The sequence below is a fragment of the Mustela erminea genome, chromosome 4 (assembly GCF_009829155.1).
Source record: "Mustela erminea isolate mMusErm1 chromosome 4, mMusErm1.Pri, whole genome shotgun sequence".
Classification (NCBI taxonomy): domain Eukaryota; kingdom Metazoa; phylum Chordata; class Mammalia; order Carnivora; family Mustelidae; genus Mustela; species Mustela erminea.
The window spans coordinates 66,810,891-66,882,979 of NC_045617.1; the positions used below are offsets into that span (position 1 = coordinate 66,810,891).

The window sequence follows — 72,089 nt, forward strand, 5'->3', positions numbered from 1 at the left end:
GTATTGAAGGTGTATTTATATAAAAGTAGGAATGCGTTGTTGACCTACAAAGAAATAGTGTATATAGCAGGCATTGTTTTAACTTACAAAGTTGAGATAGTATGTATCCCTTAACTTCAAAAACAACTATTAAAGTGAAGAATCCTCTAAATATCATGACTTATATGTGCCACAGTTTCTCTTTGCAGAATCTGTCAATATTTAACAGGTTATATCAGGTTTGTGAAATCCTTGATTTAAGTCAAGGGATCTCAGGATAAAATGTCTTAGTATGGTACCAAAGAGTGCTGATGTGTGGACATTTCACAAAAACAAAGCGTGGTGGTACAAAAAAAGGAAGAACTAGCATTAAGCTACCATGAGTTTCATTGTCATAAGGATATGAACTCTGTGGTGGTGGGGGACCAGCATGCGAATGTAGCCACCAAAAAGGTTAATATGATTTTAAACTGTAAATAGAAACATTGCTCTGGGCAGCAAAATCTAAGTTTGATATTTAAGACAGAGTGCTTGAGTTGTAATCTGGCTCAGACAGCTAGGCTATCTCAAAGTGTTGTGCATTCTGTGTGAACAGAATGGAAACTCCATCATTCAAGGAACAAAGAAAAGTGGGTATAACTGAACTGGAGAAGAGAAGACTCCTGAGGAATTTGATGGTCATTTCCAGGATCTGGAAGGCTGTTTTAGAGATAGCAGAGACGTAGACTTACCTCTACACACAGAAATGTTCAGAAATAAAATAGACTTTAACAGAAGAATTCAGACACCAGTCATAGGGGTCATAAAAAAAAAAAGCCAGGGGCCTTTTGCTGGAGATGTTTAAGTAAATGTTTTTCAAATATGGTTCCAGACCTATGTGAAAGTCATAAAATGAAACAAACTTAGTGGATTATTACAGTTTTTTGTCCCTTAAAGAGAATAAAATAGGAAATATTCATATTCTGGGCCTGCGGAAAACGTGTATAAAGGCATATATTATTTTGCTATTATTTCATGAAACTTCTGTTATACACACATGAGTTGTGTTCAAGGTCTCAGTATGAAATAAGTCCCTTCTTTCAAGGAAGCTCTATGACCTATGTGGGGCTTGAATTCTTAACTATGAGATCAAGAGTGGCATGCTCCATGGACAAAGTCAGTTAGGCGTCCCCTAAAATGCCTATCTTCTTGTGAACTGCAGTCAAGAAAAGTATAAAATTCACTGTTTCAGTTATCATCTTACTTCCCGGGAGACAATCAGGAGCCAGACACATCTGGGCTAGCATCTCAGCTAGAAAACTTTTATTTAACCTGTGGTTAACTTCCCCATTTAAAAATGGAGGAAACAATCACAGTTACCTCTGAAATTTACATACATATATATTACATGTTAAAAAGAGATACATAAATGCTTTTTATAGGTTATGTAAATCATCATTTCTGCCTTTAACTTCTTTAGAATTACTTTACAGAAAGTAAGAGGGTTTTTTGTTTTCTTCATGCGCTGGCCACAACATACACCAATACAGGTAGCCTTGAGAAGAGAAATCAATAGGCCAACGTTCTTGGGAGAAGGTTGTGGTGGCAGGGAAGGGTAGCAGAGTATGTGCCCAACTCCTTAATACAATAACGCGATTCATTCCCAGACACCCAGATGTAGCTCTTTTGCATTCCGCCATGGCTTTGGAGGGAAAGGAAGCCTTTCCATTTTTCTTCAATGGCTCTTTTGCAACTGTTAACTTTGGCTGTTGGTGTCTCCCCAGCTGGGACTGAACATTCATGTTATCAGAGAACTGAACATCTTGGCCCCTCGTGTGTGAGCCCCATTGTCTGACAAGGGCTGTGGTACAGGGTGCTGTACCAATGGTGTTTATTGCTGTTTGGGTAACAGGAAGAAACCTGGTACTTTTGTACTGTTCAAACACTCATCCTATTCATGGCCACTGTTTATGCCAGAGGAAAATGTTCTCACAGAGAGACCAATAATTTAGTAAATATTTGAGCGGGAGGTTGAATAGTTTCTATTGGTGTCTTTATTAATGATCTCTATTTCTGAATACAATGCAACTCTGTTGTAAAAGTGTTCTCTACTATGGATTTGGTTTATTGCAAGCCAACTCTTGTTCCCCATGTACAGAGTAAAATCTTCATCACCACAAGACAAAAAGCCTGTAATATGTGTGGAATTCTTGCTCCTGACTTCTGGGATGATAGGATGAACTGCAATTATATCTATATGTCTGCATCTATATTTATATGTGCATGTAAACATACAGTGCTCTTTTCAGAAGAGAACAAACTAAATAGAATAAAAATGAGATGTCATTGTAGGTATTTTCGAAAGTGTATAAGGGCTACCATTCATTACATTAAACATACAAAGTTTTCCAAATTGGAGCAGTGAATTGGGTAGATGGGAGGGATTTCTAGACTTGGAGAAATATCTGGAGGTTTACGAGCTACTGACACATCTTTCCAACTTTTGATTAGAATAAACCAGCACAACTGAAAAAACTCAATTTTCTGAAATGTTACTTGAGCACATAGTGGGTTAAAAGTCTTCAAAGGCAGGTTTGTAGAAATAAATTTATTTGTCTGTAAATTGACTTAAGGTTTATTTCTAACCTGCATTCTTCTTGGTTGTGCATATCTGGAAGGGCAGAGCCCTGGCCAACGCTTCAAGAGCACAGTGGCATCTGGTCCTCAGATCATCTTGTCACGCAGGTATCCCCTGAAATATCCTTGGTCCTGCTAATCTTTCATCCTTGTTCCATGCAGATCCATGCTTGGTTGTCCTGTGTCCCCAAATGCAAAGCCACGGGGCAGTAGGTAATCACTTGGATCCTACCAAATCCCTCTAGGGGGCACAGGAGTCATTCGACTGCTGCTGGATCATGTTGAGCAATGGAGAGCCCCCTAAACCTGGCCAAGTTCAGCCCACCTCAATGCCCACCTTCATATGCAGAGGAGACCTTTTCAGTCACAGACTACTTGGGGATATTAAAGGACTATGAGTCTCCCTAAGGCCTGAACTCTTCTTAGTTTCTGTTGCTCCACCCACACTAGACCCAGGATGCCTGGAGATCTATGGCCTTCTCTTCCTACGCACACCACACCCGTGGATCTGTATCTGTATCTTCTCTGTTTTTGCTCCTGCCCTGAGGGTAGGCCAAAGAAGAAAGCACAGGTCCCTCTAATCTCAGAAAACACATCTTGGGCCTTGCTTTCATTCTTCCCAAAGTTTGACCTTTGGTAGGAGACAAGACATAGAATTCATCTTTCTCAGGAATGTATCTTCAGGGTCCTCCTCTTCTCCTAGTCAGAGTTCTTGTCCAGAGCCCTAAGAATTGGGAAAACTTTGTTCTTATGCACTAAATATTCAAAAAATTAGACATTTTTGAAACCTCAAAGCCAAGAACTGACTCATTTGCTCTCTGCTTTCTGTTGTGTTATCAATAGAGAAGGTCTAACTGACTAAAAGGGAAAAGGTCAGGGGTTACAGGAAATAGGGTGAAAAAACCCCCAAAACTTTCTCTTTTAAACAATTTCTTTTCACAGTAGTAACTGTCTTCATTGGTTTTGTTGGCTTAGCTGTCATTGTTTGAGGAACTGAAGGGCACTCAGAACTATGAGAATGATGTATGGATTTCAGTAGCCTTGTTTTTTTCTTCCATTGAAGAATATTTGGGCAAAGCATAGTGAAAAACTTGGATCATTAGACCAGACAGAGGTATTTTAAAAATATTGTCTTGGGCGAACAACCTATTTACCTTAGTAGTCACTTTTAACAGGGGTACCCAGGATCCTATTATAAATACAGTTTCTTTCCACAACCTCAAAAAATAAAATGAGAGGGTTTTTTCATCTCTAACATCCTTCATAATTTATCATTAAACTCATTCATGAATTTATTGTTTTCTTTTGAAACTAATTTTTATGTCTTATTTATCTATTATTCTATGCTAACATATTCCAAATTCTTATTGTAATACAAAGTTGAATTTTATTTCCATTTTTACAAGCTTCAAGAGTTACCTTTAGTATGAATGAATTAGGGAAATAATCCTCTCATTTCATATCTGTAGGAACTGATCATCTCCTTGTCTATTTTTGTGGTTTGGATCTTATAATGTTTTGTTAGGTTTTTCTTGAAGCATGGGGAGAAGAATTTTACATAGTAAAATTCTAGATGTGGATGAAATATGATTTCATAATGAGTAGACTTTTCAGTACCCTTTCAAATAAAGCCAAAGCCAAAATGGATAGACCATTTTGTTTCTAGGAGGATAAAGGACTACATACACACACACATGGGTTGTGTTGATTCTAAAATACCTTCCTAGACATGGCCTGAATCTATGTGTCATGAGAGCCACTTGGGCAATTTTTGTGACAATCTTGAGTTGGGAGTTTAAAGAACATCTGTGGCTTTTCTATTCATTCCCACAACTCTGAGATAAGGCAGGGCATTGTAGAAAGATGGTGGGATTTGGAGCCAGGGGCATGAGTTCTAATAAGCTCTCCATCCTCACTATCTGTGTAATCTGGGAAAGTATTTCACTTCTGTGAGTCCTAATTTCTGAGGTATAAAAAAACAATAATACTTAGCTCTCAGGTTTGGTGGTAAAGAATTCTGTGCTGAGTAAAATGTAAACATTAATTGGTGGTGTTATCTATATTAGATTCACATTTTGCAGTAGCCATGGAAAACCAATCCCTTCATCCCTGTTCTAAACAAAGAGTTTCTTTCCACCTAGGTAATATCAGATTGGGTTGGGTATAATGACATATGTTAGTGACACAGAACAGGATCCTCAATTGCAGAGATCAGGCCGCATAGTTGGAAGATTTTCAAAAGAACCCCTGTATGGCTACTGGACTCAACAGGAGTTGCACTAATTCATCCACTCACTTATGCGTTTATTGAGAACCAACTATGTATCAAGCATTGCACTAAGCACTGAGGAATAAATCTGAATAAGGTATGATCCTTGCCTTCATGGTCTAGTTGGAAGTAAAGGTGAAAGAAATATAAATAGATAATTATAATATAAAAATATAAGTTCCTCATTAGATGTATGTCTGAAGAACAAAGCATAGAGAAAGGAACTACGAATTCTGCCTGGGGCAGTGAGGGCAAGTTTCATAGTCATCGCTGCTCTTTCGATCAAAGAAGATTAAAAAATGGCATGGGTATGGGTGTATGTATGTGTATGTGACAAGGTTTCAATGTATACTAATTTGTAAAAATAAAACTGACCACGTATGATCCCATTTCTATAAAATACAATGAGTGCCTCTGACCTCCTAAATCCTTTAGACCTTCCCTTTTCCAGAAGATGTGTTTGTTTTTTTTTTTTTTTAAATGGGTTGTATACTCTTTGAAGGGATTCATCAAGTGTAATGGAAATATTATGGAAAGGCTATTTAATACATTCAGAGGAATAATATGTCAGCAACTTCAATTCTGTTTTTGACATGAATTAACCATTTTCTCCCTTGGGGTCTTCTCCGACATAGTTCAGTTCTCTCTGCTCATTTTGGTAAAGGTTTTACACCAGTGGTTATCTGAGACTAGGGCAGATTATCTCTGAGGTAGTTTGTCTCTTCAAAATGTCAAAAGGGAACTCAAAAGTTCAGGAAGCAAGAAGCACATATTCTCATGTGAAAGATGTGAGAAGAAGAACAAACTGGGATGAGCTGATAACTTAAACGTCTCCTTGCTGAGCTGAACAATTAGTGGTTACCCAATGGCTTCTGGACCGGTCTTGAATTGGTTTCCCATCTCAATTTCCCAACATTCTCTGTAACAAAAACTACCAAAGCAGATTTCTTAGCAGTTAACTCTTTCGGGAATCTATATGAAACACCAAAAGATGGGTTCTAAGAAGTGTATCAGGAATCAAATAAAGACATCTAAATCCACAAATATATTTTTATAAGAATTTTAATTTAATACTCATCTTTCAAAACTGCAGGAGGATGTAGTAAGCTAAGAATTGCATCCATCCTGTATGTCACAGGCAAGTTTATTTTTTAAGAGTATAAAAAAAGAAGATACAGATATTCAGAAACAGATGAACAAAAAAAAAGCCTAATGACTCAACATTAACTTAACAGTGGGTTGACTTGGTTTTAGTTCCAGGCACGGGCAAAGGTTCAAGTTGGATCTCGTTTTATTCAAACTGGTTTTCCCACCAACTTTAGTTACATCGTGACAGAACTCCCACTACTATGCCTCAAATACCAAACACTTTGCCAATACTTTTATTGGATTAAAGAAAAGAGATCTCAAGTAAACATGTTTTGATACCCCCAAAGAGCATGAATCTCTATTTTGCTAGTGCCCCTTGTTTCTTATTTTTTTTTCTAGATTCTTTCACCACACCTCTTTGCTGCCAGCTATTTTTGTAGAGAAGGAATCTGTAATGGAGAAATGTACTTTTTTCATTGCCCAGTCAACCTCCAGTGAGACCTAAACCTGTTTAGCTGCAAATACAGTATCATTATTTTGCACAAAACTTCACGCCACTGTCATTTAAAGTGGATTGCAGTTCTTGAAATTTGCATAACCCAAGGAATGCCTCAATGTATTTGTCATAAAAAGAAAGAAAAATGGCTTCATCTCATCTAAGAGCCCAAAGATATTTTATAAAGACTACTGGATTGAGCAGGCAGTATTGCTGATATATTAAAGCCATGAACTGTTCTCATCCCCACAGTAATGCTATGTATGACATCCCACAAGGTTTAGCAAACTGCATAAATCAAACTGCATTTGTTCCCATATTCTTAGGCCTATGGGCTCAGTTTCTGATTAGCAAAAGTCCACTTTGGGAGGAAAATGCAAAATGTGCCTATTACCAAAATACTTCAAAAATATTAATTTTTGCCTCAAGAGTGCCTCAAAGCCACCTCCATTCCCACCTCTGTCAACTACTTCAGTGCTCAGTATGAACCATTTCTTTAAAATGGAAGGACTTAGATTCTCTTTTCCATTCCATAACATCAATTGACCTGAACAAATCGTGTTTTTTTCCTCTCTCAAAGGTAGTTTACCTCCCCCAGAATGCCTTTAAACAGTTACTTAAAAGATTTTCATGGTCGGATTGGTCTCAGGCTAGAATAACTTAAGAGTCAATGGTAAAGGGCACAGAAATAAAGAGAACCCTGGGCAGCTGGTACACTTAATTGAAAAGGAGTCCTACTTTGGGCCAGAAATTACTGTTTATGCTTGGGATACAATAGGCACTACAGTAAGTTATTAGAAATGTGGCTTATTTAAGACCAAAGACCAGATCATAATCACAAAAACATGCAGAGATTTTTAAAAAGAACATGGAATACCTTAGATTTTTCTGATGGTTGATCACCAAGTACTATACTGAATAAAGTGAATCCAGTAAAGAAAACATGAGACATCAGATTCAATCAATGGTTGGTTATAATTATGTTCTGTGTGTGGCCTTGGAAGGCAAAGAATAAGATTTTGCCAGTAGCATGTCATTTCCTGCCCATTTATGCCCAGAAGCCCAAATGGGTTTGTATGTTGGTGGAAGAATACAAAAGTTTAATCTAATAATAAGCTTTAGTTTAAGAATGGGGACCAATTACATAAAGCAGTTTCCTTCTAAATAAGCATTCTGAAGATAATGACATTACTTAAAAGTGAAGTACTGCAATGTGTTAGTTTCACATTGATGGATTCTGCCCGAAGCTGGAAGGTTGCACAGTGCTCCTTCAGGGCTGTCTATGACCTCTAGCTGGTCAATTTCAGTTCTTAGCTGTATCACAGCCACAATGACACATGGATATTAGTTGTCTCCATATCCAATATATAGGGTTATACCTTTGTTAAGTTAAAAAACCAGAAAGATATCATGGAAAGGTTATATGGTGGGTATGGGTAGGAGGCAGAGAGGTGGAAAGTAGGCAGTGTTCCCTAGTAAAGCCAATTTACACCTTAAGTACATAAGAAAACCATCTAAAAAATATTCTGACCATTGCTTTAACTAGTTGATTCAAGAGTTTTTGTCTTTAAGAAATGTGGATGTGCGTACATGACAATCAGAATGACAGAAACATCATTACGTCTACCAATCACATTACCTTACAATATGACCTTTGTTAATCAAATTGTTAAAAGTAGCATTCAGAGAGGTGATTCAGAAATTGTTCTTATCTATCTCATAAAGGCAACTATAACCAAAATGCTACAATGCCAGTGAATCTTCAAGGAAATATTGGAGCCTGTTCTATTGATGTTTTCATTAAGGAAACAAAAGCAGACTATATTGTAGTTGAATAGAAGAAAGGTATTCTAATAGGAATGCCAATGAATATAAAGAAATGACATTTCTAGTAAGAAATTAGAAAAGACATTTTTAATAAGAAATAAAATCAAGGAATACAATAAACAAAGAAGCAGTGTAATTTTTAAATGAGATAAATTCATAAAGTAATACAGAAAGCAATTATTTAAATAATTTAATAAATAAAATCTATTTGAAAGATTTGAAATTAATTTTATCATAGCACATAAGAATGTTGGAAAGGAAGGCGCCTGGGTGGCTCCGTGGGTTAAAGCCTTTGCCTTCAGCTCAGGTCATGATCCCAGGGTCCTTGGTTCGAGCCCCAATCAGGCTGTCTGCTCAGCAGGGAGCCTGCTTCCACCTCTTTCTCTCTTTGCCTACCTCTCTGCCTACTTGTGATCTCTGTCTGTCAGATAAATAGATAAGATCTTTTTTTTTTTAAAAAAAGAAGGAATGTTGGAAAGGGAAGGAGTAAATATCAGTAGTCACGAAGAATATGTGAAGAGGTTAACATAGGCATATTGCATTTTCTTTCCCAGCATGAAAGAATCAAAATAAATGTAATTATTTACTGACAATACAGAGCTTTGAAATTCAAGTTGGTAACAGATCCAGAGAAATTCTTCTATGTTATCTATATTATGAAAGGTTGAAAACTGAGTTGGTCATTTGAAATGACTTAGATATTTAACACCAAATATCTAGCACTGAATGGTTACATAGAAAAGAACTACAGTTCTGCCATTGCTGTCATAGGAAAGGTGATTCTGAGTCTCCTTCACTTATTAACATGTATATTCAGGTTTTCTTATTTCTAGATAAGTTAATGTAAAAAGAGGATTCTACTTCATATTTTTCACATAGAATTAAAAAGGAACATAGAAGTATGGACGAATAATTAGTTTTATCCTTGCCAGTTATTACCTTTCTTTTCACTCAGCCAAGCAATTTTAAATTATATGGAAATTATTCAACTAACATGATCTGAAATAAAAACACCACCACACACATGGCTAGAAACTAAAGGCACAGGTGAAAAATGTATCTGTCAAAAAAACATTTCAATAAAATCAAGGGCAAAGGTTAAAATGGCTAAAGGTCAAACTAACCCTCTGGAAACATGGAGACTGCTTAACTGATTTGGGAGACTATAATTGTATTTACTTGTCTTTTGTTGGAACCATTCCAACAAATTCCAAGCCATTCTAGAAGGGTAAATTTAGCATGGTTAAGGGAAGAAACCTCAGGACTTTTTTTAGGGACCTGCTCAGATATTACTTCCTATTCTCTATAGTGGCCTATTAGAGATATTGAGCCTTCTTTATCCCAAGAGCCGTAGTGATGGTTATTGCTTCTAAGGTACTGATCGTGATCCTAGAAATGTCAGAAAAAATACCCAAAACCTCTCACCTGCCACCAAAACCTCTCTACCTGCTTTCTGGGCATAATATCTTAGCTACTGTACAGTGGGGGTAATCTGGGGTAATCTTTCTAGATGGACTCTTTTTTTTTTTAAATTTATTTATTGGGGTACCTGGGTGGCTCAGTCAGTTAGGCATCTGTCTTAAGCTCAGGTCATGATCCCAGAGTCCTGGGATCGAGTCCCACACTGGGCTCCTGGCTCAGTGGAGAGTCTACTTCTCTCTCTGCCTCTGCCCCTCCCCCCTATTTATGCTCTCTCTGTCTCTCTCTCAAATATATAAAATCTTTTATTTAAGATTTTATTTATTTGAGAGAGAAAGAGAATGTGCATGAGTGGGGGAGTGGCAGAGGGAGAGAGAGAATCTCAAGCAGACTCCCTGCTGAGAGCAGAGCCCAATATAGGGCCCCATCTCACGACCCCAAGATCACTTGACTTGAGCTGAAATCAAGAGTCAAAGGCATAACTGACTGAACCACTCAGGTGCCCTGAGAGGGACTCTTTAATGCCATATTCCAGAGCATGAAGTCAGGAAGTTAAAAGCCAGGTATTTTTGTTCCTTCATGAAATGGAAGGGAACATAAGCTGCGGTTGATAGATTTTCTGATGTTCCCTGTTGCTTGTGAGACAGGACCACCAAAAATGAATTGGACATTTTTTCTTTAGCTCTGTGCCTGTGGTGTCCAATATGGTAAGCACTAGCCACACGTGGCTATTTAAATCTAAGTTACTTAAACTTGTAAAATTAAAAATTCAGTTCCTCAGTTGTATCAGCCATATTTTAAACATGCTCACTAGTCACATGTGGTAGTGCCCATCATATTGAATAACAAAGCTATATAATATATTTATCTACATAAATGTTCTACTGGACAGTGTTGCTTTACAGTATAAATGATGATTTTTAACATCTTACATCTTACATCTGTATTGAGCAATCTCATCACCATTTGTACTTTATAGGCAAAAAAAGTTGTGATTCCAAGAGGTTAAATGACTTGTCAGGGTGACACAGTGAGTGGTGATTTGCAAAAATCTGAGACTCACCTAATTTTAAGCAAGGTCAACTGACGTCTATCAAATGTACTTTCACAGAAACTTCACACTCAAAACAGATGAGTTCCCCAATAATGAAAATTCCCTACTTAAGATTTTTTTTTTTTTTTTTAGATTTTGTTTATTTGACAGAAAGAAAAAGAGAGAGAGAGACAAGCAGGGAGAGCAGTATGCAGAGGGAGATGGAGAAGCAGGCTCCCTGCTGAGCAAGGAGTCCAATGCAAGACTCCATCCCAGGACCCTGAGATCATGACTTGAGCCAAAGGCCAGATGCTTAACCAACTAAGTCACCCAGGAACCCCCCACCTGCCTTAAGATTTCTTACACAAGATTGTCAAAGGTGAAGGGAGACTATCATGTGGTTATAGAAATCCATCACTTTTTCCTTTTCCTTGCTTCTAAATTACATTGAACTTTACACCTGTGTCTTATTTCATATTTTGGATCTTTCTGATTCATGGCCACCAATCCCTAATTTTTCACTTTAATTTATCTCATTGAATATTTTACCCTGATGTTCTAGTCACTTCTCTGGATCTAATTCATATGGAAAAACTTTGAGCCACAGATCTAGCAGATTTCTCTCACTCACAGACTCTAAAGGCGGACTATGACTGTGGCTAGGGAAAACAGATGCTAAAGTCCAGGAGCACCTGGCTCAGATTCTGATCTTGCAAGTACTATAGGCAATGAGCAAACCGTAAAGTTGTAAACATAGACTATGTGATAGACCACTGTGGGCACATTTGCAGTTTTGGATTTTTGACGACCAATATGGTCACAAAAATCAACAGTGTTTAAAAAAATGGGCAACAACAAATAGTATAAATGATTTGAATATATTATCTCTCATTTGCTAACTTTTCCATGGTCACAGTTAACACATGTATATTTAATAAGGATATTACTCACCCTAAAAATGTACAATTTTAGATATATTTCCTCAATGACCCAAACTTCTTTATGCTTCCTGATTTTCTATCTGTTTTATCAATTATTGAGACATTGATGTCTAAATCTCTGGCTATACCGTAGATTTGTCTATTTCCTTTTATAGTTTTATTGGTTTTGCTTTATGTATTTTGAAGTTCTGTTATTAGTTGCATAAATGTTTGCAACTCAGTTATCAGGTATGTCCTGATTAATTGAAACCTTGATCATAATAAAATGAACTTAATTATTCCAGGTAATATTATTTGTTCTCAATATACTTTTTTGGTATTAATATAGTCACTCAAGCTTTTTTTTGGACTAGTTTAGCAGGGCATATCTCTTTCTATCCTTCAAATTTTGACATATTTGTTTCTTTATATTAAACCAATTACTTATAGGTAGCTCGGGTCTTGCTTTTTATCCAGTATGACACTCCCTGACTTCTGGCTGATGTGTTTAGATTGTTTAGACTCAATGCTATTATTGATATAGTAGAATTTAAATATACTATTTTGTTCTTATGTTATTATCTAAACTTTTTGTTATTTCTTGCATATACTTCTCTCCATGTATTTTTTTTTCATCCAAAGTAACTGCTATTAAAACTCCCCTGGAACATTTGTGTGTGTGTATTTTATTCTGTGCCACATTATTACATGTGTAGATTTGTGTAACCACCACTGCAATGAAGATAAGAGTTTTATCCCAAGGATGCCTCATGCTACTCTCCTATAGCTCCGGCCACCTCTCTAAACTCTGACAAGTATTAATCTCTTCTCCATCTTCATAGTTTTGTCACTTCAAGAAAGTCACTCTACATGAAATAATACAGTATGTAACCTTTTGAGATTGTTGTTTTCACTCAGCATAATTATCTTGAGATTATTTTATTTTTTTTACATATCAGTAGTTCATTCCTTTGAACACTGACTAGGACTTATGGCATATATGTATCACAGTTTGTTTATCTGTTCTCCCATTGAAGGATTATTTGGGTTGTGTCCAGAAGAACAAAATCAACAACAGATTTATCTCTGTTAAAGATGCTGCGAAGGGAATGAAAAGACAAGCTACAGACTCAGAAAATGTTTGCAAACCACTTATCCAACAAAGGACTTGCATCTAAAATATATAAAGAACTCTCGTAAGCCAACTGTAAGAAACAAACAACTAGAAAATGGGCCAAAGACATGAAGAGACATTTCACTGAAGAAGTATTCATGTGACAAATGAATATATGAAAATATATTCAGTATCACTAGTCATTAGAGAAATACAAATTAAAACCATGGTGAAATATCACTACATGCCTATCCAAATGGCTAAAATTTAAAAATGGCAATAATACTAAATGCTGGTGAGGTTGTGGAGAAACTGGACCACTCATTCATCACTGGTGGGATTTCTAAATGGTACAGCTAGTCTGGAAAATGTTATGCCAGTTATTTACAAAGAAAGACATGTGCTTACCATATGACCTAGTAATAAAAGCTTGGGCTTTTATTCTGGGGAAATAAAATTTTAAGTTCACACAAAAACCTATATGTGAATATTTATAGCTGCTTTATTCATGATAGAGAAAAATAAAAGAATTTTTTAACAGTATAAATTCAAAGGATAAAAAGCACTGGGGGTACTGTGAAACTTTAGGGTTACTTAAGGACCTACTCTTTGCTTGCATGGTGCCTTCCAAGGCTCTAGGAGAAACTCTAACAACGTGTTCAAGTGGTCATTTATTTTTGTATGATTTGTAAAGGTAAGTATTTTTTACTGTAATTAGTTAAGATTGATGTGTATTTCTACTCTTCTCCTTTATCACAATGTGTCTTGCATTGGATGGTGGCTATGGTCACTTTTGGGATCTAAGTAAGGAAGTTTATTTGGGTGTACATTGAGTTTTGGTTTAAAAGAATATATTTATGTTGCAAGCAATCATTTCTGTGAATAGGTGGTTGTTATCACAAGCCATCCTAGATTCTAGGAATATTTTTGCTATTCACTTTACCAACACTCTAGACATCACAATGCAAATATTTAAGGTCAGAGATAGTTTTGTAGTATTATTGTTCCTATGATACTAATATATCCAAGTAGTGCTAAAGTAATAATTAAAATATACAAAGCCAGAAACTAATGTCTTAAAAATTGTTCCAAATATCAGATATATAAAATTTGGTGAATAATTTGGTGTCCTTTAGACCATATTTTTTTCTGTTTTGATGAGAATTTTATAAACTGTGATTTATAAGATTTTTTGTGTTTATAGAATATAGAACAATATTGTCATATACCAACTCTATGTGTAAAGTAACATGTTTTGTGTATCTCAGCTCTCAAAGAAAAAGAAAAAAAAGTTTAACCATGTTAGAGAAAAGGTCAAAATATTGTTCTATTTTCTCTAAAGAAAGTGTTGTTACAAAATTGTTTCCATGTAAAGAGACAATCAAAGTGTATGTCATCAGAAAAATTATGGGCGAAAAATATTATAGAATTGCATCAAGCTACTAATCAATAAAAATATACTATCTTTTAAAATTTTGTGATATCTATAGTATTTTTAAAAATTTTTCACTTTTAGGTCTTATTTTCTGATTCAAAACAAATATTCACTTTCAAATCAAATTTTGTATTCATAATTTTATCCTCATTTTCTTAAAAAGTATATTCAAAACTATACAAACATTTCTGGTAAAAATTTTTTGTACAAACTTTTTTTGGTACAATTTTATCTATTAGATCTTTCTGAAGAGAAAAGAGGAGAGAAGAAGAGGGGAGAAGAGGAGAGAAGATGTTAGAAGAGAAGACAGTAGAATCAGGAATGAAAGTTGGAAGCTAGAAAGCAGATGGGTGAGTAAGTAGTTGCTAACTTAGCCAACCAGAAAGTGCCTATGCAAACCATAAAGGTTCCTTAAGCTTAAGCTAAATCCTAAACTGGTGATAGTAGAAGCATAGAAGCATATAGAACCCCAGAAAGGCTCGGATAACCCAAACACAGAGGAGCATATCAAGCTGAAACCAGGAAGACCAAGTAAAATCTGCTTAAGAACCAAGTGTTCGTAACATTATATAACAATTGAATATTAATTTTATGAGCAATTGTTGCATCCCCTCAATTCATTGAGAGAAAGAGGAAATTATGTATGAGGAGTGAGATAGGGGTGTAAGCAAGTTAAGTTTTCATAATCCATAGTATGCACTTAATGAAGCTATCTAAATTGGGAAAATCAAGAAAGAAAAGCATAAACATGTTATTTAAAAATATGGAGGGAAATATCAAAAAACTTATTGAAAAGGGTTTTGTCTCAGGAACAGAGTAAGAGAGAAAGAGGGAAAGACACAGAGGTAGTATTTTTTTTTTATAAGCCATGTCCAAACATTTAAAATTTGTGAATGCACTCAGATGGGATCTTACAAAGCCCTTTGTTCTCCAGCTTGCCTTTGTATTTCATTTGTTGTGCCTTGGAGTTCTGCCTATAGCAGTACATACAGGTCTATTTTTTTCTTAAAGACCAGAGAATCATCTATTTTATTGCTATAATGTAGTTTACCTAACCAAGATTATATTGATGGACACTTAATTTGGAGTCAGATTTTTTAAATTACAAAGCCTTAGGGGCAAATCTCTCATGGCATATTTTTGTTTATATACATATAGGATAGATTCCTAGCAATGTATTTTTTAAAACTATTTCAAAGAGGGTTTTATCTTTCTTTTTTACAAAGAAAACCTTTGTAAACAAAGGTTTACAAAGTAACCTTTTTGACTAGTTTTTTTTTAAAAATGTGGATATAGTACGGAGAGTTTTCATATACTTGTTATTAATATCTTACATTAGTATGGCACATTTTACATTAGTGAACCAATATTGGTACATTTTTATTAACTAAACTGCATGCTTTATTCAGATTTTTTCAGTTTTTAACTCATTTCCTTTTCCTAGTCCAGGATCCCACCCAGGATACTACAATAAATTTAGTCCTCATGTCTTCTTAGGCTTCTCTTGTCTGCAATAGTGTTCCAGACTTTCCTTGTTTTTGGTAACAACCGCAATCTTGAGAAATAGTGGCTAGGTATTTTGTAAAATGGCCCTCAAATGGGATATTTCTCTTGGTTAGGATGGAGTCATGTCTTTTTCGAAGGAAGACCACAAAGGGAAAGTGTCATTTTCACCACCTCATAACCACGGTGCATACAATCAACATGACTTCTCACTGTTGATACTAACCTTGAGGCTCTATTTGTCATATTACTTCATTGTAAATTTATACTTATTTTTCCACCCCTTTTCTACCCTTTTAACATTTCTTGCAAGGCAGATCTGCTATCAATGAATCCTCCCAGTTTTCGCTTGTAAAAAATATTTTATTTCTTCTTGACTTTTGAAAGGTAATTTCATTGGATATAGAATTCTAAGCAGGTTTTTTGTTGTTGTCATTGTTCAACATTTTAAATATTTCAGTCTATATTTCAATATATCTCTTGTAGTTTGTATTGGTTCTGAGGAGAAGTCCACTGTAATACTTCTTGTTCCTCTGTAGATAAGGTGATTCTTTTTTTGCTCTGACTTTTCTCAAGAATTTCTCTTTGTTTTTTATTTTTCTGCAGTTTGAATATGATATTCCCAAGTGTGTGGTTTTGGTATTTGTACTTCTTGGTGTTTTTTGAGCTTCCTAGATCTGTGACTTAGTGCTGATTATTAATTTTGGAAAATTCTTGGCCATTATTACTTCAAATCTTTCTTCTGATCCATTCTTTCTTTCCCTTTTTAGTATTCTAATTACATGTATGTTATACTTTCTGAAATTATCCTACAGTTCTTGGATGTTATGTTTTGTTTTCTTCTTTTGTTTGATTTTTTTTTTTTTTTTTTTTTTTTTTTTTTGCATTTCAGTTTGGGATATTGTCTTAATGTTAATCTCATTGGTTCTTCTCTCAGACATTTTCAGTCTACTGATAAGTCTCTCAAAGACAATCTTCATTTCTACTACCATGTTTTTTTGTTTTGTTTTGTTTTTTGGAGATTTTGTTTTTAGCACCTAATATTTATTTTTTCTTAGACTTTACAATTCTCCACTTAACTACCCATCTCCTCTTACATATTTTCCCATATTCCTTCAAATATTAATCAGAGTTATTTTGAATTCCCTGTCAGGTCATTCCAACATCTATGTTGCATTCGAGTCTGTTTGCCTTGTCTTTCCAGAATGTGTTTTTCTTACATTTGGCTTGTCCCATAATTTTTTGTTGGAAGTTATACATGTTATATTGGATAATAGGAACTGAGGTAAATGGGCCTCTAGAGTGAGGTTTATGTTAATTTCTGCAGGGAGTTGATCTCTGTTTAATGTTTGAAGTAGCAAGAGGAGCCAGTGGCCTTGAATTCCTTAAGTTTCTTTGCTTTTGACTCCCCTCTTGTGTTTTGTCACCCTTAACTATTCCCCTTGGAGAGAATTTACATCTTTCATCTCTAAGTCTGCAACTCCAAGGAGTATCTCTTTCTCACACTAGACCATACTCAACCTCTGGCAATTTGTCAAAGTTGCCATCCAAGTGTTCCAACTAGTTTGGCTCCATGGGCATCGCTTCTGGTAAGCAGATCTCAGCTTCTGACTCTCTGGATCCCAGATTTGGGGGTGCCAATTTGTCCTGTGACTTTAATTCTCTGATGAGTCCAAGAAAAGTTATTGATTATTAGTTTATTTGACTTTATGTTGTTGTAAGAATAGGAGTGACCCAGAACTGAAACTGGAAGTGTTGTAGCAGAGGAGATATTTTGATAGATATTGGCAAGTTGCCCTCCAAAAATTTTTGACCAACTCACGTTCCCATCATAATATGAGCAATGATTTCAATATACACTTATTTTTAAATATCTTGACATCCACACTTGCTAATATTTGACCTTGAGACTAAGATAAACTAAAAAGAGAATAGATATTGAAGAAAGTCTTGAAGATAACTTATTTTCAAAATGCATATGCATTTTTGTTATGTATTCACATGTGATTACATTCTATTATAATGGTGGTAGCTGTCTATTTTGATTTCCAAAGGGACTTATTAGCTTGACCTAAATAAAGAAAGAGGAAGTGGGGTTGAGGTAGATTGGGTTCTAATAAGAATTCCTCCAGTTCTGTTCATTTTTTTTAAAGACTTTATTTATTTATTTGACAGACAGAGATCACAAGTAGGCAGAGAGGCAGAGAGAGAGAGAGGAAGCAGGCTCTCTGCTGAGCAGAGAGCCAGATGTGGGGCTCGATTCCATGACCCTGGGATCACGACCTGAGCCGAAGGCAGAGGCTTAATCCACTGAGCCACGCAGGCGCCCCAGTTATGTTCATTTTTAATTAAAAGAAATTAATGGGTGCCTGGGTGGCTCAGTGGGTTGAGCGACTGCCGTCAGCTCAGGTCATGATCCCAGAGTCCTGGGATGGAGTCCTGCACTGGTCTCCCTGCTCAGCAGGAGGTCTGCTTCTCCTTCTGACCTTCCCCCTCCCATGTTTGCTTGCTCTCATTCTCTCTCTCTCTCTCTCTCTCAAATAAATAAATAAAATATTTAAAAAAAAGAAATTAATAGGCAGGAATACTGATTTTGCTGAGAAATTGATGGATTTGCATGCATTTGGATTTACACATACAAAATGTGTCAGAATTTTTTGTAAGTTAGCAATCAAAATTGAAATTTATGACCTTGTTCTGGCTTCAGGAGGGAGTAAAGCTCAGCTATTATGTGCATGAACTGACTTCTACACTAGTCCTAGATAGTTTCAAGCTCTGCCTCTTCTTTCTTTTTTAAAACAAAAATATTCTGCTAGAATTTCTCTTAATTTCCTTGATTATTGCCAGGAATGTAATGAGTGCTTTCCTCCCTATCTCTCCTTCCATGTAGAGATGATGAGGCAGAATGAGTAGATTTTTTTTCTTTTTTCCATATGAATGTTATTTTTCATAAATGTTTTTTCTGTAACTGAAAATACACTTCAAAATCCAGTAAATGCTTTTTTAGTCAGCAAATAGTAGAATTTTAGCAAGCCAATGATCTTTCTGTTGGACTTAAATTTTCAAGCATTATTTGATCTCACTGAAAATTTTATCCTGAAAATAATTAATTGTTGGTGTTAAGTAGAATAGATGAAAAGAAAGGTCTGATATATCAGGGCCAAAATGCAGAAAAAGGAAAAAAGAGTCAAAGAATTTTGAATGCTCAAGCCATTTTAACTCAAGTTTATTCTACTCTCAAAGTAAAAGAAGTGGAGACTATTTTAAATGAGCTATTTAATTATTGTGAAGAATCACAGTGTCGTTTGTTCATTCACTGATACAAATGTCTACTCATAGTAAATAAATTCTATATTCTAAGGAATGCTAAAATGCTCTCCATTCCTGTAAACAATACGTTATGTAAAGGAAATGAAATATGAAACGAAGCCAAAACTCTTACTGCAGCTTTGTTTTGTTAAGTTCTGTGTTCGTAAGATACTGTCAGCCGTGATGAAATGTAGGACTTTATTAAATGTTATCATTTAATGACATGGAGTATGAAAAAATAAAAAAAGTCACACTTGATGTTGTGGTTGGGACAAACTGAAGAAGTTATCTTCACATTTATATGACAATATTGCTATAAGCTGTGTTGAAAACTGGCAAATATTCAAGTTTTTAAAAAAATAATTCAGGTTCTACCCCTTCTGACCATAGAAGTATATGTATCTTGTAGGAAATCATCACAAAACAAAAGTTAAAGATTTCATCTGCATCCTGATGTCATTTTTTTAGACACTATATTTTACTAAAAACAGCTTTTGGACCTAAGGAATTGAAGTAAATATGATTTTTTTTAAGAGATTATGCAGCCAATAAAAGTAAATTTAATTACCAAATGAAAACTTACTATATGAACATAAGGTCTTTCACTCCCAAATCCCTCTGCTTCTGTTTTAACAGAGTTGCTGAGTGGGAGAATGTTCTGAAATCGCCCACTTTACAGCTCACTTTCTAAACCAGAAGCCTAGGATTAGAGAGGTTTTATCCATGTACAGATAAGTAACAGTAGTTAAAATATCTTCTACATTCAGGCATCAGGAATCACCTTTGTTCTCTTGTCTTTCCTTAAGTCAGAAAGAAGTTTCTCAAATATTCTCATGTTACTAAATGTTATACTTAAATATTTGTTTATCCCATTAAAACTGGCACTTAGAATGTATGTGTCTTCTCTTTTTCTTGACTTGAATAGAAAATCATTCCAGAGAAAGCTCTCAATCCTAAAAACTTAAACAATTTTTTGTATCATGAGAAAAACAATGCTTGGAATAATAGTGCCATTTGCAGGTACAGTCCTACCAAATGAACTCTAACCCTAAGCTTATTAAGAGGCATATTAATGAGAATCTAGTCAATTTCATGATGATTTGGGGGCTGATATTTAGTTGGTCAATTTATTTACTAAAGATTAACTACTTTCAATAAGTGATATATCAACTCTTTATTTGTGGGCTAATTATTTTTATTGAGAGCAGACTAGGAACAGGAACAAGCGTATGGAATAAGAAGGAACAGGGAAAGAAAAGTGAGAAATAGAGTTGATTTTTTTACTGTTGGGAAGATAGGCAATTTATATTGGCAATCCTTTCTCAGATGCAGTAGTGAGAAGGTATTTAAGTATCAACCAACCATATAGCAGAAAAGTTCTGCTGCCTTCTCAAGCGTATGTGTAGTAATTACCAACTCTTTCTGGAGACCCATTGCTGTCCCTCTTTTTTCTTGGTCAGTCTGACTGCATTTTAGCTCATCCAAGGATGGGTCATTGTTCAAAACCAGTTGTTTCTTTTGCACTCTTTTTACTGATTTTAGCTTTTTGAGCTCCTATAGTGGTATACTGCAAGTCTGAATCTAGAGAAGCCTATGCAGTTCAGCAATCTCTGCGTTGAAAATGTATTATTCCTAGCCCGTTTGTTGGTATCAAATATAACATTTTCCTGTGTAATGAAATAGGGTTCAATGTAGAATAATGAGCTCCAAAGTAAGAAAGCATGGGGTTATGTCCCATCTCTACCACTGTATAGGTGAATGCCCTTAGCAAAGTACATTTATTCTCTGAGTCCATATTTTCTCATTGGCAAGTGAATGTAATAATAGCACTTGCTTCATGGATTTTAAGTTATTATTACATGAGCTTCTGCCTGAGCAGTGCTTAGCATAGAGCATGGGGTATAATAGACACTCAGTGAATGTTACCATAGAAAAGAGGTTGAATAAATAGCATGGCAAATCTACTCTAACTAGAAGGAAATTGAGTACAGTACTCATGCCTTGTTTAAAGCCATTCCTTGGGAATGTGGTGAAGTATTTAAAATTAGTTGCCATGAATCTCAGAACTCAGATGTCAAGTGTGTAGCTTTCTGGATTCAAGCCACAAACTGGAGGGCACAGAATAGTGGCAGACTCTGATTCTCATCGCTGATAGAGCCTAACCATAATCCATCAGGCCTAAGGCATCAGATAAACTTGTGATCTTCTTAACATCAGTCATTATTAATTAATTTAATTATTAAAGCAGGGTGTATCTCAGGGCGAATTCCTGCCATCAAAGACAAGTCTTTTGGCTCTTATCAAACAAGGTCCCAAAACAGATGATCTATTTTGTGAAGCTGTTCCTTACAAGCTGACTTAATGAAACAGAAATTTAAGAAACTTCCCTTCTAGAATTATTGAGATTTGGCTTTTTAACTATACATTATGACTCAGAAAAAGAAAGAAAGGGGAAAAAAAAAGTTAAAGAATCAATAACTATTTTCTAGCCAATTACTCCTTGCTAATTTCTAGTGGACTTGTGTTTCTATGATAAAGTATGACTTGGAATTTAAAAGATGTGTGTTAAGTAATATAAATATTGCTCTAGTTATTAGGCTCAGTGTTCCAGTTTTGGTCTTTGTGATGTCCTCTAGTTGTTTGATGTAGTCGTGGAGGGTTCAAAGTAGGTTAGTCATTTTTCATTGCAATAGTTCATGCATTTTTTTTTATTTGCTTATGGCTACTCAACAATGCTCTTTCCCAGTGTTTGACATTTATTCCAGCAGGTCAGCAGATGACATAAAAAGAAATTAAATACTAAGTTGTAAATTGACTCTTTGTTAAGTAGTAGGGTGGAAATTTTGATAGAAAAGCTATCAACTGTTTAAACAACTGTTTAAAATAAAGTTTGTGAATGATGCATGGTTTCCAATAATCTATTCTTTCCTTTTTCTCCTGTACCACTGATTATCAAGATTCCAATAACTATAAATAAACTCTCCAGATGCAGAGGCTGAAACTGCCAATCAACATTCTCTGCAGTCTTCTATGAGTTCCTGGATGTGTGCCTTCCTTTTTTTTCCTGGTAAGGAAATGTGTCCAGCATGCCTTATGCTGGATACTTCAATATTAACTCTTTCCTGAGGACTTTCTACTTTAACATCTACAAAGTCATAAATGCAAGCTGACATATACAAAAACGCTATATTGATACTATTGCCAAGAAATTTCTTTAAAGCCAGTCACATTCCAAGGCAGTGTTTCTCAAATTGGTCCCATTGAAATTCAAAGGAAGCAAAAGAAGCACTCTTTAAATATCTCTGTAATTCCCTCGAAAAGCCCTCCAGTGTCCTAGTGTCCTTTTGTTTGTTTGTTTTTAAGTAAGCTCCAAGCTCCGGGCTTGAATTCAAGATCCTGAGATCAAGACCCAAGATGAGATCAAGAGTCAGATGCTTAACTAACTGAACCACCCAAGTGCCCCCAACAGCTGAGTGTCTTTTACCCCACATTGAAGAATCCAAGGGTAACCTTTAACCTCTTCCTTCTTGCACTGTCCTTTCTGTCTTGCTCCCTGTTGGCCAGGGAGCCCTTTGAGCTTGAACTTCCCTTACCCAAAATGCAAAGTAGACAATGGACTAGCTACATGGATCATCATTACCGGATCTTTAGTGAGTGAGGTTAAAATTCGTAATAGTCATTAGGATGTTAGCTCAAATCATTTCCATCTTCATTTTTAATATAATAAAAAGTCTTTGACTCAGGCAACTAAATGATTTCTACAGTTGTGGTTCCCTGCCATTGGTTACTCTTATTGCCTTCGTTTCTATGAGGTTGAGTTATAAATTGCACTGTTATTAGTCTTATTGCCTTGTTTCTATGAGGCTGAGTTATAAACTCGAGAAAGCTTTACTAATCCCAGAAGGCTTTCTGAAATAGTTTTGTAGTTAAAATAAGAAATAATTATTGGGAAGACGCATTTGCTTTAGACAATAGTTAGGAATATTAGTCCATTGCTGCGGGGGTGCTGGCTTCATGAGCAGGCAAGTCTATAGGGGCTCACAGGAGTGATGAGGGAGCACGGGGCTGGCTGAAGACAAAGCAAAAGCTGGCGCCTTGCACCCCCCTCTCCAAACCTCCCTTCCCCTCACCTTCCCCCAACCGCAGGGTACATAACCTGTCATCCCCCATCCCTCACAACCCGGGGTGGCAGCTCTTCCTGCCCACGGGTCCTGTCCCTGTGCTTTAATAAACCATCATTTTGCACCAAAGATGTCTCAAGAATTCTTTCTTGGTCATCGGCTCCGGACCTCAGCCCACCGAACCTCACCGAGGTTCTAGAACTTCATCAGGAGGACCTCAGGCTTGGTTTAGACACCGCTACTGTTGATGAGGGGGAGCAGAAGGCTAGCTGAGGATAAAGCACAAGCTGACATCCTGCAACCTCTCCACCCACCTCCCCCCCTCCCAGATGGGACATGTGTGACATTCTTCCTGGAAGCATCCGATGATCTTTATGTTAATGTCTTGCTAGAGGGAAAAACAACCTTAACTTGACAATGGCAAGGGCTTCAATATCCTGGGAGTCCTCTTTAACATATGAAAATCCTTTTAAAACCTCCCTTTTCCTTACCTCCCCAAACTCCTGAGGATATCAGTCATTCCTCACAACCCCAGGGTAACCTCTTTCTGTCCAGGGGTCCTGTTCCCATGCTTTAATAAAACCACCATTCTGCACTAAAGACGTCTCAAGAATTCCTTCTTGGTCATCGGCTCTGGATCTCACTTCATCAAACCTCACCTATATTCCAAAACCACATTACTGCCATCTTAAAAGTCTTAATAATTTTATCCTTGAACTCGGGCTTTTAAGTGACATTAAATAGGGCAATGAAACATGCGTTTGAACAGATAAGATACATATCTTATTATGGCTGTGATTCCTTGTTGCCCCATTCTCATAAAATGGTCACAGTGGCCCCTGAGCACAGGACTCAGGTGGACCCATGAGGCACAGGAGTTCACTGTAAGGTGGGGCAGATCAAAGCAATATATTAGGTTTATGACTGAGTGGGGGAAGGGCAGTCTGACAACCCTGAGAGGTCCCTTTCTCTTTTTGAAAGGGAATTTGCTCCATATGCGATAGCAGATAAAGGAGTTCTAAGAAACACAAATAACTAAGGAAGTCTAGCCTATCTTTCCTTACTCCTGTTACTTCCCTGTATTAGCCAATCACATATGCTAGAAATCGTGATCCAAAGGAAAGAGAGTGATCATGGTTACCTTTCCTGTTAGTCCTTCTTTACCCATTGAAGGTAGTGTAAGAATGTGCTTGCACTGAAGGTTGAAGTAAAAACAGCTGAGTTAGTATTCTGCAGCATTTTTGCCTTTCTGGGGTAAGAATAAAATACATAGGCAATGTATGAGCTATAAAGTGTAATGTATGAGCTGTAAAGTGTAAATTGTATGATTTTGATGATTCTACATGCAAGTTAAAGGCTTTTATATTTGTATTTAAGACTAGCTTTACAATATAAAAATGAATGGTAAAATTCATGTTAATAATTAAAATTTTTACTTTTTCTTTATTTATAATGATTTAAGTAAAAATTAAAAAGACACCATGACAAGTCAAGAGAAAAGACTGGAAGAAAGGGATAAGTGTCACATTTTAATACTTCTAGGAGCATGTTATTTTCTGCTTTTTGAAAAAGAGTTCTACATTTTCATTTTCTTCTGGCCCCTGCCAATGATATAGCTGGCCCTCATTGCTCCAGAGTTGTCTGGGTTTTGCCCTATCATTAAGGGATGGAGTTTGGGACAAAGGGAAGGGGAGGTGAGATGCTAAAGGAACAACTCAAACCCCTTCACTTCCGAGGCCGTGAGGACTTTTCTCTTTATTGTTTTAATGGAAGTCTTTCTTGTCTTTTCTGAAATTATCTTGGTAATAGCAGCTTCCAACCAAAGAATGGTCCCAAAATTCCTCCTTGTTTCGGATTTTCTAAATACACAGAAGCTTAAGTGCAGTTTGCTATTATTACTTCCTAGAGAGCAAGTTCAAATGCTTGTGTTCGATCACTTACTTTCAAAACATTTCCTTTTCATTCCATTTTTAATCCCATAATTTGAGGTCACTAAAAGCATTTTACACATATCCTGCAGTTTGATTCTCTCCCTTGCCCTTTATTCTTCCACTTTGACTTCATTTTCATTTATTCTTAGGTGCATGGCATGACAAGTCAGGACACAGGCCTTTGTAGATATCCTGCAGGTTGCTGCTAAGGGAAAAAAAAAAGAGAGAGAGAGAGAGAGAGAGAGAGAGAGAGAAAGTAGCAATGCTAATGCTCTTTGAAATTCTGCTAGGCAGGGTGCCTAGGTGGCTCAGTCAGTTGACTTGATTTCAGCTCAGGTTGTGATCTTAGGGTTGTGACATCCAGCCCAGTGTTGGGCTCCGCATTTAGCAGGGAGTCTTTGGGATTCTTTCTCTCTCTAAAATAAAAAGAATGAATGAATGAATGAATGAGCGAATGAATGAATAAATGAATGAATAACTCCGAAACGGCCAGAACCAACTGACCCAAATGTCAATCATGTTTTATCCCCGCTTTCAACTCTAGTGGCCTTTTCTGACCTTAAAGTAAATCTTTTGATGTCACCATAACCTCTGTTTTGCCTTTTCAGTTTCTCTGATATCCAACCTCACGATAATTCCTTGAGTCTTAGTATCAGAAAGTGCTAAGGTGTAAATTCTGTTCTGGTTTCTTTCATCTGTGTCCTAACAGAAGGTTTAAAGTTTCTGGACAGATGAACTTCATGCCTGGCCCCCACCAACATGCCCTGCCCTTACCTGCCTTACTCTGAACAGTTCAGAAATAAAAGCTACTTGTAGTTCTTCGAAGGTGCCCTATGTCTCAGGCCCCTTTACTTGCTTCATGTGAATCTTCCTGTCTAGAATCTTCTTCCCTATCTTCTTCACCTAGATAATTACTCTTCAAGCTCTAAGTATCATCTTTGGCACTACCCCATCTAGAAGCCCTTCCTGTTCCTTCACAAGGTGAATTAAGAGGGCACCTGGGTGGCTCAGTGGGTTAAGCCGCTGCCTTCGGCTCAGGTCATGATCTCAGGGTCCTGGGATCGAGTCCCGCATCGAGCACTCTGCTCAGCAGGGAGCCTGATTCCTCCTCTCTCTCTCTCTCTGCCTGCCTCTATGCCTACTTGTGATCTCTCTCTGTCAAATAAAAAAATAAAATCTTTAAAAAAAAAAAAAAAAAGCCACAGGGTCTCTTGGCTGTCACTCTACTCCGTAAATACTATATTACAGTGAAATCATCTGTTTGTGATAGCCTTCAGACCACATTGCAATATGTTTTTCATTTGCTGCAAGTTCTGTAGTCTTGGGCACACACCAGGTATTTATATATATATAATATATACATATATATATTATATATATAACTGAATTAGATGTATTCTAATCTAATATGTGATATCTTTCTTTTCTGGATATTATTTATGTGGCTTTCACCCAGATATCACCAATATATATATAGAAATTATATGCATCTGTTGGGGTACCTTGGTAGCTCCATCAGTTAAACATCTGACTCTTGATTTTAACTCAGGTCATGATCTCAGGGTTGTGAGATTGAGCCCCAAAACATGTGGCAGTCTCAGTGTGGACTCTGCTTAAGATTCTCTCTCTCCCTCTCCCTTTGCCCCTTCTTCCCTCTCCCTTATCACTGTCTCTCTTTAAAAAAAAAAAAATTAATCAATCTAAATAAATAAAGAAATAGAATAATAACTTATATGCATTAGCATTATATTTCTAGAGTTTTTAAAGTCATAGATTCTTAAAATTAGAAGGACCCCCAGAATCTCCTGCAGATGCTGGGATCCCATTTACAAAGCCTCGGTCCATTTTATTTTATCATTTAATTTAATTTTACTTTTTTAACTGTAGTTGGGGGAAGAGGATGATTGAGGAAGAGAGTTTCATGGATCCTTTCTATCCAAAGCCAATCCCTAATATAAATTCTCTTTTCTAGAAGCCTATCCCAATCATAGATGAGCTACTAGTGTAAGAGGTAGGGGAAAGTCACCAGAAACTTAGGCAAATCCTTTCATAAAAATATCCAACAGAAGACACAACAAAATTTCCAGGTATTTGAGAGTTCTATTATTTGCTCAGCTAAGAAAATCCAATCAGAAAACACTTTTGGATCCTTTTCGTGGGGTTTAGCCAGAATTTTAATTTCTTAGGACTTTTTGAAATCTTTCCTTCCAGAGAAAAGTTAATTGCCTTCAGTTGTCATTTTCGTCCACATCCTGCATCACTTACAAGATTGACGTCTGTTCTTCTCAGACTAGAACAAGTACACTGGATTGATTCCAAGAAACATCTCCCGTGTTTTTCAAGTTCTTCAGTGTCATTATCTCCTTATACATCTGTCATACCTACCTTCACACAAACACACCGACATATATGACTTTAGGCTTCTGGGGATGAGAAAAGCCAGCCTTGCTGCTCAGATTGGAGACTGATCATCAGTCCACGTGTCTAGGGACCCAGCCTAATGAAGAGGGCTTGGGCCAGGAACCTCACAGGTCGCTTCTCCTTCATGTTCTGTTGCCAGGTCTTTATGAGGTTCCAGGGTTTCCTACCTTGTAGTGTCTCTCTGCTGACACCCTCCACTGCCGAGATAGACAATGCCTTCCTAACTTTGCCAGCAGCTAATTTTGAGAGTTGAAAGAAAAAAGTATATGCAGAGTCCAAGGTGCCATCTGTATTGAGAGCTCATTCTTTTATATTCCTTTGCATGGATGGTTAGTCCAGATGGGGTGGAGCAGAGAAGGAAGGGCCATGATAGATGAAGAAAAGTTAGCCTAACGCTGGTTGACCTGTTTGACCATGTACTGATTTAGACCTCTTAATAATCGGAAGACTCTTAGAGTCAGAATGTTTTTCTCTGAAAAGAAAGTGAATTGCTAAATTATAAAACAATGAGATGGAGAGACTTCTTACCCATGATTTGACTGTGGATTATTTCTTCCTCTCCATGTTTGTCCATTGAGAGTCAGAATTGCTTTGAAATTTAATAGATACAATAGATAACAGAGCCTGGCTTGCTTCTGGGCAGCTCTAGAGGGCCCCTAGCACTCAGAGCCATAGGTAAGTACCACTGTTTATGGCCTGTAGCATTGTGACCACTGGGATAAGAAAAACAATACTTCCTGCTCCTAAAGACAGCTGCACGTGCGGCAAGGGTCATCTGGGCGCCACTGTGTCCCTCCCCTAATGTAGCTGGTGCTTCATCAGTGAGTCAGGACTGGGGGAGACGTGAACTGTTTTTTATTTTATTTTTAATGTTCCCTCTAGGCCCCAGACTCACTGGAGACATCCTGACACAGAATGCTTTGCCCGGCACAATGTGATGCCCTTTACCTAGTAAAAGAGGGAGTCTCATAAAGGTGCTGCCTTCCCCTCAGAACAAACAACGGAAATGCATCAGGAGAGCTCAGCTGCAGACAGAATGCCCATCGTGGAGCGGGAGCCACTCTGGGATTCCTCAGATGAAAGCCGATTTCAATGAACATTGTGCTTCCCAGGCTGCTTCCTCTCGCTCAGTAAGAGCTACAGAAGGAACATCCCACTTGTGTCTGCTGACACAAAAGAATGCTGTGGCTGGGAGATCTTATCAAGCCTTCCTGTGACACAGTAACAGAGCTCCAGTGTGTCTTATAAGAATTGCTCATTGTTTCACAGGACGACTGGCTCCTTGGGGTGGGATCTGATGGCATGTCAGGGAGTGGAGGTAGGTGGTGTGGGGGGAGGGGCGGTTGGAGGAGGGGGTGGTCAGCCAGCCACATGACCCAGATTGCTGGCTGTGGGGAAGTCAGCTGGAGGATGGAGCTGCACCCAGGTTGGCTAGGGAGCTAAATCTATAAAGTTAAAATATGCACATGCCATCTACTTACTAGTATCTTCCACAGTGTGAACTAGAAGTGATGGTCAGGGTTTCTCTGTTGTTACACATTCTTCCTTCTTTATTCATCAATTCGCTTAAGCTGTTTGATTATGGTAAAATAGAAGAGAATAAAGGAGAATTGTTCTGAAAACAGAAATGTATTCACTTAAAATCATCTCTGGACAACTTGGATGTGAAGTAAATGTTTTAGTGTGTATGCTACGAACCTCAGAAATACGTACTTGTTTTATGAGGATGAACCTCAGGTTTAACATCCTCATATTTATATTTAAGAGTACAAGTTAATAAATTGAATGAACTAAGTTTGGCCAATTTGAGATGTTTCCTTTCCTTAGAAAGTTCATGGCTTCCTAGTTTAGGTCTTTATTTCTTTCTGTTTTTTTAAAGGTTTATTTATTTATTTATTTTACAGAGAAAGAGAGAGAGTGGGCAGTGGGCAGAGGGAGGAGAGAGGGAAATCATCTCTAGCAGATTCTCCACCGTATGTGGAGCCCAACAAGGGGCTCAATCCCAGGACCATGAGATCATGACCTGAGTTGAAACCAAGTCTGATGCCCAACTGACTGAGCCACCCAGATGCCCCTAGGTCTTTTCTAATAGAAAAAATGGATGGTTACCTGTCTAGCTATATGGAGAGTAGAATTGGGTTTTGTTCTCTTTCCTCTCTTTCTAAAGGTTTGTTACAGTAATCAGTACATACAAGATATATATAGCTGGCAGTAAGACATGCCGAGCAAAAAGGGTGACTGTGAGTTTCCCAAAGGAAGAGTGCTTGAGATGAACATTTATAATTTTTCCTTTTATATCTTCATGGAGTACATTCTGAAATGGCCTTTGCCCTAAATGTCCTCATAATCAATTACTTCAACAAAAAAACCCCAACTATTCTCCTCTTATTCTGTGCAAGATCCTGAGGATCAAGGTAAAACCAAAACACCATTTCTGCTCTTAATATATTCATTATTAAAATTACCAAATGTTGTGATTATGTATAGATTTGTTTTCTCTGAGTGAACTGTGAGCATCTTGAAGACAGGAGCTAGGTCATATCCCTCTTCTTGTCTCCTTTGCTAAGCACAATGTCTTAAATATATTAGTGTTCACTAGACACTTGTTGGATAGATAGATGATGGATGGATGTACTGACAGACAATAGGTGGCTGGCTGCTTAGGCAGTGGTGCCTACATTTACAAATGGGGGTTTCATTCAAGTTGTCTACGTGGTTCTTGTCATGACCACACCTGTTAATCCTCTAGGACTTCATTATTCCACTCTGAGATGCATCAAATAAAGAGATTTTTCAGGATCACATAGTCTAGCTCCTTCCATTGACAGCTGAGGAAACAAGACTCTGAGAATCTAATTTATTCACAGTCCCATCCTAATAAGTAAGTGCCAGATCTGGGTTAAAATCCAGATCTCTTGCTTTTCAGTCAAATGCCTGCTACATTATGTTGTTTTCCATGACTCATATTTGGAGACTTTAAGGGACCCTGTGGAGCAATCTGTCACTCTTGGCTTATCTGTGAGAAAAAGTGGGGCTAGAGCAAAACTAGGTGAGAGGAGCCTAAGGACTGCTGAATTCATTTGTTGATGGTACTGAAGAAAGGTAAGAACAAGAATGACTCATCTTTATTCAGGGGGATGTCATTCATGTTTTTCTCCAAAGATGCAACACTCAAAACTCAGTGGGCATTCTATTCCCTCCCTAGTCTCCTGGACAACATTTGGAGATGGTGCTGTCCAGCCCTACTCCACTGGCCAAGATTTCTGTTTGATGCAGAATCCAGCCTTTCAAAGCCCTTTCCAAAGAAGCTCATGCTGTCTACCTAGCAGCAAGGCTGGCATGATGACACTATCTCTCCATCCTCTAGCTACTAGGACAGGCTCCCAGCATATAATCTCTGATTGCCTGGATTTCTGTTTCTCTGAATTATGCCTAGTCACACTGCATCTAAATGCCGGTGATTAACCTGTTCTAACAATCCCTTCATTAAGAATTTAACTTTTTAGATTAAACTATTTTAGAACGAACATAACAACGTAGATGAATCTCGAAATAATTGTGCTGAGTACAATAGGCCAGACAAAAAAAGAGCATATACTGTCTGATTCCATTTACATAAAACTCTAGAAAATGAGAACTAATCTTAAGTCAGAGAAAGCACATCAGTGGTTAGCTGGGGAGTTGGGAAAGGAGAGGTAGGAAGGGAGAGTTAGAAAGAGAAGTGAATTTTGAAGGTTATGAGTATTTTATTTACTTGAGTGTAGTAATGGTGTCATGGGTATATGTATATATTACCATTTATCAAAATGTACAATTTAAATATGTGCACTTTATTATATGTCAATTACATCTGAATAAAACTCTTTTTTAAAAGAATGTAACCTTTTAAAATTTAACCTAAATATGATATTAATCAGGGTTCGATGACAGAAGCAGAAACACTAGGGTATGTGTGTGAGTGAGTATCTGTGTGTGTGTGCATCTGTACCTGATGCACCTATCCCAGGTCCAACCAAAAATACATCACTTTTCCTCAGAAGAGGATATAAAGTTCTTTTCTGACTTGAGGTGATGTTTATTCTTAGTGTGATTCTAACAGATTCACATTTCTCCTTTGCTATCCTATAACTTATATACTGAGATAATTAAGTTAACTACTTTTAACACATGTTAGATAGTCAGGGGATGAGAAAAGACAAACATAAAAAATAACTGGTTAAATATATATGCAAAAATATGTTTTTATATATATACATATATATAGTCACATCATAATGAAGAAGAAACACTCAAAACTTATAATACTTATATCTGCAAATCGTCATGTGGTCATAGATGGTATTTATAACTGCTTCCTTCCAGTACTCATTCCATATTCCCTTTGTCTTTGGCAAAGACCTCAGCTAGTTGTGGATTCTTGCCTGGTGGGGTGAACCAAATCTTTATTCCTGAAGGGTGTGGGTCATTAACCGTCCTTTTTAGCTTAATACAGGATATGGGAGTACGGGGAGATAACCCAGAAGATTTTTAACATCAGAGACACACTCTCCCTTGCCTCTGTGCAAGGAAGCCTGAGTGAGTTCAATCACTCCCTTCTTTGTCTGTTAATTCAGTGGCATGTGTTAAAGTGTCCAGGGACATACCAGTTCACTAGAATCATCTTTGGGTCCCCTGGTGGGAATATTCCTCCTTTTGGAACTAAGACTTCTAGACCAGCAGAGTCTGATATCTTAAGGATGGGAAACAAAAATTTAGTGGGTCGTTAGTGATAACAGTGAGAGGACCCTTTCCTATAACACCCTTTGGTCCCAGACCCACGAATCTTGGACACAGGAGAAAAAGAAATATATATCAGATGATGATTTAGAGCATACTTTGCATCCTAGACATCCTAGGCCATTCTGCCAAGCTATCAAGCCAGCATCTTTTGACTGATGGGAGTCCTGGTAAGACCAGTAAACTGCATGAGCCAATTGCTGTATTTCATTTAATGTAAAGTAAGTTCCTCAGGCAGATGCACTGTGCACAAGCAAGGCGTAACTGTGTCCAGAGTTAGTGTTTATTCCAGTAAGAACAAAGCATGTCTGTTCTGTGATGGAAGTGATCTGATCTAATGTTATCAACCTGCCAATAGGTGGCTAGCTGATAGCTGGGAATGGTGCCATGTCAGGGGCTCAATATTGATTTCTGCAGTTTGCAGATGGAGCACTGCACGGTGGCCGTAGCCAGGTGGACCTTGGTAAGCAGAAAAGTATGTTGCTGAGCCCATGTATAACTTCCATCTTTGCCACCATTGTCACTTTATTCATGGACCAATTGGGCAATGACAAGAGTTGCTGGAGAAGGAGGCTGACTGATGTCCAAAGAATGGTACATCCTATCCAAATATTCCTCTGCTGAGTTTAGTCTTTGGTGAATAATCACATAGAACACAAATATTATCACAGGCCATGCCGATTTAGAGAGGTCTGTCAATCTCTCTTTCCTTTAGGTCTCTTTGTTACCAATTTTTCAGTGTGTTCCTTCCAAATCTCTGACCTTCTAGCTAAGTATTAGCTATGACCCATGAATTAGTGTAGACTTGTACTTCTGGAAACATCTCCTTCCCAGCAAAATGGACAATCAGGTGTCAGCTAAAAGTTCCATACACTGAAATACACTAGGAGTTTTGTCCGTCACCCCTGTCCTACAGGGCCATCTCAGAGTGGGGCTGCCATGCTTCACTTGAACATTTTCTTTTCAGCTGTCCACTGTTAGGTGACTTCTGGCCTCTTTTGCCGAATCATGTGCAGACTAGGCCTGAGTTTTTTCTTCCTTCATCACTTGGTCGCAGGAGCTCCCCAAGAGGTCACAGATGCAGGTTAAGAGAGAGAAGACAATCAAGAATAGGAGTCATGGGTGGTGGGACCACTTACTCATGCAACATGCTTGTGCCTTCAGGTTCTGTTCAAGCCTGATTTCGTATTTATCACCCCCCTTTGAGAATGAAGTACTTCTGCACATGCTTAACTTTATGGCTTGGTCAGTCAGAAAATACCTAGTAATAGGCAGCTTAGGTCACACACTTGGTAACTTGGTGAGCCGTTGCTAAGCACTGAATTTCTACTATGGCCCGGTAGAAAAAGAAAAGCTATTTCATAAAAAAAGAATAGTTGTCCACAGAAGATGCAGAGCTTTATTCCAAAATCCTAAGAATTTATACTGTGATCTCCCTATAGGAGTCTGAAAAAGGCTCTAAAATGCATCCCTATCTAGACATTTCAAGTACCATTGAATCTTCTGGATGATATGGTCCAAGTGGCAGAGCTGTTTGTAGAGTGGTCTGGACTTCACATAGAGCTTTCTCTTATTCTGCACCACACTCATGATTAATAGCTTTTGGGTCGCTCAGTAAATGGGTCAGAAAGGGTACCTCAACATAACTGCAATTGGAACCCTAGACATTTCACTGAGGTTGCAGGTCCCTGGTTTATATGGGATTTATTTCCCTTATCTCAGCCACGCTATGTCTTATCATTGTGTCTAGAGCTGTTGCTACTGCCTGCTACCTGAGTGCAGGAATCTGAGAAGCTGATGGAGGATCCTGTGGTGAGATAAGCAACAGTGTAGGTGAGCTAAGGCATGGCTGCTGCCCCATTCTGCCCTCCCCATCTTCCATAACAATCTTTCCTATAGTCCACCTTAACCAGAAACATACTGGACCAGGAATTCTGGGAAAGGTAGTTCATCCTAGCCAAGGTGACACACTACAAAGTCACCACAAATACAACGTATAGTAGATTGTTATAGTAGATCATTATAGGGTAGAGAATCAATTAAAAAAAAAAAAGTTCAAGGCATGATCTTCTTTCCTGAAGAATTAATCTAACAAAATAGTTCTTTTCACCTATAAGGCCTTGATTCCATGGAATATCTGTGTGTTCTCTGGTCTTGGGGAGATTATCAAAAGACAGCTCTTTTCAGAAACATATATTATTTTTTAATAAATAAATGCTTAACAGTGTGAAAATATATTCTCAGTTAGAAGGTATTTTTTTTTTTTCATCAATTGCTTTTCCAGAGAGACTAAAGTTTGTTTTGGTTTGAGGGTTTTGTTTTGTTTTTTAATGTTTCGACTTCAAAGAATTAGAATTTGCTTTTAAGTTAAAAAGTGTGCTTCAGGCCAGCGCAGTGTAATATGCTTTCACATTTTAATGAAAAGAAAGTCTCAGAATTTGCTCTCTTGGATGCCTGGAATGCTGGTCAAACTGGTGCTGGTGAATGACCATTGTGGTTCCAGAATGGGCTCTTCCTGGAGAGGAGAGAATTGACCATCTCAATTTGCACATGTGTTTTGTACAGATAGCTTTCTTCTTCTTTTGTTTTGGAAGTCTATGGTCTAAAAGACAGCTGACATCAACTTTTGTCTCTGACCATAGGAATCTATGATTTTCTCTCAGAAAATGGTAAGACAATTGCTCTATGCAAGGAAGGAATGTGTATGTGTGAGTGTGTGTGACATGGCTGGTTTGCAGGGACTTACAGGACATAATTCATGACAGATGAGAGCTGAAGGAAGAGAAAATACAAATGAGACAAAGGGAAAGAAGGTTTTCAAATTGCCCTTCCTTAACTCAAGCAAATTTATGACTTCTTGATGAGGATATTGTTGGTGTTTTAGAAACACCAACAGCGCTGGTGTTTCTAAAAATTCCCATCACACAATAACTGTCAACACCTGTCTCTGACACAGGAGCCAGGAAAAACCAGAAGTGGGAAAGATATTTAAGTGCACAATGTTACTGTTGTAGTGGCGGTCAAAATTGGTCATCCCAGCTAATTTGCTGAGTTGAAGGATTAAAAACATAGCTATGTGGTGTCTTTGACATAGTATTGGCTGAAGAATTATTTAACAAATACAATTGGGTGTTTGATGGAACAGGGAAAGAGCTACATTTGCTGTTTATATAGACATTTAGCAAATATTTGGTCCTATCCCAAAAGAGTTCTGACTTTTTTTCCCCCCACCATTTTGGTCTTTGAGGCTTTAAAATCTCAAGTAAAGTTGACCCTTACAATGAAAGCATGTTTGGATCAGAATGGACAGAGACCCCAAACAACTGGACAAAGGAGGGAGGGACAGAGTACAGAATGGAAAGAATTATGGAAATTCTCCACCCATGGACTGGACATATCCGTGCACAAACAAAGCTTTTGGATTAGGGCTGTATTTTAGAAAAATGTGATAAAACTTTTGATAAGCCCTAGAGGGCCCTGAGAGCATAAGCAATAAATTCTTCTTCCTTTTTTAATCGTTCAAAATTCAGTACCACATCCTGAGCAGTTGAAGGGGAAAAACCTTTCGTCAAATCTGTTTCCAAATGTCTCTCTCCCTTCTGGAGGCCCTGAAGTCTGAGCTGCTGTCCAAAGGGAGAGGCTGTGTATCAGCAATTCTGCTTCTAGGTCCATCAGTCCTTGTCCTAACCATGCGAATCCACCATTACTAACTATATGACTCTGAGCAGACTACTTGGCCTGGTGTCACAGGAGGAGCTGTCAGAGACATTTCTCTCTGGATTGATGCTGTTTCTCCAGCTCTGTGGTTTGCTCTGTGTCACTCAGGACAAGGCAGAGAAGACAGATGCAGGTCCCTCTTGAGCTTTGCTCCCTGCAGGCATCTCCCAGTGCTTTGTAATGGGGAGCCAAAAATCCGAGGTCGCTTGTAAGTGTTTCCTTCCCCTAACACATCTTTGTTGAACCACTTTATCAGAAAAAAGTCTGTCGATTTTTAGGATTATGAGACTACAATAAAATTGCTTACGCCCTGTTGGTTAATATTAAGCACTCAGATAATCTCAGAGGTGGTTGCAAACATCTGGCTATAAGCTGCATTTTTCTTAAAAATAGTGTGACCCATCTCCTCCATTTCCTTTTGTGTTTGACTTGGGACTGCCAGGCCCAAGAAGGGCATGCAGTTTACTTGTGGTCAAATGTTATATGTTACTTTGGTGCTTTACAGCTTTCAAAAAGCTTTTACACAAAAATGATCTCATTGAGTTTTCAGAGAACCCAATGAGGAGGGTAGGGTGGATGGATACTCATCACCATTTCTCAGAGGAGGAAAGAAGAGTAAACGAGTTATGCAACATGGCCAAGATCACACTGCACTTAAGTGGTGGAAGTAGTTTCCAACAGAGGCATCTATCCTTTTTCTTTTTTTCAGTCTATTTCATCACACCGAGCCACCTCTGAAGGACAGGTTACATACCTGACTGATTCAACAGTCAGGTTACATTCCTACAAATCTGCAACCACATTGTGGTATCTCAGTAGCTACGCTTAAGAGGTGACAACTGGTTCCATATTTCCATATCCTTTTTCCTCCACAACTATTTTCATTTTCTTCCCTTGCCTGTATCCCCTGTTTCCCATTCACTAAAAGCAAAAACATCCTCTTCTATTTCTTTTGGTCCTTTTCTTTCTCCCTCTTTTTCTCTCTTTTTGTCTTCCTCTCTCCTTTTGCTTTCTCCATTTCATTCTCTTTCTCTCTTTTTTAAGTTTAATTTTGTTTGTTTGCTCATATATTGGGTACTGAAAATAACACATTACCAGGATATGAGAACTAGGTTTGAGATTTTCAATTTCATATCACTTTTTAAAAAAAGATTTGTTTACTTATCTGAAAGAGAGAGAGAGAGAGAAAGAGCACATGGGGGGACGGGCAGAAGGAGAGAGAGAATCTCAAGCTGACTGCGTCAAATATGGGGCTCAAGGTGGGACTTGATCTCATGACCCATGAGATCATGACTCAAGCTGAAATCACGAGTTGGATACTTTACTGACTGAGCCACCCAGGAGACCCCAATGTCATATAACATTTATTGATCATTGTAGTTTGTTTTATTTATAAAATTGTGTTTCCTAAAATAATGATTTTTCTGCAGCAGTGAAGAACAGAAAAGGGAAAAATGTGATTTTTGTGTTAATCAAAAAAAAAGTATAGGGTTAGAATTGTCTTTTTAAAAAACCCAATTTGTAGATTTCCTTATTCTAAGGTTACAGATGAAGTGACCAAACCTGGCTCACTGGTCTATAAGTTAAATATTTAGTGGTTTTATTCTATAGTTGACTTCCATTAAGCTCATCAATAAACCATTTTTCATGTAAAATACTAGATTATCCAAGATTTAGGAAAGAGAGAAGTCAGAGTTTGAACAAGATGATCGTTGCTTCACCATTATTAATATCTGATACTTTCTCACATTGATGGCATTATTTTAAGCTCAGATCTAATAGTTAACAAAAAAGCAGCAACAAGAGAAAGAAGAGCCAAGATGGTCATCCCAGGACTCTATTTTTCTGGTGCTCTTTATCAAGCTCAGCCATAGGAGGAGGTGGGGGTGTTTAAGTACTGACTAGAAATGAGCTGCATTTAGATACTGTCTACAGAGGTTTCTCATAGGATGAAGCCCTTATTTAGTGTTAAACCATGGTTCTGTAGACTTATATGCTCTGAACACAGCTGCGTAATTAGTAATCATCATTAATCATTTCTACTTCTGTACTTCTATCACCAACAAAATTACAGCAACCTATATTTTTAGTAAACTTTAATTGCAAGTTTAATTTGATACTTATTTATCATTTTAAGGAGCAGTTTGCCGAACTGATTATACAAATCTAAAATGATGTTTCTGAAGATAGAAATAAAGCTTCTTATCAGGAATAAGTATGATTTTCAAAAGAAGAGTATTTTCCTCTAGGCAAGAAAAAAAAAAGGACTTAAAAAGAGTGGGGGGAAAACCCCTAGAAGATCAGGCTCTCAGGCTTCTTCTACTTTTAATGTGAAAATGAGTGTTCATGTGGGGCTGCTTCAGACTACCTATTGGAAAATACATATCAACTAACAGATGTATAATTTATGGAACTGATCGCTTTAAGCAGAGAAACTTAAAAATGAGTTTTTGCAATTCAGGTGGTTCTCATGAGATACTAACAGATACTAATTATTCAGAATAGATACTAATTATTCAGAATTGAAACCTGTCCATGAAACATACAACAAAAAGGAAATGAAACTTATAGGAATGTTTGAGAAGTAAGATGTCCCTCCTCTCAGGGGCACCTAGGTGGCTCAGTGGGTTAAGTGTCTGCCTTCAGCTCAGGTCATGATGTCAGGGTCCTGGGATCGAGCCCCGCATTGGGCTTCCTGTTCAGTGGAAAGCCTGTTTCTCCTTCTGCCCCCTCCTTGTTCTTTCTCTCTCTCTCTCAAATAAAGAAATAAAATCTTTAAAAAAAAGTTCTACCTTTTAAAGAAATATTTTTGTGTCTCTTTTTGTAGGAAAAGATCAGATAGAGGGTTGTTTATACTCTGTTTATTTGTTTTGTTTACACTCTTGAAAACTCATTAGAGAGTGAGATGGAACAGCTAAGTTTCTCTCTCTAAACTGAGTGTAGCTGTTCCTGCCATGCTGTCGTGGGTAGATAGAGGAATGCATGTATCAACTGAAACATAGAAACACTCTCTCAGCCGGACCCAAGACATGAAGGGGACAATGGCTTATTTCATTTATGAAATTGCATCATTAATAAACTCAAGAATGAAAGTCCAGTGAAGATGATTAACATAGAATTGTCACAATCGGTTTATATTATGTCCAGAAGAACTGGATTAGAAAACCAAGCTCCTTGTTGTCAGCAGCCTGGGGTGTGCGAGGAAATTCTCTCAAGAAGGTATGTGTGAAAAATGTCCCGAACTGTAATCTGACACCTGTTAGTAAAAAAGGGCAGAATGTTCTTCACTGGTAAGAGGGGGGCAAGGGGAAAAGGGCAGTCTTTAAGGTAGCTAGAAACCTTCAGTCACATGCAAAAACTGGTTGTTTGAAAAAAACAAACCACCCAAAAGAGTACAGTTTAAATATCACAGCAAATCAAGTTGAACCTGATAAGTCAAACTCCACAGAACAAAGAGTTCCAAGGAGAGATGCACTGAAGTTCCCAAATGTTCTACAAAGAGCAAGGTATCTTTCACTTCCCTCTTATTTCTTGTTTTTGTTATGTTTTGTTTTGTGTTCATTTTAATGTCTTCCCTGGAAGACACCAAATTTTAAATTTTCTCCCATTTAAAATGGTGCAAACGTTTAAATTTTCTCTAATTTATAAAGAAAGAGGAGGGCCCTTAAGAATAGAATGGATAACAGAGAGTAGGTAGTCTATAAATAAATTAGCTACTAGCTACAAGTAGCAGTTACTTATAAGAATCTCAAAGAACATAATATTGAGCAAGAACAAGTCATAGGAGAATATGATTCCATCTATACAATGGTCAAAAGTAGGTAAAATTAAACAATATAAGAATTCATACAGAGGTGATGAAACTATAAAGAATAGGAAGGAACAGCTAACAGAAAATTCAGGATTATTGTTTTTTGGAAGAAAGAAGTGAGAGAGAATTATGTGATCAAGGGGGAACCTGTCATCTATACGGGGAATATGTCATCCACATTGGCCATGTGCTCTTATTACTTATGCTGATGATGGGTGCTTGGGTGTTTTTTATTATTGTTCTTTTAACTGAGTATACACGTTCTCATGTACCCTTGTAAATGGATGATATACAAATTCGAGTTTTTTTTTTTTTTAATAAGAAATGGGTCATTGTTATCATTTCCTTTCACCTCTTGAAATTCTAACATTCCTTTCTTCTGAAGATAGCCTTTGCCCAGAGACAACAATGAAAAAAACCTCAAGATCTGGAGGTTCCAGACTCAGACAAGGCAACCATAGAGCACAAAATGAACAAACAACTAAAATAAAAATCAGGGAAAAAAAAAAAATCCATGGTCAAATGATTTCTAAAATTGACCTCCACGCATTTGGCTTGCCACGGCCTGACCACTCAAAGCCTTTTCCTAGCTGAATCCAGTCTTTCTAAGAATATTCTTCAGAACTTCCCCATGGGCCTCTTTCTGTGTTAAATATCCCAAGCCTACACTTTCCACCCTTGTGCTTTTGGTAATCTCCTTTCAGTTACCTGCATTTTCCACCCACTTGACAATTGACCATCCTAGTTTGACCTCTTCTGGGAAACCACAGTGATAACCTCATAGCCTCAGTCTGAGGCGTTCTGGCCTTTTCCTGAACTCTTAACAATGGGCTATTTAATTTTTCTAGCAATTCACCTTGTGTGCCTTCTAACACCTGCCTTTTCACTAACCAGATTCCTTTTCCTCCTAGGCATGGAGCTAGGCTGCATTTTGACCCTTCCTTGCAGGTGGCTGCAGCCACATGATTGTGTCCGGCCCAAAGGAATGCAGACAGCAGGAGCATCTACCTTGTCTGGCCTGGCTCTAACATGTTCCACAGAATCCTCCATGTCTGGCCCACTTTCTTCTCCAATTGATGGCTGCTTAACGTGGTCCAAGGGAAGCCCTTTAGTGCTCTGAGGAAATGTGGAACCATATCAGGAATCAGCAAGCTTGTTCTGGAAAGGGTGAGATAAATATCTTAGGGCATCTCAGGTACCTAAGGTCTCTGTTGCTGTTGCTGCTGCTTCTACAACCCTTTAAAAATAAAAAATCTTTCTTAGCTGGATTTGACCTGTGAACTGTAGTTTCCTGATCCTTCCTCAAGGTGGAAAGAGCCTGAATTTTAGAATGTCTATGTAGAGCAGAGTCTTCTCCCCCACTGCCTCCCAGCCCCCAGGCTCCGCAACTGACTCACTCATATTATGGAGGGAATATTTGTTAACAGGCTTAGCTTTCTCTGAACTATAATTATGGGATCTCCCAGGGTCAAATGCCCTGAAGAAATAATACCTGCTTGGTTAATTTGAACCAAGTAGAGTTCCATATTCAAGAAGTTGGGGCCCATTCACTCCAGTAGTCTTCTTCATTACAAATTTGCTTACACTGGAAATACCTTAATTGCTACTCCACTTGGTGTAGTCCTTGTCTAGGAAGCCATCATGACCAAACCAATCTGCCTAGGGCAGAGCAGCCTCCTTTAAAATCACAGCTTTGAAATCAGGCAGAAGAAATTGCCAAGTGGGAGGGAGAATCAAGAGGAGAATCTGAAAGAATAAACAAAGAAAGATGTATGCTTTACCACACATATATTGAATCTGCAACATGTATGAAAACTTCAGGTGTATGTGACTCGTACATAGTATTAATGTTTTCTCCAAGACTTATAGCCTTCCTCCTCTTTTCTGTTTTTCTGAAATAACCCACATCTATGAATTTTCTTTCTTTTCTGAACTCTCAGTTCTTATTGATTCATAGAACTCACTAGAATTGACATGCCCAGGCAGCCTTGGGGAGCAAGTCAGAACGGTGTAATGAAAGTTCCAGAAGGAAAACACCTCACCTCAGCCTGGTTCCCTGAAACATGCCGCCAAGATGGTGTAGTTTTCATGTGAGAAAGCCCTCCTTCACCTGTATCAACATGTTGTTCCCCCTAAAACAGTGGCTTGCCTTTGTTTTGACCCTGAGTAAATAGCTATTTCCTTTCCTTTGCTGACATTATTTTTTCTTTGTTCCTTGAAGCTACAAATTACCTCAAGGGTAATTTTTTTTTCTACATACACTCAGTCTTCACTTAATTGTTCACATATAAAACTTGAGAGGCACAAGAGGGAAAACCACCAAGGAAGAGCCAATAGACTCTTGTATCTGTTTCTGTAATGCATTTCTAGAACAAAAGAAACAAGGTGTCTTTTTTGATTGTGATATAAAAAGCAGAAAAGAAAAGTGATAGCTTTCCTATAGTTGTCTTAGTAAAAGAGTCCTCTATGTTTTGGACTCCCATCTTCCTATCTCTGGAAGCATATTCATACCCATATCTTTTCCCTGGAGTAGGCTATAAAATAGACCATAATTCTCAGCAACCACAAACAATGGACTCTGAACAACTTATTTATATGTGAACTTTGACCCTACCAGTCTCCTTTAATTATCTGGTCAGTTAGTAATATTTTATAATATTCATAACTTATTTGTTAACTTTTGTAGAGAAATAACATTTTACTCAGACCTCTGAAAATTATCACTGTGGAACTTCCATAAGCAACAGAAAACCCAACTGAAAACAAACCAACCTCCTTTCTGGAGGTAGATCACACTATATCACACTGTCCTGGTAGGATCACACTTAGTAACTGCAGACTTCATGGTGCCTGGTCTTCTGGCTTGAGTCAGATGCCTCCAGACTGGGGCTGGTGAAGGGTGCGGAGACCTTGAGGACTAGCCTTTGCCATCCCATGAATGAATGAATGCTGGTCCGGTGTGTGTGGGCTAGTCTAGAATGAGCCAAAGGGATAGAGTAGATTTTGTTTTCTGTTCAATCTTCTAAGGTCTTTTTTCTAATGTAATTATTTAAAATATAACTCAATGGAAAAGAGTCAGATTGCTCTAAGTTTCTTGAAATGTTTATTTCATAGGAAAGCTTTTCCTTATTTAAATAATTTTGGGGGGATTTGTAGCATGATATTCTCCTTCTCCACCATCCCTCCAAAAAAATTTGAAGAAAAGATGAGCAGTTTAAAATTTTGAGTATCTGAAGAAAGGCCTTGGCCCTTGTGAAATTTTGTTTGGAAATTCAGAGAAAGTCAGGGGAAGCAACCATGTTCTTAGAAAGTGCCTTTTTTGAGACTCAGTTGGGTCATTTCTGAGGTTATTCTGGGAGCTGGGTGCATTTGTTCTCCCCTTGAATCACAGATTCTGACATGCGATTTTACAAGTTCTTGGCTGTTTCTAAAAATTGACAGGCATACGGAAAAGTTAATAATTCAGCGAGTAAAATATGCTTATGTCTGCAAACAACAAAGATGAAAAAAGATGCCCTACTTTTACTGTGACTCTTCTTAGGAGTATTAAAAATGCAAACCCAAAATTGACATAGAAAAAGTGCAAAAGATTTTGGCCCTTAAATCTTCTTGGCAGTTTCTCATTGTCATATAGTGTGTTCATTCTCCTTGAGAGAAAACAACTTGAAGATCAACTTTTGATCACTCTGCCCTATACTACAGAGCCTCTAGAATTTAAAAAGGGGTAGAGGTTTTTTAGAAAAACATGGCTTTTGTTTGTGAAATACAGCCATACTTCACAAAAATGGTGATTTCTACACTACTGTCTAATTTAAAGATAAATTTAAGGATGATTGAAAAATGATAGCAATGTCTTTTACAAATGCGTGAATACAAATCAGATCTTTTAAGAACACACGAATAGGACTTACCTAACCACTAATATTTACCTTCCATTGTAACTCTTCACAATGATATTCCAGTTATATTTGGACAGTAACTGTCAACCTATACAAATAGCGTCATAGCCCATAAAAATTATGCCATCTTCAAATTAAAGATGAACACTATTTTCCAGAGCATGAAAAGTCCCATAGTTAAGGTTGCTATTCTGTCTGTCCATAACTGGGTAGAAAACTACCTACCAGAAACCCAAACTTAGGTAGATCATTTTTGAAGGAATACATAAACTCATTGAGAGAAAGAAAACCATTTAGGATGACAGATCTTGCTATGAAGCAGTGGGACAGGAACAGGTTCTTTTCTCCTTGGGAACATGGATTTCCTTTGCCTAGAATCCTTGTTTCTCCATCTTTGTATGGCTGCTTCCTTCCTGTGGGGAGCTCAGGTTAAAGATCGCCCTGGAGTCATCTTTCTTACCAATCAATCTAAGTAGGGGCCCTATTATATAATTATCTACATAGCACTTATCACCAACTGAAATTCTTGGGTTTTGTTTAATGTCAACCTCCTTACATTCAAAGGGCATGAACTTTATTTTATCCATGCAGTAATCCCAGTATTAAAAGTATCTGCTAAAGCAGGTGTTATAGGTTGAATTGTATTCCTCTTCCAAAGATGGGTTGACATCCTAACCCCAACACCTCAGAGTGACATTATTTGGAATAAAAGTTGTTATAGATGCAATTAGTTAAGATGTGGTCATATGGAGTTGGATGGACCTTTGATCCCCAAGACCACTGTCTTATAAGAACAGAGAGACAAAGACACAGAGAACACGATATGAAGAGACAGACACATGGAGAAGAGGGTTGTATAAACTCAGAGGTGGAGATTGGAGTTTTGTTTCTACAAGTCAGCGAATGCCTCGGGATACCAGAAGCTGGGAGAGACAAAGAAGGATCCCCCACTAGAGACTTGGGAAGTAGTATAGTCCTGCCAACACCTCCATTCTCTTTCAAATGTTGAGGGCCAACTTTCCACCCTCTTAACCAGTGGCCAAATATGTCCCTTAAAAAAACGAAACTAAAGAAGATGGGATTTTTGCAATTAAAACCATCTGTATAGCAAATGGGCCAAAACATACCATTCTATTGCAGTTTTCTGGTTTGGCTTGAAACAATATTGCTATAATTTCATCAGAAATATTTTGAGAAAAAAAAAGAAATATTTTGAAGAAGAGTTTTACCATAATTCTGTGCTCATATTACTATAAATTTGCAAGTTTCAGCTAACATCTTTTAGTAATATAAAAATGCATTACAGATGTATATATACATACACATATATTTGTTTTTTCCCTTTTTTTGTAGTGACAGGAGCCAGGAGAATACCTTTGGGGTACTAGATGGAATCTGATAGCTAAACTAAAGCCAATTCCAGTTTTTAAGAAGAAATTTTCATGGTACTTCCAGATAAGCAAATTAAGAAACAAGATGAATCAGTGTCAAAATGATGAAGAAAGATTATTAATTTACATTATTATTTGGGTTATAATTTATATTATAATTTGGACTTTTCTTTAAAGATTTTATTTATTTATTTGACAGACAGAGATCACAAGCAGGCAGAGGCAGGCAGAGAGAGCGAGAGGGAAGCAGGCTCCCTGCTGAGCAGAGAGCCCGATGCGGGACTCAATCCCAGGTCCCTGAGATCATGACCTGAGCCGAAGGCAGCGGCTTAACTCACTGAGCCACCCAGGTGCCCCTATAATTTGGATTATTAATTTACAAGCTCTACATGGTCAAAATGAGTAATAACTCAGAAACACAAATTCAAAATTTACTCATTACTACTACTGACTATTTATTTATTTATTTATTTATTTATTTATTTGTCAGAGAGAGAGAGAGAGCGTGAACACAGGCAGACAGAATGGCAGGCAGAGGCAGAGGGAGAAGCAGACTCCCTGCCGAGCAAGGAGCCTGATGTGGGACTCAATCCCAGGACGCTGGGATCATGACCTGAGCCGAAGGCAGCTGCTTAACCGACTGAGCCACCCAGGCGTCCCACTACTACTGACTTTTAGTGATTGCTTTTTAAAAAAATCTGTAATCACTTGAAAATCAGTCACACATATGTATATACGTATAGATAAGTGTGTGTGTGTGTGTGCATGTGTGTGAAATCATTATTACCATATGGAAACTAAAAAGATTATATTAAGCATTCCTTTGTGAAACTACAATAACCTTACTATTTATACTGACTATCTCTTTATGACCCCATGGTAAGAGTCTTTCTTGATCCCTTGGTGCTGTAAGAGCAATTTCCTTTGGAGGCATATTGTTCTATTGCAGTTTGCTCTCTGTCTCATCTGGACACAATGCATAGACTTATGCACAAAGAAGCATGGGGAGATATTGAAAGCAAAGAGTCGTGTGCAGGGTCTGAGCACGTTTCCTGTCTCACAGGAAGTGTGCACATCATGACTTGTCATCTATACTGTTTAGCTTAGTGTCTCCTCACTTCCTGGAATAAAACCAAACTAAGCAAAACGATAAAAATGACAACTTTTCTGTGTTTGGGAATTCCAAACTCTCATTACTGGAATGCTAAATCTTTCAGCTCTACTGGCCATTGTGCTCCCCAACATTCATAGTGGTTTTTATGGTAAGCTTTTTCAAATGTAGTGCTTCTTGATACACCCCATATTTTACAATTTATTTATTTATTTATTTATTTATTTATTTATTTTTACAATTTATTTTAAATGTTATAACAAAACTCTGCTTGTCCCGTGTCAAGGGAAAATACTGACTTATTATTCAAATTACTTCAGTTGCTATTTCTGTAAGTTTCTTGGACAAAATTCATTCTCCTTTAAATATTAATTGAGTTTTAGATGTAGGCAAATGCAGGGAAATAAATGACATGAAAGCAATCCTTAGTTTATCCTGTGAATTTACCATTCCTGCCCCCTACTTGTTGGTTCAATGTTTTCCAAAGCTGATATGTAAGTTTCAACTTGGCTTCTCTAAGAAACCATCCCATATAGAAATGAGGTTCTATTTCATCAGCACTATCCCTGCCAACTACATGACCATCACTGATTTTCAATTTGTAGGAAATCCAGCATTATCTGCCAAGTTGGGAAGACATCAAAAGTGCGCTGACTGTTTTAGTGAGAATCACTTGTTCAGTAATAGATGCATTTTAGGGACTCGGATCTGGGAAGAGCTTCTGTGTCAGAAGCTGTTACATTGCATAGGTCAGTAAAATGGTACAGATACTAGAGGCCTGAAAATCAACAAAAACCTCTGCTTTTCAAACCAAGCTAAGGTGCCCCTTCCAGCGTGCCCTTGTAGAATATGCAACCATGGGTGAAGTGTGTCCCAAGTAAAGGGACAAACAGGAGCTGGATCATGGGGTGAGGTGACTGTAGGTGTCTGTGTGTGTGATGGAAAGAGGTTTTGCTAGTGAATCATTTAGCAGCTATTTTTAAAATATCCAAACAAATTCAGATTCTGGAAGCAAACGCAAAATTATCATAACATTTAGGATGAAAACATTTTAAAGTCATTTTCTGTTTGGAGCAAACATTCATAGAGTACAAATTTCATTCAGCCTGCAAGAAACATCTCAGGATTACCTAATCCAATGTCTTCATTATACTGGTAAGGAAATAAAAGTGATTTACCAAGCGGCTAGAATCCAGATGTTCTGACTGCTAGGCTTCAGCTCTCATTCATAGCTCTTTGAGGAAAGAGGAAAGTCGGAATTAACACTTATGAAATTGCATCCATGGGCCAGATATAGCGATAGCTGCCAGGCATTGTCACTGTGGTTAAAGGTGAGGTTCCCAGTCAGAATTCCTCAGCGGGAAATTTGTTCTGTCTCTTATTACCTGTGTGACTTTGGACAGGTCACTTACGTTCTCTAATTCCTAGTTTTTTCATGTATAAAATAAGATCATAAATGAAGTTTCCTCACCGACAAGGATTAAGTGAGATAATCCTTGCAAAAGTCTTAATAGTGTTTGGCACACAAATGTTGGCTCAATGAATACTGAATTTTAAAAAAGAGGAAAAAAACCTTTGCCTGTCACAGGGGTGGAGAGAATGATTTGATGCATCTTTTACAAATGAGAAAAATTAGGATTGAGTAAAATTCAGTAATTCTCCACTGAGTTGTAAAACCAGAATGTGAGGTTGTATCTGTTTGAACCCAAACTTCAGGCCGTGTCTGCTCTACAGCGATGCGCTTCGAAGAACCACATGGAGCTGGAAAGAACACAGAGACCATCCACCTTGAAAGCTGGCTGCTGTTCTCATGCTGAGTTCTGAAAACCTTCTGACAATTTCCCAGCAATTCTGCCAATCTGCGAAGCTCTGAACTGGGTGTTGCCCATTGGCAGAAGCCAATGAGAATATTCAGGTGATCGTGCAAATATCACTCAGCATTGAGTCTGGAAGGTAAGCCTGGCTTCCTTTAGCTAATGACCAGTCCATTCTCAAGAATAGGGGCTGTGTCTGCTCTTTCTGCAGAAAGGACTCACCCCATACCCAACACTGTAAGCTCCCTCTGTATCAGCTCTGCCCATAAAGGAACCTTGTCCAGGTCAATTACCTCTTCAAGGCTGGATTAGGACAGATCCTCAGGCCACATCCCCACCCAACTATCCCAGACTCCCTACACTGAGACCTTGAAAGATCCACTTTTATGTAAACTTTTCACTGAATTAAAGGTTATATCAGAAAAAAAGGTACAAATCCTATAAGCACAAAATTCAATTAATTTTCACAAAGGAAACACAGTCTCAAAGTCAGTAGTAGAGCATTCCAGTCCAGAAGACAATCCTTCTAGGTCACCATGCATCCTAGGCACAATCTGGTAAGATAATCACCATATTCTGCCTTCTCCCATCATAGCTTGCTTTTACCTATTTTTGAAATTTATATAAAAAGAATCACAATGTGTGTTCTTTTGTATCTGGCTTCTGTTACAATATGTTTGTGAAATTCATCTATGTTATCGCATATAGTTTGTTTTCATTGTTATTTGGTGGGGACGGGGTCCAACATCTTGTTTTGTAAATAAAGTTTTATTGAAGCACCGCCAGGCCAATTCATTGCTATATTGTCTACAGCTGCTTTCACACCATAATGGCGGAGTCTGGTTGCGACAGAGACTGTGTGGTCGTCAAAGCTGAAATATTTGCTATCTAGCAGTTTACAGAAAAGAAAGTTTGCTGATCCCTGCTCTGTTGTATCCCATCACAACATTTCTTTATTCATTCTATGTTTGAGGGATATTTGAATCTTTCTAGTTTTGAGTTACTGTCAACAGCGTCACTATGAACATTCTGTAAGTGTCTTTTGGTGACATTATGTACATGTTCTACTGAGTATATGGATGGCATCTGTATTTCTTAAAAAGTCTCTGACTTACTCTAATGTACCGACAGTTTGGAAACTGCTTTAGAGAAGTTTAAAGAGTTTAAACCCAAAGTGTTCAGACTGCCTTGCCCTCAAGGTCATGGGGAAAAGAATTGGCAGGACAGAGACTGATAGTCAAAGCCTTGCTTCTTAGAACAGGTCTGGTTTTCCACTATGGGTCCTGTAGTCCTTATCTCCAGAACATTAACTTAAATGCTTCTTGACTTATCCCAAATCCTTCACAAAGATGACTCTTTTCTACCACATCTCTTGTGCTTTTTCAAGAACAGGACACTCACTATCTTATGAGAATCCTAGAGAAGGAAGGAGTGATATAAATCACTAATTCAATCCCCTCATCTTATAAATTAGTTAATTGAGGCACAGACATACTGATAATTTGCCCCAAATAATCATTTTCAGTGTTTTTATTATTTACTACAAAATGATTTTGAACTTTGTTTTTTCTTTGCATTTGATGTTATTTCAGTCAATTCATTACAAAAATAATATTTTTTAATTTTAACTATTTAGACATTACAGAATTATCTACAGTAAAACTAGTATTTTCTCCTTCTCCCTCTAGCTGTATAGTCTCTTGCCCCTAGGTCATCACTCTTGACAATTTATATTTATCTATATATAAATGTATAATTATGCCTATAAGTGATGTGAGTCCCAACTTTGATAAAGAAGACATATAACAATTTTCCTTAACTCAAGTTAATTTTTAGTTCGAAGGTCCGTTGTGTCGGTTAGATGGCCACTCAGTCTCAGTTAGTGTGGAATACGCTCCTTTTTCCTGAAGTTATGTCTACATTTCGGGAAGTTTTATGTAGTACCAAAGAAGTGAGTGGGAATTTGAGCATCGGCACCATCTGCTCCTTGGTAACCATAGTGATAGTGAGACATCTTTCACTCTAACTGGGCCTTGGCCACCAGTCCCCACAGGTGTGTTGGTCCCTGTTGTCAGACCGTGTCAGGTGTGGTGGTTCAGTGCCTGAGTCTTGGCAGTTTCCGCCAGGCTGCCTGCAGCCCTACCAGCTCTGGCTCACTATAGCCATTTCCTCTGTGGACTCTTGCCAGCTTCCTTGGCCTCTACCAGGAAACTGAGGCCCAATTTTCCTCTGGTCTTAGGTCCCACCAGACTCACTGGAATTTTCCACTTGTCCAGGGTCTATCTGTAGCTTCTGGCATCAACCCTGCTCTGCTGGGCTCACCTCCAACACTCATCACTCTCCTTTCAATACAATCTTGTCTCTCTCCAAGCTGGGCACAACTACTCTCCAACCTTCTGTGAGCATACTTGTACAGGGTTTTATATGCTAGTATTTTTATCTCAGTCAGGCAGTAGGGAGAGTACCCTCTCTTCTCAAAGCCTTAAATGTTTGCAAATTTGACTTTTTGGAAACTGGTTGCTGAGATGATTCTTTTGCTTACCCATACCTCATTGGGTACAACAAGCCCAGAGCAGCCCAAGGGCTTGAATGAGAGAGAGAGTAGAAGGAGGTAAAAAGTGAACTATTAGAAAGAAAAAATTATTGTCAATATCTCAAATTATTATTGTACTACAAAAATAGGCACCTCTTTAGGGGAATTATTTAATTTTGCCTTTTTCCCCAAATTGGGGTTATGCAATATATCAAACTATAATTTGCACTTTTTAACTTCCTACTACTTGGACAAATACATGCAAACATACACTTATGTTTCATTATTTGTAATGGTTTCATAGTAGCATTTGTTCAGTTATATTCCTTGTTGATGGATGGCCAGGTTGTTTCTGTTATTATAGATAATAATAATCATAGCCAACGTTAATTATGGTCTTAAAATGACCAGATAATGTTCTAAACACTATCTCATTTAATGTTAAAACAACATCCAGGAGATAGATATTACTGTTGCTTCATTTTTACAGATGAGAAAATTGAGACATATAAGGATTAAATAATTTACTTAAGGTCACAGCACATTAGGATTTGAATCCAAATGAGTATGCTCTTCCCCACTATGTGGTTCTGCCTTCCCTCCCCTAATTAGCATACTTGTACATGTGTTTATATACTTCATTTTTATTTCTGTCCAGTAACTACCAGAACTGAGAACGTGGGCAAAGTTTCCTTGCATTTTATATCTTAAGATAAGTTGGCAGATTACTTTTGGACTAAAGCAATTTACAGAACCACCCCTAGTATTCAGGAGTAATGATTACCCCCAAGCCTTACCAACACTGGATGTCAGGACTTGTCTGAAGTTAAATCATGCTGGCAGGAGCACTGATCCTTCACCCCTAAATGATTACCAGGTGTTTCAATTTTCATTCCCTCATTACTAATGTGAATGTCAAACATCTTAGGCTTATTGGCCCTTTGTGTTTTCTCTGCTGTGAATTGCCTGTTTGCTACTATAATTTTCTAATTAATTTCAAGAGCTCTTTGTGTACTTGGGATATTAAGCCATTGTTTTATATGTGTTGTAAATATTTTCTCTTAGGAGATCATCTGTTCTGTGCTTTCTACTACATGAAAGTTATGCAAATTTATTTAATTGACCCTTCTCATTCTTTCCTTTATAAACAAGCTACAGAACAATCTATAGTATAGTTTTTAAAAACATGTATTTGGTTATTTACCTTCAGTTTCCCATCTTGCCAAAGAAATATTTCCTCATTCCACAGTTATACAAATATTTTCCTAATTTTCTCTAATATCTTTATGGTGTTCCTTGTTTTATATTTAGTTTCTTAATATGTCTGGAACTTACTTCTGGATATATTATAAGGCAGGAGTTGACATTATTTTCTTTATGTATAGCTAATTATCCCAACTCCACTTATATTTACTTTGAATTATATATATAATTAATATTATAGGTCCTTCCCCAAAGATACCTCCTCCCAGATATACTTGGCCCCAAACCCTATTCTTTTTCATTGATCTGTCTGTTTTGATTCTGCTTTGATTCTCATCGCTTTATAGTGGGTTTTGATAGTTATTAAATGAAATACTTCCCCCACTTCTGAAACAGAACTTTAAAGTTCATTAGATATTTCTCTTCTCCAGATATTTAATAATATCACAGGAGGCCATGATGCTACTTCTTATAAAAAAATTTTTAAAAGATTTTATTTATTTATTTGAGAGAGAGAGAGTGAAAGAAAGAGAGAAAGAGAGAGCAAGTGAGCATGAGCCAGGGGAGGGGCAGAGAAGCAGACTCCCCTCTGAGCTGGAAGGCTGACCTGGGACTCAATCGCAGGACCCTGGGGTCATGACCTGAGCCTAAAGCAGACACTTAACTGACTTAACCATCCAGGCATCCTAAATTGGTTTTTCCATGAATGTAGAAATGCAACCTTTTTAGGCAAATGAAGTTCTTCATGTCTGGAAACTTACATGGTCTGACATCATTCAAATTTCATCAAATAATATTATCAATGTATAGACCTTGAATTTGTATTAAAATTAGCATTTTTTTCCAGCTTTAGATACTGTCCCAACTCCAGACAATAGGAAAATCAGCCAGTTAGGGAAAGAAAGCTAGTAGATTTATGACTGATAAAGATCATTATCTTATTTAAATAGAAACAATTGAGTTAGGGGGTGGGATTATGGACACTGGGGAGGGTATGTGCTTTGGTGAGTGCTGTGAAGTGTGTAAACCTGGTGATTCACAGACCTGTACCCCTGGGGATAAAAACATATGTTTATAAAAAAATAAAAAATTAAAAAAAAAAAAAAGAAACAATTGAGTTTAACAATAATTTAACTGAAAAGTTATATACTTACTATTCTTATAGTGCAACATTTATTATTGGTATCTCTTCCCCCATCACCCTAAACTTTACTAATTTGCATCCAGCTTTAATTCGAAAATGTATAAAGATATAGAAAACATCACATGGTTTTTATTTCAAGCTTCATTAAGGAGAAGGGAAGTTGAAGTTTATTTTTCTTTTTAATGCCAAGATCTTAACTAATTCTATATTGAACTTCATGGGTGGATCAGTACTTATGATTTTTGACGAGGTCATTTTTGTCTGTAAATGCAGCTACATCTGCATATTTCTCTAGATTATATATATATATATATATATATATATATATATATATTCAAGCAATCAAATTAGAACTACTCTGAACATAGCATATTACTAATCTATAATCTGGAATGGGCACAACAGTGATTCATGTGCTGTAATACCCGTTACTGCTTCCTACAAGCTTTGAAAAACTTTATTTTGGGAAGAATTCTGTCTCAATATCCCCCACAGTTAGATTTTTGCCCTCATTTCCTTTGTATTTATTCTGGTTGGTGTTTGCAAGACTATGAGGATCTATTTTGGTTGGGGACACTGTTCTCTTCCTAGAGGAGGAAGTGAGAGCGCTGTGCTTTGTCTCCAGTTCCAAAGCTGTTAGACAGATCAGACAGGGAGCTCTGTCAGCCAGGCTCCAGGAAGGGTTCTCTCTTCTGATGGAACAACTAAACAATTGTTACTATTTACAATGGGCCAAATGGAGAAATATTCTTAGAACAATAAGAAAAGGGAAAGTCGGCCACTAGGCAGGAAAGAAGGCTTTCAAGCAACATCAAACTTAAAGAATGTGGATATCTTTTAAATGTAAACAGTTTACCATATCACTTCTCCAAATAACAATACCAAGAGTGCTTGCCATGCGTAGGGCACTTGACAGACACTATTATCTCTAATCCCATATCAACCATACCAGACAAGTATTATCCCAATCTAACATGTGAAGAAACCAAGGTCAGAGAGGTTGTAAGTACTTTTCCATGGCTGTTAAATGTGGAATTCTAACACAAATGTATACAACTTTTATATTAGAATCCCCTCCTTCTTCTTCTTCTTCTTCTTCTTCTTCTTCTTCTTCTTCTTCTTCTTCTTCTTCTTCTTCTTCTTCTTCTTCTTCTTCTTCTTCTTCTTTTTTAAATTAAAAAGTAGATGAGGCCTCCTAGGTGGCTCAGTGGGTTAAGCCTCTGCCTTTGGCTCAGGTCATGATCTCAGGGTCCTGGGATCAAGCCCCGCATCGGCTCTCTGCTCAGCAGGGAGCCTGTTTTCTCCTCTCTCTCGGACTCCCTCTCTGTCTGCTTGTGATCTCTCCCTCTCTGTCAATGAAGAAATTTTAAAAAATCTTAAAAAAAGTAGTTGAAAAGTTTGTAATTCTTGATAAGAGATTCTATAATGTCCTTACAAAAGCACAAAGTTTTGAGGAGTTCATTAATAGTTTATGTTCTTTTCCTTTTGCATTTCCTATGAAGGTGATGGGAACCTGAGGAAAATTTGGCAAAGCTGTATGTGATGGCAAAACTGTCCTTTCCTTTGTCACACGCATAATAATTCTCCCTTGATCCCTCTCAAATTCTTCAAAAGACACAGAGGATAAACTCTTATTTGTTTACAGTAACTTCAAATCTTACAGACAAGTATGTAAAGATCTAAATTATTAATAACTATCATACTAATTTTCAACACCACTATTGGGTTACCTACTGTACACATATAATATACGCATCTGAAAGATAATGGTCTGTTGTCAAATAATTGTCAAATAATCTTTTTTCTGTTAGAGTTTTAGTATTTCATTGAATGTTTCCTTTAGGTGCCAGATCAATGAAACAATTCTTTACCTTAATTTCACATAATTTATAGTATGTGAGAAGGCAAAATAATGAGTCTAAAAGTGAGGTATGCTTTGGATTGCTTTTGGATATGTAGTAATACACTAGAACAAGTCAATAACTCAATGAATGACATAATGAAGTTATGACATAATGAATGACATAATTAAAGTTACTAGTTGACTCGTTACTCAAGAATAAGAACACAAATGATTTTATAGTTCTTTGCTAACTTTTTAGCTTCCACTGTGCCCAACCTGGGCATAATCAACATATAGGTGGAGCAAGGGGCTATTTATATGGTATTATGGGTAACTATATTTCTTGTTTCCCAGTACTACACATGCATTGGAGATTTCCTGGGCTTCAACTCTTGCATTGGCCTGCCCCAGTTTTAGTAGTATCTACCTCATGCTCTCATTAGCTCTAGTTGGTAACATTTTCATAGATCAGTTAGCCATTCATTGATTAGCATCACAGAAAGCTGGATTCTGGGTTAAAAATGAGATGGAAGACAAAAGGTGTGCTGTGAAGTTAGGATGGCAATGGTGTCTGGAACTCTGCTCAGGGCACTGAACATAAGGAGAAGGACAGAGTAGAATGGAGGAGAGAAATAAAGCATGAAAAGAGAAAAGTTTCCCCAAAAAGGAGGTAAAAGGCTTCCTTACCCTTTTGCCTAAGGGTCCCTGAAGTTGACTACATCTATTAAAATGATCAATTTACAAAACACACCAAGACCTTGACATGGCTGCCATGCATGCCCATAGTCTCTTCAGAGGGAAACCACTAAATCCACAGCACCTGTTGAGGAAGTTACTCTAGGAAGTTCCTCAGGCATAAGCGGCCAGGTTTTGCTCCACATCAGCCTGTTCCCCACAGACAATTGGACCAGAGTGGGGTGCCTAGGTGGCTCAGTTAGTTAAGTGCAGGACTCTTGTTTTAGGCTCAGGTCATGATCTCAGTGTTGTGAGATGGAGCCCCACACTAGGCTCCATGCTCAGTGCAGAGTCTACTTGAGATTCTCTCTCTCCCTCTTTCTCTGTCCCTCCCCCTGCTCTCTCTAAATAAATAAATAAAATCTTAAAAAAAAAAATCAGAACAGGGTATATGCCTAACCCAAAGGCAGTTAATCTAGTCAGACAAACAGCCTCTGCCGTGGTCTGACAGCAAAAACTCTGCCCTCTAGGAATGGCGGTGATTAATTGGACAACCTGTTGCTCTCTCTTGAGATGGTGAGCACAGGTTATTTTGTGAAAATAAGCTAGATGGTAGTAGAATACAGCTACACAGAGAGAATACTTGAGAGAAGGCAAGGGAATAATCAAGTCATTAGAACCACATAGAATCCTGACTCATTTTTCAGAAAATAAACTATGTTCTGGTTTTCACGGGAAACTTCTGTTCTTGTGATTCTTGGTTGTGAGACTTCTTTTGGACACTGGTTTAGATTCTAAATGCTTGAAGAAGAAGACTGGTCAAGATTCCTGTTTTCCTTTTTTCCACAGGTGTCATTCCACAAAGCATGATATTTCCTCCTTGTATCTTGAGGTAGAAGCAGTAAATCTCTTCTTTGTAACCAAAGAGGCCACATAAACTGTTATCTAAAATAATTCATTGGCATCTTTTTTTTCTGCGTAAGATGTCAGGTTATATAAAGGTTTAATAAATAGATTTTTTTTTTATTTGACAGAGAAATCACAAGTAGGCAGAGAGGCAGACAGAGAGAGGGGGAAAGCCGGCTCCTCACTGAGCAGAGAGCCCGATGTGGGGCTTGATCCCAGGACCCTGAGATCATGACCGAGCCAAAGGCAGAAGCTTAATCCACTGAGACACCCAGGCACCCCTAACAAAATTGTTTTAGTTCATCTTAAAATCCAATGATGAGAAAAATATGATAAGTACACTCACATTCTTTTTTTTTTTTTTAAAGATTTTATTTATTTATTTGACAGAGAGAAATCACAAGTAGATGGAGAGGCAGGCAGAGAGAGAGAGAGGGAAGCAGGCTCCCTGCTGAGCAGAGAGCCCGATGCGGGACTCGATCCCAGGACCCTGAGATCATGACCTGAGCCGAAGGCAGCGGCTTAACCCACTGAGCCACCCAGGCGCCCAGTACACTCACATTCTAAGGAGACATGCAGAGTAAACTCATGTTAGAAATACTAAAAGAAAGCTGAATTAATTGAACAGCCGCATTTGGACTAAGATGTCAGAGGAAAGTTTGCTGGGCTTATAGGAGGTACTGTAGTTTCATCAAGGAAGCTATGCCAAGTACAGGGAACCCCTAAGATAATAGTCATATTAACTTATGTTCTGTAGTGGTGGGCTAGCAAGCTAGAGACTCAGAAAAGCTGATGGTGCACAAGTTTGGAGTTTGGAGGCAATCTTCTGGAGAATTCCCTCTTGCTCAGGGAGATTGGCACTTCTGTTCCATTCAGGCTTTCAGCTGGTTACATGCAGCCTACCCACATTACGAAGAACAATTGGCTTACTCAAAATTCAACAATTTAAATGTTAATCTCATCGAAAACACCATCCAAATTGACACTTAAAATTTACCACCAGAATACCTGGCAAGGATCAAATGGGGAGGGGACCTTCGGTAAGGAAGTACAAGCAACTCCATCGCTGGTTGGTCTTTGCTGAGCCCCAGAAGCTCTACCACCATGGTGGAGCAGGGCAGGAGAGTCCTTAGGAGAACCTGAAACGTGTCTCCTGTGTTTGAGGTCATTGCAAGCATGGAGTTTAGTATTGGTTTCTGCCTGAAGAGTTTTGCAGGAAAACCTGCTGAAGGACAGCAGGCTTGGGCCATTCTAGACTTGGATCATGAGAAGGGCATCAATTGTCTTGCAAGAGACCCTTGTCTTTTTTTCTGGTACATCGTTTGTGTTTCAAGTAATTTTTCCAAACCTCTACTCTTATCTCATTATTCCCCTGTTTGTGGCTCATGGGTGTTCACAGAATAGGGTGCTAATTCCTGCAAATGGCTCATGAGCTCTCCATGACCTGTAGCTTCTACCACTCCAGCCTCACTGCCTTTTCTTCTCAGCTTCCCCACTCCCCCACAGCCCGCTATGCATGTGATGCCTCTCCCTTGCCAGTTAGCTGAATGCCTACACCTAGGAAACTCACACTACAGCATTTCTACAAAACTTACACTCATCACCCTCGGTTGAGTTGTCCACTCCCTTTCTGATGTTATATTTTCACTGTAAAACCAATTACACCCTGTAATTTTCTTCTAGTCAGAGAACTCTGCTTTGTCTCTGTGCTCCCAAAACATAGCTCAGGGCCTGAACACAGAAAGCCCTCGATTAATGTCTGTTGCATGAATGAATTAACAAAATTTCTGGAAATAAAGAAATTTCAGGTGTTTGAAGAAATATCTGGAAAGAACGGAATTTCAAGTGTTCTCAGTATTTTAATATTTCCTACTTTTTATTTCTTCTCCTTCCTAATTTGTAAATTTTATTTCCCCTTCGTAGAAAGCAGCAGTTCTCCAAGGATGGTCTACAGACCCCTAGAAGTGGCCAAGCTCCTACTAGAAGGTCTATGACATCAACAGTATTTTCATTCACTAGGATCTGCTTTTCTCACTGTTGGACATTTGCACTGATGCTGGTAGAAGGGCAGTGGTGGGTACCTTTGCCCCATGCAGAATGGCGGCAACAAACTATATAAGCAGTCATTGCCGCATCCATACACTGCCCTCCACTCATAATTAAAACAGAAAAAAAAGAAAAGTCTTACTTAAGGAAGTCCTGGGTGATGCAATAAACATTTTTCATTTTATTTAATCTCAACCTTTGAGACCATGTTCTGTCTGATACCATAGGAGTATGGGAATGCACTAATGCTGCCCGCTGCAGTGCGAGTTGTCTCAAGGAAAGGCACCTGGGAGATGTCTTGCAGGCTGAACTAGCCAGTTTTTAAATGGAACACTATTTGTACTTGAAAGAACAACTGACAGACAAACTGTGGTTCTTCAGACTTCGGCATCTGGCAGACATTTTCTTGAAAATGAACAAAGTATGTCTGTCATTTCAAAAAAAGACTTGGCAGTAATTGTTGTGAATGATAAAATTTGAACTTTCAAGTGAAAATTAGAATTTTGCAAAATTTGTAGCTGCCATTTTGAGCTTGACAGCTTTCCAAAACTCACATATTTTTTATTCTGATGAGATTGGTGATGATGTTAACAGATGTCATTTTCTTGGTACTGAATAAAGACATACATAATCATTTATAAGATCTGTGTGTTTCTTGAACCAAATTTTCCAGATGACCAATACTTAATATTACAAAAACCATGTGTAAAATGTTTGTTTAAGGGGCAAGATATATGAATGGATGTTTTTTAGATGAATGAATTTTAATGTAACTATGAAAATTTCATTAATATAATTTCTGACTTCCTGTTGCAACTAATCTCTAAGAAATTACTTCTTGTTGAGTTTTGATATAGTATCAAATTACTTCTTGTTGAGTTTTGATATAGTATCATACTATAGTATGGATACTATAGTATCCATAGTATGGATATAGTAAGAATATCCATAATTATTAAAATAGCCTTCCCTTTTCCAAGCATGTCTGTATAAGGTCAGATTTTCTTCATATACTTTAATATAATACATAATGCAATGAATCGAATGTAGAAGCAGGTATGAAAATTCAGCTATTTTCTTTTAAGCCAGACATTAAAAAGATCTACCAAAAAATGTACAATAATTATTTTTCCAGAAATATATTACCTATGTTAATAGGTAAAAAGTTAGCATTATTTTAAGTGCATTAATTAATATTTTTTAAATTGCTCAGTTTTAATTTCTGAGATGGTAAACAGCAATTGACATAATCTACATAAACAAAACTTCTTTGAGTTCCTCAATAATTTTTAAAATATAAAGGCTGTTTGAGATCAAAAAGCATGAATTACTGCCTTTATCTCTGTCTCTTCTTAAAAAAGGTAGGTAACTAAAGAGGGACCATCTTTTTGTCCTCAATGCAAAACAACAACAACAACAACAACAAAAAAAAGCAGCCAAAAAAACCCCCAAACAGATACAAAAAGTTCATAATGCCCTAAGGAAATTTCTGTTTTAAAGTTGAAATTAAAGTTGCAGCTTACATGTCTAAAAAGTAAATTAGAGATCCACATATCCAAAAAACTTTCTGGTTTATAGATATTTTAGCTAGGAGTCCTGTATAGCATATGAATGCAGAGTCGTCTATTAGGTTGTATTTAAACTAAGACAATCGTTGCATAAATAAGTGCAACCATTAAAAATACAAAATAAGTCATCTAATTTGAATCAGTGAGAGACTTTCATATTTTGAAAATATATGTATTTTTTAATGCTCCCAGATTCAGTTATAAAAGAACTAGGAATTAAACAAACATCTTGTTTGCACGGATATAGTCATATCTCTTATTCCAATAACAAAAACAAAGCCAAATTTTGAAAAGTCATGAAACAAGCAAGTGCTCACCGTTTCTTCAGAACATTTGCTAGTATGAGGAAGATTATATTTGGATGAGAGTGGTAGCTTAAGTTTCAGGCAAATTCTATTAATTATAGTAAATTTCAACAATGATTGATCTAAATTACTGAGCTTCCAAGATTTTTTCCATTAAATATTACTCAAAATAGGCTATTATCTCTGACTTAAAATAACTTCATTTTTAAGATTTTTCTCTCTCTATATATGATATATAAGATTTTGTGTATATATACTATTTATAGTATGTATATACACATACACATACTATATTATACATACATATATATACTATTTATGTTGTACAACATAAATATATATATGTGGGTATATATATATCCCATACTCATTAAAAGAAATATCTGACCTGTAGTTTTGGGTTTTGATGCAATATTAATGAATGCTTTTCACTAAGAAGTAAGTGTCTTCTCACAGACCTGAGGTGCTGACTTGTTTTTATTACTATAGTTATATTTCTTATACAAGGGAAAAACTAAGCTAGTTTCACACGATCAGTGACGTAGCTTTGCAGAAGCTAAGCCATTGCCAGCAGCCAGCCAATAGGTCCCACTACTACAGCAGAGCTCTTTGGCTTGATATGCAGATTGTACTATTATTAAGTTGTCTGATGGCCATTCTCACCTGTGACTTCTTGTTTTAAGCAAACTGCAGCAAAACTGTCCTATATACAGGATGCTATGATATCCCTGTTCTTCACTCACATTCCTATTAGCCAGAACACTTAGATTCAGTGGGTACTGGATTCCTGGGACCATTCTCATTTTGGCAGTGACCACCCAAATGATCAATTATTTTTATCAGCTTTAGGAATGAAAACACAAAAACTTAAAATATTTTATAGAGGACTTGAGTGACCTCTAAAGTGTGCCCTCAGAGTCCAGTTTAGGAAACCAATGCTTCAGATTAGAAAGCTTTGTTCAAAGTTGCAGGAAGTACCTTGACTGCAAAGGAGGTGCCTAGGGGTGGTTTTACTGGAAATACACAAGCTTTTTAAAGCCTTCAGAGCTGGCCCATTGAAAGGTCACCAGATGGAAAGCCACTCCTTGAAAGATCATTTTTTGGGGGGAAAAGTGAAATTTTACACATTGATTTCCACTTTCTAAGAAGGAAGTTTATACCTTTCTCTATTAAAAACAGAAAGTCTCCATGTCAAGAATGCTTTTATTTGCCAATGTTCTATGAAATCACTACTTACTATTTTTTATAAAATATTGTTGTTTTATTATTTATATTATTAGATTATTTATTTTATGATTTTTAAAAATTTTACATAAGATTCTGGCCAACATTTGTCCTACTCTGAAATCTGGAGCAGGAGTCAGCAAACTATACCAACTGTGAGTCAAATTTAGCCACTGTCTGTTCTTGTATAAGTATGAGTGAAGAATGTTTTAAACATTTTCAAAGGGTTGTTTAAAAAAAGAAAGAAAAAAAGAAAGAGAGAAAGAAAGAAGAAAAGAAAGAGAAAGAAAGACACCCCAATATGAAACAGAGAACGTATGTGGCCCATAAAACACAAAATAGTTACTACCTGGCCCTTTACAGAAAAACTTTGCCAACTCTTGTGCAAAGCATTGCTTATTTTTAAAAAAGAAATCATATCTTAAGGAAGCATTGACAACATTCATATTCTGTCCTTCTTCCCCTTTATCCTCTTTTATTTTTTGTTTACCTTTTCCTCACTATCATATTGAAGACTTTTAAGACATTGTTATGGTTTTTAAATGAATTCTGCCCTTCAGTCTTTTATTTTAAAAACAGGTGAGAAGATGGGTTTCCTGGGTGGCTTAGTCGATTAAGTGACCAACTCTTGGTTTCTCAGGTCATGATCTCAGGGTCCTGGGATTAAGCCTTCGTCTGTCTTCTCAGTCAGTGGAGAGTCTGCTTCTCTCCCTTTCTCTGCCCCTTCCTCCAGCTCACATTCTCTCTCTCTCTAAAATAAGTAAATAAATCTTAAGGGGAAAAAAAAATTATATCTTTTGTGAGATACAAAAATCAAAACTGTAGAGGCTCCTGCATTGTGCAGTTGTTTGAGTCTGACTCTAGATTTTGGCTCAGGTTGTGATCTCATAGGTTTGTGGGACTGAGTCCCGAGTTGGGCCCTGCACTCAGTGGGGGGTCTGCTTGAGATGCTCTTTTTCTCCCTTTCCCTCTGCCTCTCCTGTTGGTTGTCTCTCTCTCTAAAATACATAAATCTCAAAAAAAAAAAAATCAACACTCTATTTCTATAAACTAGCAATAAATTGGAAACTGAAATTTAATAAAACTACCATTTGCAGTTACACTAAAAAGATGAAATATGTAGGTATAAATCTAACAAAATAAAGGCAAAGATCTGTACACTGAAAAATATAAAACATTGATGAAAAATATCAAGAAGTTCTAAATAAAGGATTATACTACCCAGCACAGACAAGGATATAGATGAACTGGAACTCTCATACATTGCTGGTGGTAATGTAAAATAGTAAAGCCACTTAAGATAACAATTTGGCAATTTCTGATACATGTAAGTTTCCATATGACCTAGCAATCTTATTCCTAGGTATTTACTCAATAGAAATGAAAACTTATGTTTATACAAGAACTAATACATGATTGTTTGTAGTGACTTTATTCATAATTGCTCCAAACTGGAAACAACCCAAATATCCTTCAGCTGCTGAATGTATATTTTATTCTAAAACAGATTCAAATGGCTACATAGGGTGAATCGATTCATAAGGCATTCAAGGAAGGGAAAACTACAAGCACAGAAAACTAATGGCTGCCAGGTGGTGGGGGGGAGGACTTGACTACAAAAGGGCACAGGAGAATTTTTTGAGGACATGAAACCAATTTAAATCTGGATTTGGTGGTGTTAACACATCTTTGTCAAAACTCCTGGAACAAGACACCAAAATGGTGAATTTTATTGTACATGAATTTTACCTTAATTAAAAAAAAATTTCCAGTAAAAAAGTACAGGATGTTAAAAAAAAAAAGTGAGAAAGTAATTTATTTTAATCCTCCTATTTAAAAATAAAATTCCCCTAAAATGAAATAGTTTGGTTTTTGATCCATTTTCCTATGGGTCAGTAATTCTTGAAAAAAAGAAAACACTACCTATTTGCCTTGAACGCCAACATTCATTCTTTAGTGTCTTCGATTTAAGTTCTCATTCTTTTCTTTAATAATTAAAAAGTGGTCACTAATGCTCACGAAGTTTGGCAATGACTTGAGGAATGTTTAACCTGACCTCCCCGCTTCCCAAATGGAGTAAGTAATTGCTAAACTCAGCCAAAGACCAGCGAGCATTAACCTCATTTTCTGAATCCCTTTTCTCAGGAATTAAAGCATGAATAACATTTGTGTGGTAAAATCTAAATGGCTTAATAACCTCTAAGCCTACAGAGAAACTCCTTTTCAGAGCTGCAAATGGTTTATAAGGTTCATTAATAGTCCATTTTAAGTATGATTAAGTGCTTAGGATATTGTTAAGTACCCACGAATTACTTGTTGGTTACCTATGACGATCTCCTTCACCTGACTCAGAGAACACATTTAAATAGCCCAAGAAATGTCATAATTGCTCACTAAGGAAATAAAATGTGGTGGCTACATATCTGGATCCTCCGTCATCTCCAACAGCTTCTGTAGCAAAGAACATCTGAAACTAAGTCCTCGGGAAAATGCCGTTGCTGAGGAAGGCGTGGAGACACAGATTGCTGGTGGCAGGATTTGGTCATGAACATTGCATTTGTAAGACTCATGTGAATTATGTTTTGTTCCCCGAAGGCAGATGGGTCCTTGTTGAGCACTTCCTCAAGCAAAAAGTTAGGATCCCTGCCACATTCTCCACCCCCTCAGTGTCTCAGTTTCTTCCATTCCAGAGCTCTCAGCAGGAAGCAGGGGAGGGTCACCAGGAGAGGGAGGCTGTGGGACACCCTTGGCGGTCTGAGAACTGGATCCGCGTGCATGTGCGTGCACCCGCTGGCCCGGGGATGAGCCCATTGTCACCAGAGAGGCCTTGCCCCTTAAGGAGTGCCGATCCAGAACTTAGCTCCAGAAGCCCTGGCTGTCAGTGGGTCCACACCCCGCACTCCCCTGGCATGTCACGTGCCACACCTCTTTTGGCACGGTTTCCAGCTAATAGCTTTGTAAAGGACTTTGGGGACAATTGTGCCCTCCTGGCCTCTGGTAAAACGAGTGAAGCTCTCTGGGGACATAGAGGGTATTGCCGTCCCCAGCACTAGCAGAATCCCGTTGCCTACCTACTAATCCTTCTCTGCAAATTCAAGGCATGATGCCCGTGGTTCCCTGTGCCAGTGCCCCGCCGCCCTCATGGGCGTCAGCGTAAGGCCTGCAGAGGCTGGCTCTGAGCTCCTGTTCTTGCCCTGACTCCTCAGGCCAGCTTGGACCTGAGTTCTGACAGGCCCAGCCCCTCAGATTTTCTTTTTCCAAGTGTGCATGAGTCAGGGCAGCTGAGATCTCTGGGTCTGAAAGCACCCTCTGTTGTGTCACCCCACCCCCAACCCATGACCACACACCCCCCACCTTTGTCCTTGGTTGATCTTGACCTCTGACTTTCTCCAAGCAACCAAGCAACTTGAAGTCTGAACTTTGGCTTGCACCCCAGAATCTTGTCTCCCCGCAGGCTTAATGTTCCTACATGTTTTATAAATTTCCCCTCCAGCTCTGAGCTCTCAATCCGTCCTGGCCTGCCTTACCTTGGCCACCCAGCCAGACTGGCAGAGTCCCCAAAGTCAGCGTCTTCATGTCTCTTCACCAAGTTTGTTCCAGCCATTTGAATGCTCCCACATGAGTAAGGTGAGTAAGATGAGTAAGACAAGGCTTGGAGATAGAGTGAAGTAGATACTCACTGGAAGTGAGACAGGACTGAAAAAAGATCATCTCTTCTACCTGGCTCCTTTCATAGATGAGAAAAAGGAGGACCAAAAATAGTAACTGACTTGGCCAGCATCATTCTGGTTAATATAGAGCAAAGTTGCTTCCTTGATGGGCACAGTGTTCTCCATTTTCATTCATTCAAAGAGACTTCATTGAGTGTCTACCTTAGGATATGTTATTACGATTTAAAAATTCTTGGGCATATAATAGCATTAAAAAGATACAAAATAAATATAATAAAGAGATGTTTTAAGGAACATTGTTCTGATAAAGAAAATAATAAGAAAATACATACTAAGCATTTTTAAATAATCCAAGATTATTTAGGTTCATGTGGTAATAAAAGTGGGGAAATTTTTGTGAAATTCAGAAATAAGAACTATCAATTTGGGTTGTGTTCGCAGGGAAGACAGGTTGGATGGTGCAGAAATTAACTGGAGGACAAGCTGGTTTTTAGATAGGTTGAGAGTTGTGAGAAGGGTTTTCAAGTAGGAGAAATTGAAGTTTTTTTTGTTGGAGATCTAGATGAGAAAGTTGTATAGTTTGTGCAGGAACAAATTATAGAAAGCCTTCGGGGTGGGAAACAATTATCAAAAGTGTTCAGCCGGCACTGGGGAGTCACTTAAGTGTTTAGCAGGAGACCATCCATGAGGAAAGAGATTCAAGAAGATGGATCCAGTAACACTACTTTGGGAGGCAATAGAAATGAAGACAGTGAGAGCCCAGAATTGGTAAGGCAAGTTACCAAGCTATCAAAATAACCCTCAGTTATAGAAGAGTCTTAAAGAAAATCAAGTATATCGTTTTCAAGTACTTAGAATAATGTGATCTCATGATTAAAACATAACTGTCTCCTTCCGTCCTGAGAAATCTGCTGAAGCAAAGAATTTAGATTGTGTGTTCCTACCATGAGGCTTTTATAGAAATGGATGAAGGTAATGCTCAAAAATAAATTGTTCTCAGATTAAGCTAACCACCTACTCCCCAAACACAACTTCTTTTTTATCTATCATTTGTGTTAACATTTCTTTCACAGCTGGTACAAAATTAAACAAGACTAGTTTATACTCCCATCATGAAAAATTCTCCATGAGTATATTCTAGGTTAATAAGCACTTACTTGCTCCTCTATCAGGGGGTTAAAGATACCAAAAAAAAAAAAAAATCCCATTAAAAACAACTACAAAAAGTAGAAAAATTAAATTCATTCTCATCCCCATTACTGCAATACCAACAGTTTTTCCTCAGCCATGTTCTTTTCTCCAGGTTTTGTTCATGTGCTGCTTTGTCTCCTTTCATGATGGTGAAACTAAGTTTTCCCATAACAAGAAATGTAGTAAAACTGACTATCTTTGTCCCTAACAAAGCCATCATTATCTTACTATTATTAAATGTGAAATGCTGATCTTGGTAGATGGCAAGATGAAGTAGATGGACAGTTAATTTCCTTGCCTTTGAGTTCTTCAACGTAAAGATCAGGACTGCGGTATTTACTGCAAAAAGCTGGATTCAAGCCAGCAGAGTGGTGCAGTTAACTGTCTTCTGCTCCAACTAGCTAAGTGACAAAGGGCAGCAGCTGCGCTACTTTCTTTGTGTGTGTGCTTGTGCATCTGCATTTTAATTGCCAAGTTAGACGCTAATCTCTCTAGCAAGTTGAACATGGAGTTGGTTGCTATGTCTTATGAAAAACATAACCTACATCTCTACATATGGATTCCAAAGAAGTGAAACCCTGGCTATCTATTTCTAAGATGTTTCTGAGAAGCAGTCATCATTTTTGGAAGAATGTTTTAATATTAACTCCATTAATATTTGAACACGATTATGTTCAGAATCTTGTTATATGGACTGTAATTATTCACTTATCATTGATCAAGTCATTATCCCCAGTGAACCAGATTTGCCTGCCTAGAGGCCATGTTCTAGGATGGACTGCATTTATTCAGGGGTTTTGGGTTTGTTTATTTTAATAGCCCTTATTAGAGCTGAAACTTGAAAGTTGTCCAAATTCACTACCAGAAAGTAGCTAGAGCTCCAATTTGGTGATGAAAGCATAAAGAGGTCTTGATTCCCAATGACCTTTTATATCTTGATTTACATAAATTTGCATATGCATCATGATTTTTGCTTCAGAGTCACAGAAGCTGAAATGAAGTAATATTGTCTTCAGCAATTGCATACACGCTATGAAAACAAATATGAATTCCCCCCAAAAGTTAAAATTTTAAAATGCTTGATGTAATTCCATTACAGTGAAAGTCTACTACCATCATTTCTGCCAAGAATTTCATTCCACTGCCAAAATGACTTTTGTGATATTAAAAAAAAAAAAAAACTAAGATCTATTTTTATAGTTCCAGCTTTTATTCCATTAACTGACACCATGTGATGATTACTTCACAAAAACCAAACCAAAAATTATGTGTGCAGGAAGATTTTGTAGAAATGGTCTCCACCGAGTACAAAATGCTCTCTATTTTATGTCAGATTTTAGGAGATCAGCATTTTGTACAGAAGAATTTATTTGCCACAAATTAATTTTTCTTGTGCCTTGCTTTTCTAAAATTAAATACTATCTGTCCAAAAATTGTTTCTCAAGAATAATGGTAATAATAAAGTAATTTATGGAATTTTCCACAAGGTAGATCTCAGTATATTCTCATAAAATCTTGTGAGATAGTAAGTATTGTTTTACTTTTTGGTGGGTCAGGACATTGAAGGTCAGGTGAATTAAAAGCTCTTTTTAATTCTTATAACAAGTTGATGGAAAACCCTTAATTTGAGTTCATGGACAGCTTCCCAGTACATTGTTCTTTTCATCAACCTTGTATATCATGTGTTGACTGCAATGGAGCAATGATTGAAAGTCCCCACAAAGGTTACCTTAAAATCATTTTATTGCTTCAGCCAAAGTGTTTTGTCAAAGTCAAATGCAGTGATTTGTGCTCATATGCTGACTCTTTGTTGGTCCACCAGCAGCCTTGTTTGGCACAGTTTTAAAGCTGTGAATTGTAAGTGGAAACATGTGCCTTCTCTCATCTCCTATAGTCACTCTCCCCTCGTCCAGTATCCTCCCTCTCACTCAGATCCTGACATCTCTACTGAGCTTACCATTATTTTTAAACTTCTTTCCATGAGGTGGTATCTGCATACCAGCTGGGGGAGAGAATGTAATCCATCCTACAGAAGTTAAACGGGGGGTCATGTGAAGAGTAGGAGGTAGTAAGAAGTGGGTATTTGATGTAACTCCCCATGGAAATGTCAAACTCAGTATCACATGTCTATCTGACTCTAGATTTTAGATTTCATAATGTTTGTACTAAAACTAATCAATGGAAAGAGTTCCAGTTTGGAGAAATTTTTCTCCCAGATTAACAGAGAAAGAGAGGGGGTTAGAAGGAGAAATGGAGGGGTGTAGGAAGGAAAGGGAAGAAAAGAGATGAAGACCAAAAAAGGAAAAGGAAAAGGAGGACACCAGGGTGGGTCAGTCAGTTAAGCATCTGCCTTCGGTTCGGGTCATGACCCCAGGGTCCTGGAATCAAGCCCTACATTGGGCTCCCTGCTCAGTGGGGAGGTGCTTCTCCCTCTGTCTGCCACTCCCAATGTTTGTGCTCTCTGTCTCCGAAAAATAAATAAATTAAATCTTTAAAAAAAAAAAAAAGTAAAGAAAAGAAAAGGAAGCCTGGGTGGCTCAGTTGCTTAATCTTCTGTCTTGGCCTCACATCATGATCTCCAATTCCTAGGATGGAGGCCCATGTTGGGTTCCCTGCTCATTCTAGGAGTCTGCTTCTCCCTCTGCCCCTTCCCATTGCTCCAGCTCTCTCTCTCTCTCTCCTTCTCACTCAAGTAGATAAATAAAATCTTAAAAAAAAAAAAGAAAAGAAGAGAAAGAAAAAAAAAGAAGAAAGGAGCAAAGGTTTTGGTGCATGCATATTTTCTTTCTCTTAAAAATACATGGTTTAATGTGCTATGGTGAGTGCTGTGAAGTGTGTAAACCTGGCGATTCACAGACCTGTACTCCTGGCTAACAATACGTTATATGTTTATAAAAAAATTAAAAAATTAAAAAAAAATTACATGGCTTAGGGTACCTGGGTGGCTCAGTTGGTTAGGTGACTGCCTTCGGCTCAGGTCATGATCCCGGAGTACCAGGATCGAGTCCCACATCGGGCTCCCTGTTCAGCAGGGAGTCTGCTTCCTCCTCTAATCCTCTCCCCTCTCATGCTCTCTCTCTCTCTCAAATAAATAAATAAATAAATAAATAAATAAATAAACGCTTTAAAAAAAATACATGGCTTAAATAATTTAATTCATTTGGCCATTGAAGATGGTTTTGGCTAGAGAATTGATCAATTTCATCTGGCCACTGACCTTAATTTGCAAATTCATATCAGAGTTATTGCTGGGAGAGTAATGGTTTGGCCAAAGAACTGGACAAGAGGTTAGTACACTCCTGTTGAAGCACAACAAAATTTCATGTGATAAAACAATGTGGATACTCACTGAGCATCACATACTTGTTGCAAGCTGGTGGAGCACACATGCTTTAGGTTCTACCCAAGGGAAGGAAGGAGCATTACATGGCCCTGCTCCTCTGATTCTCTCCTCTCAGGAAGTACCACCAGCTATGTCGGTCCAAGCCTGGGACCCACTGATGCCCCTCACAACTTCTACTCTAGCAAAGGGAAGTAAGAGACTATTTGGGCGGTTGATGGGTATGCCAACTCGGTGCTTCTCCTTGTTCTCCTCTTTCTTAACTGCAGCTCTCTTACTTCTGGCTGTCATTCAGTTTTGTTAGTATAATAGCAACAGCAGCTTGCTTCCTCCTTCCTCCCTAATCTTGCTACCTTGATCTTTCCAAAACACAAATATGTTAAGGTCCCTTTGCTTAAGGAGCTTAAAATCCTTGAATGCCCTGCACTTGACTCAGGATAAAATTCAAAGACCTTCACCAAGCTTATAGGACAAAGCATGTGAGTCAAGCCCCACTGAACTCCCCAGTCCCATTTTTCATTCCTTTGCACACGACCTGACTATTGAACAAAATTACATGCCATTCCAGAAAGGGCCATGCTCTCATCTGGGCATGAGCTTCTCCTTTTGCAGGATGATCTCCCTCACTCTTTCACCTGGCTAGCATGTTTAAAAAAGATTTGCCTGTTTTATCTAAGATGGTAGATATATTGACATATAGTTGTTTACAGTATTCTTTTATGATGTTTGTAATGACTGATGGATCTCAGTCCTGTCCCCCTCTTTCATTCAACAGTCTTGGTTAGTTGTATTTTCCTTTATCACTATTGTTTGGACTTGATTAATTTTTAAAAATCTTTTCAAGGAACCAGCTTTGGGCTTTTAAAATTTTCAGTATTGTTTTCTATTTAATGTATTTACACTCTAACATTTCTTTTCTTCTTGAGGCTTCATTTTCTCTTTTTCTAGTATTTCAAGACAAAAATTTGGATTATTGACTTAAAATCATTTTTGCTATGTAAGTCTTTAAAGCTTTACATTTCCCTCTAAGTACTTACTTAGCTTCCATCCACAAATTTTGAGATGATATGTTTTTAATATAATTCAGTTTACGGTTCCCCCACCGCATTCTGGCTTTATTGACATGTGCCCATTTTAATTGCACAGTTTGATAAGTTTTGACAATTCTATATAATCATATAATCACTACCAGAATCAAAATATATACTTAGGTCTATCATGCCTCTTTGAAGTTACTGTCTTCCTTCAATTCCTGGTATCAGAAATCACTCTTCTTCTTTAGGAAACTAGAATTTTGTCTTTTCTAAAATTTAATATGAAAAGAATTATGGTATATGTAGCTTTTTGGCTTGACTTATTTCCCTTATCATGATATTTTCAGGCTCACTCATGCTATGTATATTAATACTGTGTTTCATGATAATGTTGAGTATTTCTCAGTATGGACTCACCAATTAGAATTCAGTTGTTTTCACTTTTATGGATAATACTACTGTAACATTCCCATAAATGTCTTTATGTGGACATATCTTTAATTTATCACTTTAATACCTGGGATTTGGATTGCTGAATCAGATGATAAATATATGTATAAACAAAGGACACTGCCATACTGTCTTCCAAAGATACTGTGATATTTTGCAGGTCGATTAAACTGTATGAGAGTTCCAGTGGTTTCACGTTCCTCACCAGCACTTGGTGTTACCAGTCTTTTTAGTTTTAGCTATTCTAAAGGGCATGTAGTAGGATATCATTGTGGTTTTAATTTGCATTCCCTTGATGACTAAAGATGTTGAGTACTTGCCCTCTGTATATCTCCTGTGTGAAAGATTTGTTCAAATCTTTTGCCAAATTTTTCATTGTGTTTGCTTACTATGGGACCATAAGAATTCTTCACAGATTCTTGACACAAGTCGTTTGATAGATGGATGTTTTGCAAATATTTTCTCTCAATCTACAGCTTGCCTTTTAATTTACCTCCTTGTGTCTTTCTAAGGGCATTCGGTTTTGATTTTGTCCGTCCATTTTATCAGCACTGTCTTTTATAATCAGTACTCTCTGTGACTTATTTAAGAAATTCTTGATTAGCTCAGAATCACAAATATTTTCTTCTGTGGGTTTATCTTTGAGTTTTATTGATTTTATAATAAGGTCTATGATCCATTTTGAGTTCATTTTTGTTTATAATTTGAGGGAAGGGTCAAGGTTAATTTTTTAAAAATCTATAGAGATATACATACAATTGCTTCAGTACATTTTATTTAAGAGACAATGCTTCCCACATTGAATTACCTGACACCTTTATTGAAAAACAGTTGATCATTTTTTTAAAAGATTTATTTATTTATTTATTTGATAGAGAGAGAGAGAGATCACAAGTAGGCAGAGAAGCAGGCAGAGAGAGAGAAGTAAGAAGCAGGCTTCCCGCCAAGAGCCCGA

The 72,089-nt window shown here is 37.6% G+C and overlaps 1 long non-coding RNA gene across 1 annotated transcript; it reads left to right on the forward strand.

Moving 5' to 3' along the window:
- Nucleotides 1-14,436: 14,436 nt before the first annotated feature.
- On the forward strand, nucleotides 14,437-58,972 carry LOC116587771. Its single transcript, XR_004284634.1, has 5 exons — nucleotides 14,437-14,547; nucleotides 21,967-22,076; nucleotides 28,365-28,800; nucleotides 47,904-48,140; nucleotides 58,229-58,972. It is a non-coding gene; the product is annotated as an uncharacterized LOC116587771 (long non-coding RNA).
- Nucleotides 58,973-72,089: the final 13,117 nt, after the last annotated feature.